This window comes from Oncorhynchus gorbuscha, linkage group LG10, assembly GCF_021184085.1.
Source record: "Oncorhynchus gorbuscha isolate QuinsamMale2020 ecotype Even-year linkage group LG10, OgorEven_v1.0, whole genome shotgun sequence".
NCBI lineage: Eukaryota > Metazoa > Chordata > Actinopteri > Salmoniformes > Salmonidae > Oncorhynchus > Oncorhynchus gorbuscha.
The window spans coordinates 56557701-56629789 of NC_060182.1; the positions used below are offsets into that span (position 1 = coordinate 56557701).

At 42.0% G+C, this 72089-nt stretch overlaps 1 pseudogene; it reads left to right on the top strand.

Annotated features, from left to right (window-relative positions):
* Nucleotides 1-22814: 22814 nt before the first annotated feature.
* LOC124046913 lies at nucleotides 22815-43551 on the top strand (annotated as a pseudogene).
* Nucleotides 43552-72089: the final 28538 nt, after the last annotated feature.

Consider the following 72089-nt stretch of genomic DNA (forward strand, 5'->3'; position numbering starts at 1 on the left):
TGGGAGCAATTATTAGGAAATGGAAGACATACAAGACCACTGATAATCTCCCTCAATCTGGGGCTCCACGCAAGATCTCACCCCATGTGGTCAAAATGATCACGGTGAGCAAAAATCATAGAACCACACGGGGGGACCTAGTGAATGACCTGCAGAGAGCTTGGACTAAAGTAACAAAACCTACCATCAGTAACACACTATGCCGCCAGGGACTCAAATCCTGCAGTGCCAGACGTGTCCCCCTGCTTAAGCCAGTACATGTCCAGGCCCGTCTGAAGTTTGCTAGAGAGCATTTGGATGATCCAGAAGAAGATTGGGAGAATGTCATATGGTCAGATGAAACCAAAATATAACTCTTTGGTAAAAACTCCACTCGTCGTGTTTGGAGGACAAAGAATGCTGAGTTGCATCCAAAGAACACCATACCTACTGTGAAGCATGGGGGTGGAAACATCATGCTTTGGGGCTGTTTTTCTGCAAAGGGACCAGGACGACTGATCTGTGTAAAGGAAAGAATGAATGGGGCCATGAGATTGAGTGAAAACCTCCTTCCATCAGCAAGGGCATTGAAGATGAAACGTGGCTGGGTCTTTCAGCATGCCAATGATCCCAAACACACCGCCTGGGCAATGAAGGAGTGGCTTCGTAAGAAGCATTTCAAGGTCCTGGAGTGGCCTAGCCAGTCTCCAGATCTCAACCCCATAGAAAATCTTTGGAGGGAGTTGAAAGTCCGTGTTTCCCAGCAACAGCCCCAAAACATCACTGCTCTAGAGGAGATCTGCATGGAGGAATGGGCCAAAATACCAGCAACAGTGTGTGAAAACCTTGTGAAGACTTACAGAAAACGTTTGACCTCTGTCATTGCCAACAAAGGGTATATAACAAAGTATTGAGATAAACTTCTGTTATTGACCAAATACTTATTTTCCACCATAATTTGCAAATAAATAAATTAAAAATCCTACAATGTCATTTTCTGGATTTGTTTTTATCATTTTGTCTTTCATAGTTGAAGTGTACCTATGATGAAAATTACAGGCCTCTCATCTTTTTAAGTGGGAGAACTTGCACAATTGGTGGCTGACTAAATACTTTTTTGCCCCACTGTACATACTACCTCAATAAGCCTGACTAACCAGTTCCTGTGTATAGCCTTGCTACACTTATTTTCAAATGTCTTTTTTTGTAACGGCGTTCGACTGTTGAAGGAGAAGCAGACCAAAATGCAGCGTGGTGGTTACTCATGTTCTTTAATGAAGAATCGACGATACATGAAATAACTAATAAATACAAAACAACAAACGGAACGTGAAAACTTATACAGCCTGTCTGGTGAACAACTACACAGAAACAGGAACAATCACCCACGAAAACACTAACAGAATATGGCTGCCTAAATATGTCTCCCAATCAGAGACAACGATAATCACCTGACTCTGATTGAGAACCGCCTCAGGCAGCCATAGACTAATTAGACACCCCACAAAACCCCAAGACAAAAAACACACCACAATAACCCATGTCACACCCTGGCCTGACCAAATAAATAAATAAAACACAAAATACAATGACCAAGGCGTCACAGAACACCCCCCCCCCCCCCTAAGGTGCGGACTCCCGGACGCACCTCAAAACCATAGGGAGGGTCTGGGTGGGCGTCTGTCCATGGTGGCGGCTCCGGCTCGGGACGTGGACCCCACTCCATTAATGTCATAGTTCTTCCCCTTCGCATCCTGGGATAGTCCACCCTCACCGCCGACCATGGCCTAGTAGTCCTCACACAGAACCCCACTGGACTGAGGGGCAGCTCGGGACTGAGGGGCAGCTCGGGACTGAGGGGCAGCTCGGCACTGAGGGGCAGCTCAGCACTGAGGGGCAGCCCAGCACTGAGGGGAAGCCCAGCACTGAGGGGAAGCCCAGCACTGAGGGAAAACACCCACTGAGGGAAAGCCCGGCACTGAGGGGAAGCTCGGCACTGAGAGGAAGCTCAGGCAGGTAGTTGGCTCCGGGAGATCCTGGCTGGCTGACGGATCTGGAAGAGTCTGGTTGACTGGCAGATCTGGAAGAGTCTGGTTGACTGGCAGATCTGGAAGAGTTTGGTTGACTGGCAGATCTGGAAGAGTCTGGTTGACTGGCAGATCTGGAAGAGTCTGGTTGACTGGCAGATCTGGAAGAGTCTGGTTGACTGGCAGATCTGGAAGAGTCTGGTTGACTGGCAGATCTGGAAGATCATGGCTGACTGGTGGATCTAGCTGCTCTGGCTGCTCCATGCAGACTGGCAGCTCTGGCTGCTCCATGTAGACTGGCAGCTCTGGCTGCTCCATGTAGACTGGCAGCTCTGGCTGCTCCATGCAGACTGGCAGCTCTGGCTGCTCCATGCAGATTGGCAGCTCTGGCTGCTCCATTCAGATTGGCAGCTCTGGCTGCTCCATGCAGACTGGCAGCTCTGGCTGCTCCATGCAGACTGGCAGCTCTGGCTGCTCCATGCAGACTGGCAGCTCTGGCTGCTCCATGCAAACTGGCAGCTCTGGCTGCTCCATGCAAACTGGCAGCTCAGGCTGTGCTGAACAGGCAGGAGGCTCCGGCAGCGCTGTAGAGGAGGAAGGCTCTGGAAGCGCTGAACAGGCGGGAGACTCCGGCAGCGCAGGAGAGGAGGAAAACACTGGCTGCGCTGAACAGGCGGGAGGATCTGACAGCGCTAGAGAGAAGGATGGCTCTGGTTGTGCTGAACAGGTGAGGCGCACTGAAGGCCTGGTGCGTGGTGCTGGAACTGGTGGTACTGGATCGAGGACACGCACAGGAAGCCTGGTGCGGGGAGCTGCCACCGGCGGACTGGTGTGTGGTGCTGGCTCTGGATAGACCGGACCGTGCAGGCGCACTGGAGCTCTTGAGCACCGAGCCTGCCCAACCTTACCTGGCTCGATGCCCACTCTAGCCCGGCCAATACGAAGAGCTGGTATGAACCACACTATGCACCCGCACTGGAAACACCGTGCGCTCCATAGCATAACACGGTGCCTGCCCGGTTTCTCTGGCCCCCCGGTAAGCACAGGGAGTTTGTGCAGGTCTCCTACCTGGCATAGCCATACTCCCTGTAAGCCCCCCCCCAATACATTTTTGGGGCTGACTCTCAGGCTTCCATCCGCGTCGCCGTGCTGCCTCCTCATACCAGCGCCTCTCCGCTTTCTCCACCTCCAGTTCTTCCTTGGGGCGGCGATATTCTCCAGGCTGTGCCCATGGTCCTTTTCCGTCCAATATCTCTTCCCAAGTCCAGAAGTCCTTTGATCGCTGCTCCTCACGATTAACAGGGGGAGTTGGCTCAGGTCTGAACCCTGACTCTGCCACACTCTCCCTGAGCCCCCTCCCCCCAATACATTTTTGGGGCTGCTTTTCGGGCTTCCTTGCCAACAGTGTTCCCTCGTATCGTCGGCTCCTATCTCCGGCTGCCTCTGCTCTCCTAAGTGCCTCCACCTGTTCGCTGGCTGCGCTGAGAGGAGGCGATCTCTTCTGGCCAGTATCTCCTCCCAAGTGTAACAACCTTTGCCATCCAACACGTCCTCCCATGTCCATTCCTCCTTTCGCTGCTCCTGTTGTCGCTGCCTGTTACCACGCCGCTCGGTCCGGGTGTGGTGGGTGATTCTGTAACGACGTTCGTCTGTTGAAGGAGAAGCGGACCAAAATGCAGCGTGGTGGTTACTCATGTTCTTTAATGAAGAATCGACGATATATGAAATAACTAATAAATACAAAACAACAAACGGAACGTGAAAACCTATACAGCCTGTCTGGTGAACAACTACACAGAGACAGGAACAATCACCCACGAAAACACTAACAGAATATGGCTGCCTAAATATGGCTCCCAAACAGAGACAACGATAATCACCTGACTCTGATTGAGAACCGCCTCAGGCAGCCATAGACTAATTAGACACCCCACAAAACCCCAAGACAAAAAACACACCACAATAACCCATGTCACACCCTGGCCTGACCAAATAAATAAATAAAACACAAAATACTAAGACCAAGGCGTGACATTTTTACTGTTGTTTTATTTCTTTACTTACCTACACACACACACACACCTTTTTTTGCACTATTGGTTAGAGCCTGTAAGTAAGCATTTCACTGTAATACAACACCTGTTGTATTTGGCGCACGTGACAAATAAACTTTGATTTTATTTTGATTTTTGACGCTAAACAGTTTCACATGTGTATCAAGAATGGTCCACCAACCATAAGACATCCAGTCAACTTGATACAATTGTGGGAAGTATTGGCGTGAACATGGGCCAGCATGCCTCGAAGAATTGAAGGTGTTCCTAATGTTTGGTATACTCAGTGTATGTTCTCATTTTAATTGGTCATTGCATGGGAATTATATTACATTAGCCTGGTAGTGAACTTCTCACTTCACTTCCCTTGTAGTTTTTCCAAAAACAATTGTTTTGCATGTGTTGAGGCATAGGTGTCAATGCAAACCACTACCTTGCAGAACAGTGCTGCCTTCTGGCGGAGAGTTCTCATTATCACTCCAGATTAACAAAATGCCATCTGCCAGTGCGAGTAAAGTATACTGAACAAAATATATATAAATGCAACATGCAACAATTTCAAAGATTTTACTGAGTTAAAGTTCACATAAGAAAATCAGTCAATTGAAATACATTCATTAGGCCTTAATCTATGGATTTCACATGACTGGGAATATAGATATGCATCTGTTGGTCACAGATACCTAAAAGAAAACAAGTAGGGGAGTGGATCAGAAAACCAGTCAGTATCTGGTGTGACCATGTATTTGCCTCGTGCAGCGCAACAATTTCCTTCGTATAAAGTTGATAAGGCTGTTAATTGTGGCATGTTGTCCCACTCCTCTTCAAAGGCTGTGTGAAGTTTCTGGATATTAGCTGGAACTGGAACATGCTGTCATAGACATCGATCCAGAGCAACTCAAACATGCTCAATGGGTGACATGAATGTTGAGCATTCAGGCCATGGAAGAACTGGGACATTTTCAGCTTCCAGGAATTGTGCACAGATCCTTGCAACATGGGGCCATGCATTATCATGCCGAAACATGTGATGGCAGAGGATGATTTTATATATTTTTACCTTTATTTACAGCCTAGGAACAGTGGGTTAACTGCCTTTTTCAGGGGCAGAACAACAGATTTTTTACTTGTCAGCTCGGGGATTCGATCTTGCAACCTTTCGCTTACAAGTCCAACGCTCTAACCACAAGGCTACCTGCCGCCAAATAGCATGACAATGGGCCTCAGGATCTTGTCATGGTATTTCTGTGCATTCAAATTGCCATAGATAAAATGCAATTGTGTTTTTTGTCCGTAGCTTACACCTGCCTATACCATAACCCCACCGCCAGCATGGGACACTCAGCAAACTAATCTCCCACATGACGCCATACATGTGGTATGGGGTTGTGAGGTCAGTTGGACATAAGTAATTTCAGAGAATTTGGCATTATGTGTGCTGGCCTTATGATAGACTGGCCTTATGATAGAGAAATTAGCATTCAATTTTCTGGCAACAGCTCTGGTGGACATTCCTGCAGTCAGCATGCCAATTGCATACTTGAGACATCTGTGGCATTGTGTTGTGTTGGCATTGTGTGACAAAACTCCACAATTTAGTGTGGCCTTTTATAGCCCCCAGCACAAGGTGCACCTGTGTTATTATCATGCTGTTTAATTAGCTTATTGATATACAATGCCTGTGAGGTGGATGGATGATCTTGGCAAAGGAGAAATGCTCACTAAGAGGGATACAGTATGTGCACAACATTTTAAAGAAACAAGCTTGGTGTGCGTATGTAACATTTACGGAATCTTTTATTTCAAAGGACCAACACTTCACATGTTGTGTTTGTTTTTTGTTCAGTGTGCTTGTGCATAACAATAGGTCATGTACTTTTATGTCAATACAGGAACTGGTTCTCTGCAGCTCGGTTGGTCGAGAATGGCCCGGTCCAGGCCTCTATGCTGCCCTAAGCGAGACAAGAAAAATTGTTGCTTGCAACACCAGGAAAGTTGGTTCAATCCCTGGACCACCAATTCGTAAAACATGTATGCACCCATGAGTGTAAGTCGCTTTGAATAAAAGCTTTTGCTAAATTGGCATATATTATATTAAATAAATGGAGAGGAATTTTAGTTTAGAATGGCCACCACGTATATTCCATTATCAACATACACTACCGTTCAAATGTTTGGGGCCACTTAGACATTTACTTGTTTTTGTCGATTAAATAACATCAAATTGATCAGAAATACAGTGTAGACATTGTTAATTTTGTAAATGACTATTGTAGCTGGAAACGGTTTTTCTGGAATATCTACGTAGGCATACAGAGGCTCATTATCAGCAACCATCACTCCTGTGTTCCAATGGCACGTTGTGTTAGCTAATCCAAGTTTATCATTTTAAAAGGCTAATTGATCATTAGAAAACCCTTTTGCAATTGTGTTAGCACAGCTGAAAACTGTTGTCCTGATTAAAGAAGCAATACAACTGGCCTTCTTTAGATTAGTTGAGTATCTGGAGCATCAGTATTTGTAGGTAATTTAATGGCCAGAAACAAAGAACTTTCTTCTGAAATTCGTCAGTCTATTCTTGTTCTGAGAAATGAAGGCTATTCCATGTGAGAAACTGCCAAGAAACTGAAGATCTCGTACGAGGCTGTGTACTACTCCCTTCACAGAACAGAGCAAACTGTCTCTAACCAGAATATAAATAGGAGTGGGAGGCCCCGGTGCACAACTGAGCAAGAGGACAAGTACATTAAAGTGTCTAGTTTGAGAAACAGACACCTTACAAGTCCTCAACTGGCAGCTTCATTAAATAGTACCTGCAAAACACCAGTCTCAACATCAACAGTTGAAGAGGCGACTACGGGATGCTGGCCTTGTAGCTCGACTTCCTTAACATTAGAGATCGCGCACCAGCGGATTTTAACAAAGAGACCGATTACATGCAATCAAACCCTAAGTCTAAAGTACTGTGATATAATGTGACTGACATACTTTGGGCCAGCAAATGCACAGCAATTTGTTGCTGTTCAAGAAATGTCACCTGGATGCAATTCAAGATAAAATAACCTGGTATACTATGACAAGGACAAGAAGGAAAGTTGGCCACTAACATTCTAGAAATGTTGAAATTAATTTAACCAATAAAGTAAAATCATCTGACTTCCTGTGAAGGAAAATGACTTTGCCATAAAATCACATTGAACAATATTATAACCAATATCACAACTTAATAATAATAAAATATTATCAAACCGGTCTCAATTTAAAAGCAGAATGGGATGTAAATGATAAATAATCGTGATGAAGGTGAAAGTAAGGGAGCTGTCAAAATGTACACAATTGTTACTTGGAGGAAAATGGGGGAGGGTAATGCTTTTTAAATTTCAGCCAGCGGGAGAGTTTAGTATATATATTTTTGTTGTCTAGGGGAGGGTCATGTAATTTGTAACTGATTAAATGTCATTTTTCTCAGGGTTTGAGAATTAGTTGGCTTTTATATATCAATATGTATCCAATGATGCATCCTCATCCCTGATTCTCTGTTGGGCGCTCAAAATCAAGTGTGCCTAGTGTGGTCTCAATCAAACAATCTATTCATAGGTTGCACCTCTGTCACGTCGTGAAATTGTTATGAACGTTCTCAAGTCGCCCTCTACCGGCGGCGCTATAGTGGTGCCCTAAAGTGGTGAAAAACCCAGTCATCCCAGACGAAGGCTAACTTCTGTTTCGTCTAAATTACACTATAGTGCCTGGAAATACAATGACATTGCGAAAGTAGTCAAATATTTAGTAGGAAACAACTCTGCCAGCATTATCATGTCGTCAAATTTACTTTAGATAAATGGCAATGTTGTCATTAGCTAGCCAAGTTAGTCAAAAATAGCTAGCAATGCTAACGTCAGCTTGCTAAAATCCATTATATTTCTTAGAAAATGTACTTACATTTACATTTACATTTAAGTCATTTAGCAGACGCTCTTATCCAGAGCGACTTCCCAAGCTTTTGCCATGCTGGGATGGTGCATGTAAAACTATGCTACACTGCATTACACACTGCAATAGATAGGCTACACCAATCATGAGCTGTGGCCTGCCCTACTCTTGCTGATGTAAACCCCTTTGTGCTGCCTAACAAATGGCCATGTTTGTACGGCGGCACAGGAGGCGAGTCAAAGGCTTCTTCCAAACTAGGCCTACTGATGCCCTGTTCAGTTTGAGAAGGAGAGCATGAAGATGAGGACTGGAGGTAAGCTACTGCTGTAATTGATTTGGATGAAAACAATATGTTTCTTTGTCCATAATGGAGCTATTTATCAGAGTTTTTGACCTCCCAATAAGCCATGTAAGAGTATTATTATTACTACATTACTATGAAGAGGCAGCCGCGGAGATGGACAGTGTATGGGTGCTAAAACAGTGTTCATTTGAATTAGTCTTTAGGCTACTAACAACAAGAGGGCTTTGTGTTGGAGACTATTTCTTCCTATTCAAGAAATAAAAGGTAGGTCTACCTGTTTGACAGACTAAATTAAAGTCTACTATCCATAGATTTTGTCAGCCAATCCCTTCAGTGACTATGCACACCTTAAATATCTCAGTGTCCATGAAGGGCTTGGTGTGTTAAGTTAAAACCAGGGCTCGAATTGAGGGGATATGTGAGGGTATTGTAGCTTTTGTTAAAAAATGGCTAAAAGCATAGGCCTACCCCTTGTTAGTTTAAGATTGAGAAAGAAATTGAATGGACCTGATTATAATAGTTTAAAATAAATTCTCCCTTGGTAAAGGGTGTCAATTTATCTCAAACACTGAGCGGAAGCATTCATTTATAATTTTACCTTTATTTAACTAGGCAGGTCAGTTAAGAAAGAAAATGCCTTGTTGTAAGCTCAGGGATTTGATCTTACAACCTTTCGGTTACAAGTCCAACGCTCTAACCACTAGGCTACCTGCCCCCCATAAATATAGCTGATACTAGCCTCCTTCTGGCTTAAAAAAAGCCTTATTCCTAAAATGTATTCCCAAATTCAGCTTTCTTTTTTTGTAAGTTGTTGAATATGCAATTTAAAATCCCAAGATGTTTATATGAGGTTACAGCTGTAGCCTGCCATTAACGTTGTATAAAAAAATGACATATTAGGCTATAGTCATTCTACAGTGCCTTTGAATTCACTGTGGTGAGCATTACATGCATAGTTTGTTAACTTAGTCTAGCAGATACTGTTAAATTCCCATGCCCAAATCACAGTCAACACAAATCTATTCTTGTAACAACAATATCATGGAATAAAATAGAATACATTTGAAGATGATAGTTTCCCAAATATATATATTTTTACAAGTGCATATAGGCCTACCTGATGATCAACGGCTGCTGTGTTCAAAAATGAATAACTGTTTTTTTTTCTCAAATTAATTTATGAATACTTCAGTTGTGGTCTACGGCACAGCATCTCAATGCAAGAGTTGTCACTGCAGTCCCTGGTTTGAATCCAGGCTACATCACATTTGGCCGTGATTGGGAGTCCCATAGGGCAGCACAAAATTGACCCAGCGTTGTCCAGGATTGGCTGGGGTAGGCTGTCGTTGTAAATTAGAATTTGTTCTTATTGACTTACCTAGTCAAATATTAAAATCCAAATGTCTCCTGTGCTGCAGCATGCACTCATTTGTGGTCATGCTCTGTTTTGAAAGGCTGATCATGTCTCATCAACACCATCATCTGCATTCGCATACCGCCTGAACAGATTCACAGATGACACAATTTCAATTGCACTCCACACTGCCCTACCTGGAAAAAAGGAACACTTATATGAGAATGCTGTTCATTGACTACAGCTCAGCGTTTAACACCATAGTGCCCTCTAAGCTCATCGCTAAGCTAACAACCCTGGGACTGAACACCTCCCTCCGCAAGTGGATCCTGGACTTCTTGACGTGTCGCCCCCAGGCGGTGACAGTAGGCAACAACACATCTGCCACGCTGACCATCAACACAGATGCCCCTCAGGGGTGTGTGCTTAGTTTCCTCCTATATTCCCTATTCACCCACGTCTGCGTGGGTTTGCACGACTCCAACACCATCATCAAGTTTGCTGATGACACTACGGTGGTAGGACTGATCAATGACAACAATGAAGTAGTCTATAGGTAGGAGATCAGTGACCTGGCAGGACGACAACCTCTCCCTCAACGTCAGCAAGACAAAAGGAGCTGATTGTAGACTACAGGAAATAGAGGGACGAGCACGCCCTATCCATATCGATAAGGCTGTAGTGGAGCAGATCTAGAGCTTCAAGTTCCTTTGTGTCCACATCAGGAACTAACATGGTTCACACACACCCACACAGTTGTAAAGAGGGCACAACAATACCTCTTCCCCCTCAGGAGGCTGAAAAGATTTGGCATGGGCCCTCAGATCCTCAAAAAGTTCTACAGTTGCACTATTGAGAGCTGCTTAACTGGCTTCATCACCTCTTGATACGGCAACTGCACGGTACCCGACTACATGGCGCTGGGGCCGTGCTCCCTGCCATCCACGACTTCTATACCAGGCGGTGTCAGAGGCACACTCATACACACATACACTCACAAGTTGCTGCTACTGCTCCACATACGCTGCTACAGCTCAGTCTATTATCTATCCTTTGTCTGGACACTTTACCCCTGCTTATATGTACATAGCTACCTCAATTACCTTGTACCCCTGCAGACTTGTCACCTGACTTCAGCTGTAAATGCAGCATAGGTTGAGATCTTTATGCACCCACACCCACACAACTCACATAGCACAGGTGTTCAGTGGTTTAGTAGCAGACTGCTGTGAACGTGTTTGTGTGCTTGCCTGCTTGCCTTGTGTGTGCATGCGTGAGTGTGTGCAGTGGTGTAAAATATTTAAGTACTACTTCTATATTTCAGATATCTTTTACTTCACTACATTCCTGTAGAAAATAATGTACTTTTTACTCCATACATTTATCCTGACACCCAAAAGTACTTGTTACATTTTTTATGTTTAGCAGGACAGGAAAAGGTCCAATTCACGCACTTATCAAGAGAACACGTGGTCACCCCTACTGCCTCTGATCTGGCGGACTCACTAAACACAAATGCATTGTTTGTAAACTGTTGGAGGGTGCCCCTGGCTATCTGTAGATGTTAAAAAACAAGAAAATGGTGCCGTCTGCTTTGCTTAATATAAGGAATTTGCAATTATTTAAACTTTTACTTTGGATACTTAAGTATAATTCAGCATTTACTTTTGCTACTTAAGTATATTTCAAAATAAATTCTTTAGACGTTAACTGAGGTGGTATTTTACTGGGTGACTCACTTTTACTTGAGTCATTTTCTATTAAGGTATCTTTACTTTTTCCTAAGTTTGACAACTGGGTACTTTTTTCACCACTTTGTGTGTGTGTGGCGGCTTTACTGTAAGACTGTGGTGGCCCGTCTGTCTCTCACTATCTCATTCAGAAAGTCACTTTATGTGGCTTAGGTGACAGTACACCTCCCCCACAAGCCCTGGGCTCATTTTGATAACTACAGTATACATTATTTGAAAATAAATATAAGCAAAACACAGTAAAACACACATACATATACAGTGTATTCGGAAAGTATTCAGACCCCTTGACTTTTTCCACATTTTGTTACGTTACAGCTTTATCTTAAAATGGATCCAATAGTTTTTTCCACTCAATCGACACACAATACCCCATAATGACAAAGCAAGAACATGTTTTACTTTTTTTTTTGCAAATTGATCAAAAATATTTTAAAAACCTGAAGAAAAAAAAAACACTTTTACATAAGTAGTCAGACCCTTTACTCAGTACTTTGTTGAAGCAACTTTGGCAGCAATTACAACATTGCGTCTTCTTGGGTATGGCGGTACAATCTTGGCACACCAGTATTTGGGGAGTTTCTCCCATTCTTCTCTACAGATCCTCTCAAGATCTGTTAGGTTCGCGATGGGGAACGTCACTGCACAGCAATTTTCAGGTCTCTCCAGAGATGTTAGATCGGGTTCAAGTCTGGTCCCTGGCTGGGCCACTCAAGGACATTCAGAGACTTGTTCCGAAGCCACTCCTGCGTGGTCTTTGCTGTGTGCTTAGGGTCATTGTCCTTTTGGAATGTCAACTGTCACTCCAGTCGGAGGTCCTGAGTGCTCTGGAGCAGGATTTCATCAAAGATCTCTCTGTACTTTGTTACGGTCATCTTTCCCTCGACCCTGACTTGTCTCCCAGTCCCTGCCACTGAAAATAAAAATATCCCCACGGAATGTTGTTGGCTTCACCGTAGGGATGTTTCCTCCAGACATGGTGTTTGGCATTCAGGCCAAAAAGTTCAATCTTGGTTTCATCAGACCAGATAATGGTCTGAGTGTCTTTAGGTGCCTTTTGGAAAACTCCCAAGAGGGCTGTCATGTGCCTTTTACTGAGGAGAGGCTTCCATCTGGCCACTACCATAAAAGCCTGATTGTTTGAGTGCTGCAGAGATGGTTGTCTTTCTGGAAGGTTCTCCCATCTCCACAGAGGAACTCTAGAGCTCTTTCAGAGTCAACATCGGATTCAACAAGGTCCATCTCACCCGATTGCTCAGTTTGGCTCAGCAGCAAGCTCAAGGAAGAGTCTTGGTGGTTCAAAACTTCTTCCGTTTAAGAATGATGGCGGCCAGTGTTTTTAGGGACCTTCAATGCTGCAGAAATGTTTTGGTACCCTTCCCCAGATCGGTGCCTCGACACAATCTTTCTCTGAGCTCTACAGACAATTAATTTGACCTAATGGCTTGGTTTTTGCTCTGACATGCACTGTCAGCTGTGGGACCTTATATACTGTATACAGGTGTGTTCCTTTCCAAATAATGTCCAATCAATTGAATTTACCATAGGTGGACTCCAATCAAGTTGTAGAAACATCTCACAGATGATCAATGCAAACAGGATGCACCTGAACTCAATTTCAAGTCCCATAGCAAAGGGTTTGAATGCTTATGTAAATACATTTTTTATTTGTTATAAATATGCACAAATTTCTCAAACTGTTTTCGCTTTGTCATTATGGGTTAATGTGGGTAGATTGACGTTCATTGTATACATTTTTGAATTAGGCTGTGACATACAGTAACAAAATGTGGAAAAAGTCAAGGGGTCTGAATACTTTCCAAATGCACTGTACCTTACCTTCCTACCAAAATAGATCAGACTGGAAATAAATAAATAACTGTTTTAATGAGTACGTACATTGCCATTCTGATCAGTGTTTGGCTTACGTTTCATTTAAATTTTTACTATATTTTGTCTGGAGCATTTGTTTTGACAGGTAAGTCTTGTGACTTGCAAGCACACCCACGTCCACTCCCCTCATGACGACCATTGACCTAAAATGGCCATGCAGAAATTCACCATTAGAAAAGTTATGTCAAAAATAGTGACATTTAATCCATGTAGATATGTCACTAATGCTGACATATTAGGTTTCACTGAAGCTGACATATTAGATATGTCACTTTTGGTAACATATTACTTATGTCACTAACATAATTAGTATTTCAACAGCAAATAAGATCAACTCAAAAAAATTACACTACGGTTAAGAGACAGGTAAAAGGAGGTAGAAGAAAAACATTGATAGGGAAACTCTCCAACCTGAACTTCTAACAGGACGTTTGTGGGTAGACAGGATGTGCTGCACTGTTGTTGAAAAGAGTAAGCTATCTTTTTTATTAGAGCAGGCAAAAATAGTTAATCTACAGAAGTCTGTTTGTCCCTCAATAGACCTACCTGTGGCTTGAACACAAGATTAAAATGATAGCAGGTTGATGGTGCAGGAGAGGGTTCTCTTGTCTTGGATAGTAACCCATCAACAACTATCTTAGCTCACGTGTTGCTATTTGATACTGATGGTAATAAATGTATGTTTTGGCTAAAAATACAAAATGTACAGAGCCATGAATAAAAAGACATAGAAGTTGCTCTGTTATTGGTAAAAGTTTCTGAGAAGTCTATTCTGTAATCAACAGGCTTTTTGTTCCAATGTGTTTGCAGTGAGATGACCTGAACCTCGAGATGTGCATGCAGTTGACACTCAAACAGCTGTGACGTCACATGTGTGTGTTCCTCTTGTGCCCTCCCAGCTTCCCCTAACACCTGTGGTTACTTGAAGAGAAGGTAAGATGAATTACCATTACTATTACCACAGGACATCTGGACTGGGCACCACAGAATCTATCCAGTAGACATTACAGGAAGATGTGGTAGTGGAGAGCACCACATATTTACATTTACATTTACATTTAAGTCATTTAGCAGACGCTCTTATCCAGAGCGACTTACAAATACCCATCACACCACCCACTGATAGATGAGAAACAGGGCAACGAAAACCTTTTTATATATAATGGGTTAGTCATTTCTTGCAAATAGCTGAAAAAGACGTTGACAGAAACTCTGAGCAGAAAATGAAAAGCACCCAATTTTGTGTGACTACTAGAGGATATAAACAAACAAACACAATCAAACAGACAAACCGCACGACGGTAGATGTAGGCTTACATCTGCACTCAAGTCATTGTTTCCATGTTATTCCACCTTTGTTATTACTGCAATGTAATCATGTTGCATCAATATAGCTTTTTTTTATTTAGCAGAAATTGACATACAATATGTATGCAGTTTTTATCTTAATTGACCGTAGGTTTAAACCAAACATAGACACAAACAAAAAATTTTCACGTCCACATGAAAAGTAAACTGCCTGTTACTCAGGCCCAGAAGCTAGGATGTGCATATGCATGGTAGCATTGGATAGTAAACACTCTAAAGTTTCTAAAACTGTTAAAATAATGTCTGAGTATAACAGAACTGATTTGACAGGCAAAACCCCGAGCACAATCCATCCAGGGAATTATTTTTTGAGGTCGTGTTTTCCAATGCTTTTCTTTGGGAAACCTGATTTATTAGGGCCCATATTGCAGTTCCTATGGCTTCCACTAATGTCAAAACTCTTTAGAAATTGTTCGATGTTATTCTTTTGAGAAATTAAGAAGTAGTCCTATTAATTTCATGTGTCACTCAGAAGGTCTCTAGTCTTTTGGTGCACGTGAACAAGAGTGCGCTCCGTGTTTTTCTTTGGTATTGGAAACTTTATCATCGTCTTAAATTTGATTGATTATTTGATTATTTATTTTAGGGTACCTGAGGTTGGATTAAAAACGTTGTTTGAAATGTTTGGACTAAGCTTACAGGTAATTTATTAGATACTTTGTAGTCATGTTGGGCGAGTTGGAACCGGTGTATTTCTGAATCAAACGAGCCAAATAAATTGACATTTTGGGGATATAAAGAAGGAATTTATCGAACAAAACGACCATTCATTGTGTCACTGAAACATTTGGGATTGGAAAAAGATGAAGATCTTCAAAGGTAAGGCATTTATTATATCGTTATTTCTGACTTTTGTGTCACATCTGCCTGGTTGAAAAACATGAAAAATTATTTATGTTTTTGTAAGCGGGGCACTGTCCTCAAATAATCGCATGGTGTGCTTTCGCCATAAAGCCTTTTGAAATCTGATACAGCGGCTGGAATAACAAGAAGTTGAGCTTTATTTTGATGTATTACACTTATATTTCTGTGAATGTTGAATATTTATATTTCTGTAGGTTGAATTTGGCGCTCTGCAATTTCAACGGATGTGGTCAAATCTATCAAGCTAACGGGATTGGCGCATTAAGGGATCCCTAAGAGGTAGCCCCTTTTCAATTTTCGCCCAAAACGACATACCTAAATCTAACTGCCTGTAGCTCAGGCCCTGAAGCAAGGATATGCATATTCTTCGTACCATTTGAAAGGAAACATTTGGAGGTTTATGGAAATGTGAAAGGAATGTAGTATAATATAAAACAATAGATCTGGTAAAAGATGATAAAGAAAAATCCAACCGTTCTTTTGTATTTTTTTTGTACCATCATCTTTGAAATGCAAGAGAAAGGCCATGATGTATTATTTCAGCCCAGGTGCAATTTAGATTTTGTCCAATAGATGGCATCAGTGTATGTCCAAGTTTTAGACTGATCCAATGAACCATTGTATTTCTGTTAAATGTTATCAAGACTGCACAAATGTGCCTAATTTGTTTATTAATAACTTTCCATGTTCAAAAATGTGCACTCCTCAAACAATAGCATGGTATTCTTTCACTTTAATAGCTACTGAAAATTGGTCAGTGCATTTAGATTAACAGGAATTTAAGCTTTCTACCAATGTCAGATATGTGTATGTCCTGGGAAATGTTCTTGTTACTTACAACCTCATGCTAATCGCATTAGCCTACGTTAGCTCAACAGTCCCTTGGAAGTGACACCGATCCCGAAGTTAAGCAGAGGACAGTGTGACAGGCGTCCATCACCAGCCAGTGGCTTCAAGACATCCTACACACACACACATACACACAGACACACACACACACTTCCTGTGGCTGAGATGGGATGAAAAAATTGATTGCAAGATAAACATTGAGAGAGAAAGACAGAGAGAGAGAAACAGAAAAGAAAGACTGTATACAGTGGTGAGATAAAGAGAAACATCTGGTGCCTAGCCTCCTGTATGATATGTCTCCTAATTCTCAGTAAATCTCTGCTGTCTTTCTCCTCAGAATTAAGTTTTTGGTAGTTGTGGCTGCTGCTCTGGCAGTGGCGAGCGCCGCTAGCCTTTCATTGGAGGACCGGGAGTTCCATACCTGGGAACTGAAGTTTGGTAAGGGATGCATCTCTAGCCTATTTCATGTCAGCCTAGTTCATTTCAGCCTCTTATCATTGACAATGTTGGAGTGTGTTACTCTCTCCTCTTTTCTTCATGTTTATTATCTGTCAATCTGAACCTCTTCTTTCTCATTGTCCTGTTAAAGATGATATAGAGCAGGGGTCACCGACCTTTACATTCCTAAGAGCTACTTCATACAAATAAAACATTTATGAAGCTACTCACAGCCAGCATATTTTGTTATGGTAGGCATATATTTAGAGGCACCCAGCGCTTAATTTGTATTATTATTATAGAAAGAGCAGAAATCAGAGCTCTGATCAGTTTAATGAAAATAGTTTTGTTGTTCATTAAACATGCCAATATTGATGTTCCCGGAAAGATTTCAGTTGGTTTTCCATTTTGTGGTTTAAGTGGGCTACTGTCTGTCTATTCTTCAAAGTGCAGATGCATCCTCGCCTGCTCGCTATAGGTAAGTGTCCCAAAGCCTATCTAGCGTATCTAGACCTAAGCATAACAGTAACCTACAATTCTATATGGGGAAAAATAAAAATAGAACAAATGGGCATATTAGATCATTTAAAGTAAATGATGCAGTGCAACACTGGAGTGATAGACATAAGCCTGCAACTCTCTCTCTATCAGAGCAGAGGTAGGGAAATGCCTAGAAGCACAGGTCTCTCTCTGTCACCACAGCAAAGGCCACTTGTTGGTTTCAAAACATAGCCTACAAAGTTGTACAAACATAAGAACAGTCACGGCCCACACAAATCAATTCAGAGAATTAACAAGGAGTCAATCAGTATACTTGTAACAACTTAAGCATGACGGAACTTCTATTCTATCAAATACACCGTATAAGGGCACATAAACCATTCCATTTGAGGGGCTAAATTTGAAACTCCTCGATTGGTGAGCAAAAGAAACTAACACCACCACCTGCTGGAGAAGGCAGATTTTTGGCCGAGTTGGGTCTCTCGTTCGCCTCTTCCTCTATGGCTATATGGACACTGTCATGGAAATTCAGTACACATGGTCATTTCTTCAAATAATCATCTTTATTAAATATTGATTAATTATTGCAATAAGGAGGCTGGTCGACCCCCACCCTTGAGTGGTGGACTGAGTAACCTAACCTTTACACAAATGCAAATTACTACAGTGCTTTGCAAAAGTATTCATCCCCTTGGCATTTTTCCTATTTTGTTGCATTACAAGCTGTAACTTAAATTGATTTTTATTACCTCATACACAAAATAGTCCAAAAAATAATTTTCAAAAACAGAAAAGTGGTGCGTGCATATGTATTCACCCTCTTTGCTATGAACAGATACTCCATATGTATTCACCCCCTTTGCCCATGGACAGATACTCCAATCTCCGCTGTGGAGCTTTGCAGCTCCTTCAGGGTTATTTTTGGTCTCTTTGTTGCCTCTCTGATTAATGCCCTTCTTGCCTTGTCTATGAGTTTTGGTGGGCGGCCCTGTCTTGGCAGGTTTGTTTTGGTGCCATATTCTTTACATTTTTTAATAATGGATTTAAATGGTGCTCCGTGAGATGTTCAAAGTTTCAGATATTTTTTTTTATAACCCAACCCTGATCTGTACTTATCCACAACTTTGTCCCTGACCTGTTTGGAGAGCTCCTTGGTCTTCATGGTGCCGCTTGCTTGGTGGTGCCCCATGCTTAGTGGTGTTGCAGACTCTGGGGCCTTTCAGAACAGGTGTATATGTACTGAGATCATGTGACAGATCATGTGACACGTAGATTGAACACAGGTGGACTTTATTTAACTAATTATGTGACTTCTGAAGGTAATTGGTTGCACCAGATCTTATTTAGGAGCTTCATAGCAAAGGGGTTGAATACATATGCACGCACCACTTTTCTGTTATAACTTTGTTTTTTGTTATTTTTTCATTTCACTTCACCAATTTGGACAATTTGTATGTCCATTATATGAAATCGAAATAAAAGTCCATTTAAATTACAGGTTGTAATGCAACAAGATAGGAAAAATGCCAAGGGGGATGAATACTTTTGCAAGGCACTGTATGTCTTGTCCATTTGCCAACCAGTATATCAGCAATATGAGATACGTTTTAGAACAGATCTCTCTCCATGCTCACTCCACATGTACTTCTTTGGCACTCCAGAGAGAAAAGGCAGTTGATGACTTCAACTGGAAGCTGTACACCGGTTGCTGGCTCGGACTCAGGTCTCTCGATAGAAGTGTTGCAGGGCCGTAGTGAATGCCATTTCTTCAGCCGGTTAGAGGGGGTTTTGAGATCGACACCCTGTTTGGTCGAATTCCCTTCTATGCATCTAGATACCATCTTCACCATAACTTTGAAAAAGGACAGATCAGAACAGTAATTCAGTTCCGTGCATCTCTGATTCAGGAAATCCAGAAAAGCATTCAAGAAATCCAAACAAATTATCTACTGTATGACAAATGATTACTACTACCAATATGCTTAATGCGAATCTCTGAAGCACATGTCAAAGAAAAAAAATGACATCACACTGATGAAACACATTTTCAAATCCGCTTATCACACTGTCAACCTCATTGCAGAGTCATAGAATCAGGAAATTTTCCAGATCCTCCAGCAGACCCAATCTGGTGAGATTTATCAAAACAAAACAGAACAAACAATGCAACAACACTCTTTAATACATCACTCAATACATCAATCCAAAAACCTTTAAAAAAACAGATGATTCACCCATTTTGACATTCACTAATGTGTAAAAACACCACTGGTTAAAATTGGTATACATTTTTAAATAACTAATCAAATAAAATTGTACCCATAACTTGATTCAAGAAATAGAAAAATAGACCTGTCTATATAGATGGCATCATGAAAAAAAATAGATGGCATCATGAAGAAGGAACATTATGTGGATATATTGAAGCAACATCTCAAGACATCAGTTAAAGCTTGGTCGCAAATGGGTCTTCCAAATGGACAATGACCCCAAGCGTACTTACAAAGTTGTGGCATAATGGCTTAAGGACAACAAAGTGAAGGTATTGGAGTGGCCATCACAAAGCTCTGACCTCAATCCTATAGAAAATGTGTGGGCAGAACTGATAAAGCGTGTGCGAGCAAGGAGGCCTACAAACCTGACTCAGTTACACCAGCTCTGTCAGGAGGAATGGGCCAAAATTCACCCAAGTTAAACGCAATGCTACCAAATACTAATTGAGTGTATGTAAACTTCTGACCCACTGGGAATGTGATGAAAGAAATAAAAGCTGAAATAAATCATTCTCTCTACTATTATTCTGACATTTCACATTCTTAAAATTAATTGGTGATCCTAACTGAACTAAGACAGGGAATTTTTACTCTGATTAAATGTCAGGAATTGTGAAAACTTCCGACTTCAACTGTACATACTCTATTGAACTTCCATCAGTCCTGGAAGCAAGAATCCTACTCAAGACGAATCAGATAATAGCGTGTTTCATTAAGTGGAAATCGACACAGTCTAAAATAAACAATCCCAGAGCCCCTTTCCATTTACATTTACATTACATTTAAGTCATTTAGCAGACGCTCTTATCCAGAGCGACTTACAATTCCGGTAATCTTATCAATTTAACCCGTTGTATTAATTTAGTAAAAAATTGGTAGAATGCTCACGTGCTTCTATTAGTGTCTTTATGACTTTGGACCAACAGAATGATAGATTCCCCCAAAAACAAAGGAAATAGATCGTCTTTCTGAAATAATTGTTTCCATTGATTATAAATAACAATTAGGTCTATCGAACAATTCAAACCTTTAATTAAGTTAATTGCAGAATTTGCTTTGATTAATTATGATTCATCACATTATCCAAATCCTAAAGGGAAAATCCACTCCAAAACAACATTCTGGTATTTCTTCCATTAGTCCACTGTTGATACAGTCCTAAAAGGATTTGCATGTCAGCAATCAAGTTTTTGAAATATTGGACTTTCAAGAATCAAAGTGTCACCAGCCGCATCACCAATGTTTGTCTATGGAGATTGCATGGCTGTGTGCTCAATTTTACATACCTGTCAGGAATGGGTGTGGCTGAAATAGCCAAATCCACTAATAAACAAACATTGGCAGTAGAATGGCCTTACTGTAGAGCTCAGTGACTTTCAACGTGGCACCGTCATAGGATATCACCTTTTCAACAAGTCAGTTCATCAAATTTCTGTCCGGCTAGAGCTGCCCTGGTCAACTGTAATGCTGTTAATGTGTAAATAGAAAGATCTAGGAGCAACAACGGCTCAGCTGCAAAGTGATAGGCCACACAAGCTCACAGAACGGGACCACCGAGTGATGAAGCGCGAAAACATCTTATTTTCTCAGTTGCAACACACTCTACCAAGTTCCAAACTGCCTCTGGAAGCAACGTCAGCAACGTCAGCACAAAAACAGTTCTTCGGGAGCTTCATGAAATTGTTTTCCATGGACGTGCAGCCACACACAAGCCTAAGTTCACCATGCGAAATGACAATTGTCTGCTGGAGTGGTGTAAAGCTCACTTCCATTGGACTGGAGCAGTGGAAACGTATTCTCAGAAGTAATGATTCACACTTCACCATCACCCATCTGGCAGTCCGATGGACGAAAATGGGTTTGGCGGATGTCAGGAGAACCCTACCTGTCCAAATGCATAGTGCTAACTGTAAAGTTTGGTGGTGGAGGAGGAATAATGGTTCGGGTTAGGCCCCTTACTTCCAGAAGGGAAATCTTAATGCTACAGCACACAATTACACTAGCGTTCAAAAGTTTGGGGTCACTTAGAAATATCCTTGTTTTTGAAAGAAAAGCCCATTTTTGGTCCATTAAAATAACATAAATACATTGTAGACATTGTTAATGTGGTAAATGACTATTGTAGCTGTAAACGGTTGATTTTTAATTGAATATCTACATAAGCATACAGAGGCTCATTATCAGCAAACATCACTCCTGTGTTCCAATGGCACGTTGTGTTAGCTAATCCAAGTTTATAATTTTAAAAAGGCTAATTGACCATTAGAAAACCCTTTTGCAATTATGTTAGCACAGCTGAAAACCATTGTTCTGATTAGAGAAGCAATAAAACTGAATTTTAGAATAGTTGAGTATCTGGAGCATCAGCATTGTGGGTTTGATTACAGGCTCAAAATACCAGAAATAAAGAACTTTCTTCTGAAATTCATCACTCTATTCTGGTTCTGAGAAATGAAGAAACGGGAGATCTCATACAATGCTGTGTACTACTCCCTTCACAGAACAGCGCACACTGGCCCTAACCAGAATCGAAAGAGGAGTGGGAGGCCCTGGTGCACAACTGAGCAAGAGGACAAGTGTCTAGTTTGAGAAACAGACGCCTCACGAGTCCTCAACTGGCAGCCTCATTAAATAGTACCTGCAAAACACCAGATGCTAGCCTTCTTGGCAGAGTTCCTCTGTACAGTGTCTGTGTTCTTTTGCCCATCTTAATCTTTTATTTTTATTGGCCAGCCTGAGATATGGCTTTTTCTTTGCAACTCTGCCTAGAAGGCCAGCATCCCGGAGTTGCCTCTTCACTGTGAGAGTCGCCTCTTCACTCCCTGCTGGCCCATATTGACTCACAAGTTGTCCACAGTTGTGTCAAGGAGGCTGGATGTTTTTTGGGTGGTGGACCATTCTTGATACAAAGGAGAAACTGTTGACTGTGGGAAAACCCACTAGTGTTGTAGTTCAAGACACAAAACCGGTGTGCCTGGCACCTACTACCATACCCCGTTCAAAGGCACTTACATTTTTTGTCTTGCCCATTCACCCCCTGAATGGCACACATACACAATCCATGTCTCAATTGTCTTAAGGCTAAAAAATCCTTCTTCAATCTGTCTCCTCCCCTTCATTTACACTGAAGTGGATTAAACAAGTGACATCAATAAGGGATCACAGCATTCACCTGGACAGTATTTCATGGAAAGAGTAGGTATTACCTACTGTTTTCTAAACTCAGTGCATGTCTATTGTTGTGCTATCACAGGAAAATGAGGAGTACAGACGCATCATCTCCCAGCGCTGCCTGGGCTCCTTCAATGCCTCCAAGCCCCGTGGCGGCTCTACCTTCTTACCCATGCTTGGGGATAATGATCTGCCCACCACCATGGACTGGAGGGACAAGGGCTATGTCACCTCCATCAAGGATCAGAAGGATTGTGGCTCCTGCTGGGCTTTCAGCACGGTAAGGGAGGGAGAGTGTTGGAAGGGGTTAAGAGAGTGAGTTAACTACAATATAGACTCTGCTCTACTTAGATGTAGTTGTAATTGTTCAGCCTGTTGTACTCTTTTACCTTTATCATGTGGTGAGAGCGAAACAATGAGTGTGTTTGGGTGGTGTATCTTATATCTCCAGTCTGTAAATGTAAAAAATGTTGTATTCGGCTGTTTTCCAAAAATTGTGGGCTGCCCTAAAACTATGCTAAGCTACATATATTTGAAGTCGAAATACTTTAACGTACTACCTCTTTGGGCTTTCATCCTGTGAAATTGCAGAGCGCGAAATTCAAAATACAAAATTCGTAATATTAAACATTCATGAAAATACAAGTGTCTTACATCGTTTAAAAGCTTAACTTGTTAATCCAGCCGCTTTGTCAGATTTCAAAAAGGCTTTACGGCGAAAGCACACCATGTGATTATCTGAGGACAGCATCCCGCGTACATAAGCATTACAAACATTTTCCAACCAAGCAGAGGTGTCAGAAATAGCGATAAAATAAATCACTTACCTTTGAAGATCTTCCTCTGTTTGCAATCCAAAGGGTCCCAGCTACAATGAAAGCCCTAAAAAGCCTCCTCATGCTTTTGCCCAGTCTTCCCCTTTTGGCCCCAGGTTCCGAGAAGTGTTCCCAAGTCATGTCATTTTCACTTCGTTCCCCATCTCCTCCATTTCCACAACCCTACATCCTCTTGAGGTAACTCAGCACTGTGCTCATCACTGTATATGCTTTCAAATCAATGCCTTCAACATGTTGTTTAGAGTACAATTACCCCAACATCCTCTTTCATATGATTCATTAACCAATAAACCAGCTAACCCTGATCCAACTATGATGTATAAAATAGCTCCCAGACCCAACCCATCGGCATGTCTTACAGTGGAATCTAGTCTCTTTCGCTCCACTTTCTCTGTCATGGTGTCTTCAAGCTCACCCATTATGCAGCTGGACCTCACTTCACGTGAGAACTTTGCACCCACCGAGGAGAGACATGACGATCTTTACCGCTGCAGGTGCTGTAAGGAGTACTGTGTGTGAACCAAACCAACGCTGTCCCAACACCCCTGCATCTTGATGTACACTCAATCCCCAGAATTCAGCCCGTGCCCTTGGTTCTCTGCTTTCGCTTGAGGATATACACATGGGTCATTTTCTGACAACCTAGACTCCCCTGTTATGGCAAGATCATTCATTTGTGACATTTGAATAAAAGCCTCCTCTGTACTCCCATCAGTCTCCCAGTTACCAATCATGTGGCACAAGTCAACATTAACTGATATCCCAACAATGCTACTAAAGTAACCCCTGCTACTACTAACATGGCCCATGACTATAGCATCTTTCAATTACGGTCCCTACAGCGACTGCCGTGAGAATAACTACTGTATGTAATCTGTCAAGTGTTCGCTGGCTGTTAGAAATTGAGAGAGATTAATGAGTTGGAAGAATATCCAACCTAACAATAATCTGAGTCACCGGGTTCTTGAAGGTTTACCATAGTGTCTGAAATTCCACCACTATTTCGTCTACTCTCACCATGATCTGGGTATGTGTAATGTTCAATTAAACTCATACTAATCCCTGTATTGTGCACAGTCAGCTATCCTCCCTCTCCTATGAGCTATCTCCTGTAACAATATACCTAGTTTCTGGGAATGATACTCTATCACCACAACTTAATTTATGAGCCCCCACAGATCTCCACTACAGTCACGTTCCACCCCACTTAACAGCCCTCGCCTCGCCTCCTGCTACATATACATTTGCACATACTAAAACATTCTCAAATCAATTAGTCAATATACATCAGTCCCTCCTCTGGAAAAAATGATCACTCTTATGTTCCACGAAACCTAAAAACATATTGATTTGAAAAGAAAAGAGAAAAAAGTAAACGTTTAACTTCACATCACCCGTTGATGCAATGAACGTTATAATTCTGATGACATGATAAAACAAAAGAGAACAATTTAAAAAAAATGGTTGACCAAAGCTATCATCCAGCCCCCACCCCTCACCGTTCTGTAGTAACTCTCTTGCTGTATCCAAATCATATCTACAACATTTATCAATTATCCAACCCAAATTTAGAATGACAGTCCTCAATTCCAGCTTCTAAATTCAGCACACATCATCCCTGTTAGCACATACATTTATAAACAAAACCTTTTTATTGTCGGTAATTCTCATTACAGCCCCACTTTGTCCCTGTTTTCCTGTCACGAGTGGCCTGGTAATGAAAGACCAGTATCTCAATGCATCCTTAGTCTAAATTTTTCACAATGTGTAGACCCCCCTGTCCTTTTCCCGGCACTTATCATTCTAGCGTGTCTTTTTCAGATATTGTTTACCAATGGCCCTAGCTAATGTCCCGATTCCAATATCCAAATAGATACATCCATTTCTCCCACATACAATAGTCTCACACCTGAGCAGTTCTCAGCACTCCTGCTGCCCGCACCCCGGTTTATGGCTCAGACTCAGAAGTGTTAAGTCACTGTCGCATTGCACGCCTTTGTCTCTCTTTCTTCTGCCGGTTAGGGAGGGTTTTGAGGTTCACACATCCTGTTTGTGGTCAAATTATTCCTACCATGCATTAAGACACGCTCTGACGTCACTTTCCATGACAACTTCAAAAGAAGCACAGATCAGAACAACAGTTTAGTTCAATTAATTTATGTTTCAGGAAATCCAGACAAGCATTGACAATATGACAAATTATTACATAACGTTATCAAGAAAAGGTTCATCTCTACGACAAATGTCAAAAAGCATAGCAATATACTGTTACTGCTAAAACCATTTTCAAAATTAGCCCATACTCCCTTATTCTATTGCCGATTATTCTACCAGATCATGAAGTTAGCACCCTAACCCCTCGCAGAAATCCCACACTCCAGTATCCCAATTTGGTTAAATATGTATCGAAACAAAAACAAAAAATTAATATCAGCAATACATACAGTTGAAGTCGGAAGTTTACATACAGTCAATTAGTATTTTGTAGCATTGCCTTTCAATTGTTTAACTTGGGTCAAACGTTTCAGGTAGCCTTCCACAGGCTTCCCACAATAAGTTGGGTGAATTTTGGCCCATTCCTCCTGACAGAGCTGGTGTAACTGAGTCAGGTTAGTAGGCCTCCTTGCTCACACACGCTTTCTCAGTTCTGCACACACATTTTCTATAGGATTGAGGTCGACGACATCCGATCCTCATTTGCTAAGTCAAACGGCACCGCTGGTTCTGCTCACACTGCCCTACCCTGTGCTCTGACCTCTTTCTCCCCTCTCTCTCCAGATGAAATCTCGCGTCTTGTGACGGCCGGCCGCCCAACAACCTGCCAGCTTGACCCTATCCCCTCCTCTCTTCTCCAGACCATTTCCGGAGACCTTCTCCCTTACCTCACCTCGCTCATCAACTCATCCCTGACCGCTGGCTACGTCCCTTCCGTCTTCAAGAGAGCGAGAGTTGCACCCCTTCTGAAAAAACCTACACTCGATCCCTCCGATGTCAACAACTACAGACCAGTATCCCTTCTTTCTTTTCTCTCAAACTCTTGAACGTGCCGTCCTTGGCCAGCTCTCCCGCTATCTCTCTCTGAATGACCTTCTTGATCCAAATCAGTCAGGTTTCAAGACTAGTCATTCAACTGAGACTGCTCTTCTCTGTATCACGGAGGCGCTCCGCACTGCTAAAGCTAACTCTCTCTCCTCTGCTCTCATCCTTCTAGACCTATCGGCTGCCTTCGATACTGTGAACCATCAGATCCTCCTCTCCACCCTCTCCGAGTTGGGCATCTCCGGCGCGGCCCACGCTTGGATTGCGTCCTACCTGACAGGTCGCTCCTACCAGGTGGCGTGGCGAGAATCTGTCTCCTCACCACACGCTCTCACCACTGGTGTCCCCCAGGGCTCTGTTCTAGGCCCTCTCCTATTCTCGCTATACACCAAGTCACTTGGCTCTGTCATAACCTCACATGGTCTCTCCTATCATTGCTATGCAGACGACACACAATTAATCTTCTCCTTTCCCCCTTCTGATGACCAGGTGGCGAATCGCATCTCTGCATGTCTGGCAGACATATCAGTGTGGATGACGGATCACCACCTCAAGCTGAACCTCGGCAAGACGGAGCTGCTCTTCCTCCCGGGGAAGGACTGCCCGTTCCATGATCTCGCCATCACGGTTGACAACTCCATTGTGTCCTCCTCCCAGAGCGCTAAGAACCATGGCGTGATCCTGGACAACACCCTGTCGTTCTCAACTAACATCAAGGCGGTGGCCCGTTCCTGTAGGTTCATGCTCTATAACATCCGCAGAGTACGACCCTGCCTCACACAGGAAGCGGCGCAGGTCCTAATCCAGGCACTTGTCATCTCCCGTCTGGATTACTGCAACTCGCTGTTGGCTGGGCTCCCTGCCTGTGCCATTAAACCCCTACAACTCATCCAGAACGCCGCAGCCCGTCTGGTGTTCAACCTTCCCAAGTTCTCTCACGTCACCCCGCTCCTCCGCTCTCTCCACTGGCTTCCAGTTGAAGCTCGCATCCGCTACAAGACCATGGTGCTTGCCTACGGAGCTGTGAGGGGAACGGCACCTCAGTACCTCCAGGCTCTGATCAGGCCCTACACCCAAACAAGGGCACTGCGTTCATCCACCTCTGGCCTGCTCGCCTCCCTACCACTGAGGAAGTACATTTCCCGCTCAGCCCAGTCAAAACTGTTCGCTGCTCTGGCCCCCCAATGGTGGAACAAACTCCCTCACGACACCAGGACAGCGGAGTCAATCACCACCTTCCGGAGACACCTGAAACCCCACCTCTTTAAGGAATACCTAGGATAGGATAAGTAATCCTTCTCACCCCCCCCTTTAAGATTTAGATGCACTATTGTAAAGTGACTGTTCTACTGGATGTCATAAGGTGAATGCACCAATTTGTAAGTCACTCTGGATAAGAGCGTCTGCTAAATGACTTAAATGTAATGTAAATGTAAATGTAGAGCTTTGTGATGGCCACTCCAATACCTTGACTTTGTCCTTTTTTCCACAACTTTGGAAGTATGCTGGGGGTCATTGTCCATTTGGAAGACCCATTTGCATTTGCGACCAAGCTTTAACTTCCTGACTGAGGTCTTGAGATGTTGCTTCAATATATCCACATAAATTTCCTGCCTCATGATGCACTCTATTTTGTGAAGTGCACCAGTCCCTCATGCAGCAAAGCACCCCCAGAACATGATGCTGCCACCTCCGTGCTTTACGGTTGGGATGGTGTTCTTCGGCTTGCAAGCCTCCCCTTTTTCCTCCATTATGGCCAAACAGTTCTATTTTTGTTTCATCAGACCAGAGGACATTTCTCCAAAAAGTACGATCTCTTTCCCCATATGCAGTTGCAAACCGTAGCCTGTTTTTTTATGGCAGTTTTGGAGCAGTGGCTTCTTCCTTGCTGAGCGGCCTTTCAGGTTATATCGATATAGGACTTGTTTTACTGTGGATATAGATACTTTGGTACCTGTTTCCTCCAGCATCTTCACAAGATCCTTTGCTGTTGTTCTGGGAATGAGTTGCACTTTTCGCACCAAAGTACATTCATCTCTAGGAGACAGAACGTGTCCCCTTCCTGAGCGGTATGACGGCTGCGTGGACACATGGTGTTTATACTTGCATACTATTGTTTGTACAGATGAACGTGGTACCTTCAGGCATTTGGTAATTGCTCCCAAGGATGAACAAGACTTGTGGAGGTCTCCAATTTTTTTCCAGCCACGTTAGTGTATGTAAACTTCTGACCCACTGGAATTGTGATACAGTGAAATAATCTGTAAACAATTGTTGGAAAAATGACTTGTGTCATGCACAAAGTGGATGTCCTAACCGCCTTGCCAAAACTATAGTTTGTTAACAAGAAATTTGTGGAGTGGTTGAATAACGAGTTTAATGACTCAAATCCATAGTGTATGTAAACTTCCGTTTTCAACTGTATATCACAATACATTTGTAGTAACTGTCATCCCTTTTTAACCTCACTAGCCTCCCACCTGGCCAACATCCAGTGAAATTGCAGAGCGCCAAATTCAAAAACAGAAATAGTCTTTATAAAAATTAATGAAACATACAAGTGTTATACATGGGTTTAAAGAAACTTCTTGATAATCCAACCGCTGTGTCAGATTTCAAAAAGGCTTTACGGCAAAAGCAAACCATGCGATTATCTGAGAACAGCGCCCAACAGACAAATCATTACAAACAGTTGGCAGCCTAGAAGAGGAGTAACAAAAGTCAGAAATAGCGATAAAATGCATCACATACCTTTGATCTTCATTTGGTTGCACTCTGAAGACTCCATGTTACACAATAAATAGTAGAGAGGTAGGAGGTAGAACAGTCTATGACTGGGGTGACTGGGGTATTTGACCATTTTTAGGGCCTTCCTCTGACACCGCCCAGTATAGAGGTCTTGGATGGCAGGCAGCTTAGCACCAGTGATTTACTGGGCCGTACGCACTACCCTTTGTAGTGCCTTGCGGTCAGAGGCTGAGCGTTTGCCATACAGGACCCATACCAAATCTTTTTAGTTTCCTGAGGGGGTAATAGGTTTTGTCGTGCCCTCTTCACGACTGTCTTATTGTGTTTGGACCATTCTAGTTTATTGTTGATGTGGACACCAAGGAACTTGAAGCTCTCAACCTGCTCCACCACGGCCCCGTCAATGAGAATCGGGGCATGCTCGGTCCTCCTTTTCCTGTTGTCCACAATCATCTCCTTAGTCTTGGTTACGTTGAGGGATAGGTTGTTATTCTGGCACCACCCGGCCAGGTCTCTGACCTCCTCCCTATAGGCTGTCTCGTCGTTGTCGGTGATCAGGCCTACCACTGTTGTGTCGTCTGCAAACTTAATGATGGTGTTGGAGTCGTGCCCGGCCATGCAGTCGTGGGTGAACATAGAGTACAGGAGGGGACTGAGCATGCACCCCGGGGGAGACCCAGTGTTGAGGATCAGCGTCGCAGATGTGTTGCTACCTACCCTCACCACCTGGGGGCGGCCCGTCAGGAAGTCCAGGATCCAGTTGCAGAGGGAGGTGTTTAGTCCCAGGATCCTTAGCTTAGTGATGAGCTTTTAGGGTACTATGGTGTTGAACGCTGAGCTGTAGAGCTGTAGTCAATGAATAGCATTCTAACATAAGTGTTCATTTTGTCCAGGTGGGAAAAGGCATTGTGGAGTGGAATAGAGATCGCATCATCTGTGGATCTGTTTGATTTAGCTCGTCTGGTAGGCTCGTGTCACTGGGCAGCTCGCGGTTGTGCTTCCCTTTGTAGTTTGAAAATAGCTGTGCATCCAACCTGACAGAGCTTGAGAGGAACTGCAGAGAAGAATGGGAGAAACTCCCCAAATACAGGTGTGCCAAGCGTGTAGCATCGTAACAACGAAGACTTGAGGCTGTAATCGCTGCCAAAGGTGCTTTTAAAATCGGGATAGGCGGCAGTATTTTCATGTCCGGATGAAAAGCGTGGATAAAGTAAACTGCCTGCTACTCAGGCCCAGAAGCTAAGATATGCATATAATTGGTAGATTTAGACAGTGTCTAAACACTCTAGTTTCGAAAACTGTTTGAATAATATCTGTGAGTAAAACAAAACTGATATGGCAGGCAAAAACCCATTCAGGAAACGAATTGAGGTCACTCTTTTCAATGGGGTTTCTATGTGGTTCTAGATTTCTGAGGCACTTGCTTGCAGTTCCTATCGCTTCCACTGGATGTCAACAGTCTTTAGAAATTGGTTGATGTTTTTCCTTTGAGAAATGAAGAAGTAGGGCTGTTCAGAACAAGAGTCGAGTCTAGTGTAGTGTTTGTTAGGGGAGCGCGACCTGAAACCTCGCTCCACTTAGTTTTTATCCGCTATAGTCACATTTATTTATTGAACACAGTTTATCCAGTCTTAAATTTGATTGATTATTTACGTAAAAAAATATCTAAAGTTGTATTATAACAGTTGTTTGAAACATTTGGAAAAAGTTTACAGGTAACTTATTAGATATTTTGTAGTCATGTTGGGCAAGTTGGAACCGGTGTTTTTCTGGATCAAACGCGCCAAATAAATGTACATTTTGGAGATATAACAACAGAATTTATCAAACAAAAGGACCGTTTCTGATGTTTAAGGGACATATTGGAGTGCCAACAAAAGAAGCTCTTCAAAGGTAAGGCCTGAATTATATAGTTATTTCTGTGTTTTGTCGCACCTGGCGGGTTGAAATATGAATGTCAAGTGTTTGTTTGGTGGGGTGCGATCCTCAGATAATGGCATTTGCTTTTGCCGTAAAGCCTTTTTGAAATCTGAGACGTTGGCTGGATTAACAACAAGTGTAGCTTTAATTTCGTGTATTGCATGTGTGATTTCATGAAAGTTTAATATTTATAGTACTTTAATTTGAATTTGTCGCTCTGCCATTTCGGCGGATGTTGTCGAGGGGTTCCGCTAGCGGAATGTCTAGCCGTAACAACTTTTTAACAATGTAAAGCAAAAGAAAATCTACAAAAACTGTTTTTTTTTGCTTTGTAAATGTAATATATTACAGTTTAAACATGTTTTATTTTACACATTTTCAAACATTTCTAAAAACCTGTTTTTGCTTTGTCATTGTGGCGTATTGTGTGTAGATGGATGAGGGGGAAAAAACGATTTTATACACACACACATGTATATATACACAGACTACATCAAAAATAAGTGAGAATTTACAAAATTATCCAATGGATAATGATACTTTTTCCCCCAGAAAACTATAGGTCCGAAAACATGTTTGCACTTCCTTTTTTAATTTAGGCCACGGCTCAGGCAGCCAAGTGGACACAAGGCTCTTTGGCTCATTTCAGTCACAAATAGGAATAACTTTGCATCCATTTCTGATTAATAAGCAATGCCATGCTGGTGAGTGGTAACATTCAAATAAACCCATTCCTGAAACGAAACACAGTCTGTCAGATCAAAGGAAAATATACCACATTCACACAGATTTGCACAAAGTGGGCAGTTTGTCACTTCAAGTCCCAAAACATCATACTTTGACTAAAACGATGACTTATTGACTTAGATCTTTATGTAGTATCATGGGTAAGCTCTGGCCATCGTCTCTCAGCTCGAAAAAGTAGATATCTACTGGTGTGGACGTTTAAGTGCAGTTTTTCTCCCCCCTACCTCCCTCCTTCCATCCCTCCCTCAGACTGGCTCTCTGGAAGGCCAGCACTACAGGAAGACCAATAAGCTGGTGTCCCTCAGTGAGCAGCAGCTGGTTGACAGCTCCGGCAAGATCGGCAATATGGGCGGTCTCATGGACCAGGCCTTCAAGTACATCAAGTCCTTGGCCCCTGGAGGCCTGGACACTGAGGACTCCTATGCCTACCATGCTGAGGTGAGCATTGAACAGTGGGCAGGGTTGTGTTCTTTAGGACCACACGTTTAAAAACATTTCAGTTAATTTTCTTCCATTTGGTCCCTAATGAATACACCCCAGATCTTGATAGAAGTTGTCTTTAGGTACAGATTTGCATCAGATGGGCTTTAGGGAGAGCCAATGGCTAACCATTAGAAATGACAAACTGACCTTAGATCAGTGTATAGATGGGATCAAATTCATCCTTTCACGCCAGCCCACATCAGCCCCACAAAGAGCAGTAGTAGGTTGCAGGTTTAGGCTCAATTCATAATTTAAATGAGAATGCCTCAAATTCCAATTCAATTCTTGAATTTGAATTGAAGTAGTAAACAGGATACAAAATTGCAATTCGAATTTGAAAGAAAGGAAATAGAATTGAAAAGTGAAATTCAATTAAATTCTAATTATTCTATTCCGTAATAGGTGTAGTCTATACAATCATACATCTTGTACATACATAAAAACATGTTATATACATCAATATAAAATATTGTTGAAACAATTGATTATCAGGACAAACTTATAAAATGTGAATGATCAAAGAAAACAAACCGTATGTGAATATTCTAAGTTGTTATATTTCATTAATCACTTAATGTTCTTAAAATATGGGGTAAAAACTGAATTTCCCAGAATGCATTAGTTGAACCCTCAAGTTGACCGCGAGGCCTTCAAAAAGAAGCCAAACAAATGAAAATGGTTGATGGAAATATACACTGCTCAAAAAAATAAAGGGAACACTTAAACAACACAATGTAACGCCAAGACAATCACACTTCTGTGAAATCAAACTGTCCACTTCGGAAGCAACACTGATTGACAATAAATTTCACATGCTGTTGTGCAAATGGAATAGACAACAGGTGGAAATTATAGGCATTTAGCAAGACACCCCCAATAAAGGACTGGTTCTGCAGGTGGGACCACAGACCACTTCTCAGTTCCTATGCTTCCTGGCTAATGTTTTGGTCACTTTTGAATGCTGGCGGTGCTTTCACTCTAGTGGTAGCATGAGACTGAGTCAACAACCCACACAAGTGAATCAGGTAGTTCAGCTCATCCAGGATGGCACATCAATGCGAGCTGTGGCAAGAAGGTTTGCTGTGTCTGTCAGCGTAGTGTCCAGAGTATGGAGGCGCTATCAGGAGACAGGCCAGTACATCAGGAGACGTGGAGGAGGCCGTAGGAGGGCAACAACCCAGCAGCAGGACCGCTACCTCCGCCGTTGTGCAAGGAGGAGCAGGAGGAGCACTGACAGAGCCCTGCAAAATGACCTCCAGCAGGCCACAAATGTGCATATGTCTGCTCAAACGGTCAGAAACAGACTCCATGAGGGTGGTATGAGGGCCCGACATCCACAAATGTGGGGGTTGTGCTTACAGCCAAACACCATGCACGATGTTTGGCATTTGCCAGAGAATACCAAGATTGGCAAATTCGCCACTGGTGCCCTCTGCTCTTCACAGATGAAAGCAGGTTCACACTGAGCACATGTGACAGACATGACAGAGTCTGGAGACACCGTGGAGAACGTTCTGCTGCCTGCAACATCCTCCAGCATGACCGGTTTGGTAGTGGGTCAGTCATGGTGTGGGGTGGCATTTCTTTGGGGGGCCGCACATCCCTCCATGTGCTCGCCAGAGGTAGCCTGACTGCCATTAGGTAACGAGATGAGATCCTCAGACCCCTTGTGAGACCATATGCTGGTGCGGTTGGCCCTGGGTTCCTACTAATGCAAGACAATGCTCGACCTCATGTGGCAGGAGTGTGTCAGTAGTCCCTGCAAGAGGAAGGCATTGATGCTATGGACTGGCCCACCCGTTCCCCAGACCTGAATCCAATTGAGCACATCATGTCTCGCTCCATCCACCAACGCCACGTTGCACCACAGACTGTCCAGGAGTTGGCGGATGCTTTAGTCCAGGTCTGGGAGGAGATCCCTCAGGAGACCATCCACCACCTCATCAGGAGCATGCCCAGGCATTGTAGGGAGGTCATACAGGAATCCAGACCTCCATGGGTTGATACATTTGATTTTCATTGATAAGTTTTGTGTGATTTTTGTTGTTAGCACATTCAACTTTGTAAAGAAAAAAGTATTTAATAAGAATGTTTCATTCATTCAGATCTAGGATGTGTTATGTTAGTGTTCCCTTTATTTTTTTGAGCAGTGTATTTCGCTATTCTAAGCACTAAGGTTAAAATAGTATGAACATTGTTTCCAGAGAAAGGTGATATATTCTTTGGTATCTGCAAGACTGAGTGGAATTTATTTTAATTGCACTGAATTAATTTCTACTTCCTGTCACTCAAATTCTAAGTCTACATCTTGTGGGGTGTGGCCATTTCAACTCTAATTCAATTCATGAATTGGAGTCAATTCCAACATTCTGAATTGACCACCTCCTGACTCAAGGAAGAAGCACAACAGTGACATCGAGTGCAAATGCTTAGTGGTGCAATATAATAAGACGATAAGGAGCAGGCAGTTGAGAGCATTATTTTACAATTACACATTTAGGTGTGAATATAATATATGTGCTTACTTATAATAGTTCATGCTATTTTTGGCCAATTTTAAGTATACTTTATATTTTAACATGCAGTCTAAATAATGCTTTTCTACTGCACTTTTGCCGTAAACAATTAGCAACTACATTTCTAAAGTGTATATTTAACAATGTCTTTCTATGGCAGGACAAGAAGTACCACTACAAGCCAGACAGTCTGGGTGCCACCTGCACCGGGTACGTTGACATGACCAGCGGTGACGAGAGCGCTCTGCAGCAGGCCGTGGCCATCAGACCTGTGTCTGTAGCCATTGATGCTGCTATTGATGCTGTCTTTTTAAATTTTTTTAGACATGCCTCTTTCCAGATGAATAAGGTAAGACCTTTTATGAACCGGCTCTCTCTAGATTCATCAAATTAGTCTTAAGACATGACTTTCTCCAACCTGGACCTACACTTGTCTCCTTGGTCAAACTTTAAACAAACTATAACTTATAAAGCGTAATAAACCCTTTAGAACCTTAACCCTTTAGTTGTGACATATGGTTCTTTAACAAATGTGGCATTGGTTTTATACTACCCTTTAATTAGTATGACATTTTCTCATGAATGATTTCTGAAGCATTTATGTAGGTAGGCCTTATAAAGTGCTTATGAAAGCTTCATTGAGACTCCATAAAGTTATGGTTCATAACTGTGTACTGAATGATCTGTGACTTGTTATCTTCTTACTTAGATGTACAGTAATACTCCCTGTGTGTTTTGTACATTGAAAGCATTGAATTGACTTGGGCGTCAGTCATGATACATATCCTTTGCAAAATATTAAAATAAATTATGTGACACATATAAACTGATACCAGGCTGATTGTGTGTACAGTATATTGAGAATAACTGAATGGTTGTTCGTTCCCAGGTGTCTATGATGAGCCAGACTGCAGCAGCGATCAGCTGGATCACAGTGTGCTGGCTGTGGGCAATGGTGATGATGGCCAAGACTACTGGCTGGTGAAGAACAGGTAAACAACATGCTGTATGAAATCAAGCTAGGCCTATCTGATTGGTCAAGAGCAACCATAAGCCAATGGTGTTGCAGTTGCATTTCCTAATTTCAGCACTGTCAGAGATGGGCTCTTGTATTAGTTAGAATGGGATCTAATGTGCCAAGAACAAACTATGATGCTTAAAACAGGTGGTTTAAGCGGTCCAACACACTGATATCAATGTTGCTATGTCATTGCTAAATGCTAAGTGTTTGCTTGGTGTGTGTTCTAGCTGGGGCCTTGACTGGGGAGAGAAGGCATAATGATGTCCAGGAATAAGCACAACCAGTGTGGCATCGCCACGGCTTCCAGCTACCCCCTGGTCTAAGGGTGAGTCTTGCGGGCATCAGTGTTTATTACAACTACTGTATATCTATACTCGCTTACTATCTCATTAGATCACAACTATATCTATAGTTTAATAACCAAGGTGTCAGGACCCGGTTACGAACCCGGGTCTCCGGAGTGAGAAACAGTCACTTAACCAACTGAGCCACGAATAGTCGGCAGAACCCAGAAGATGAGGCAGACACAGCAGTACTTGAGACAGTGTATTTAATGAAGTAAAAAAGTGAAGTCCTTCAGGAAAACATGTAACTCCACAACCTCAAAAGGAATTCCACAATAACAAAGGTAATCCTCCAAGACAAAAAGGTAAATCCACAAGGTGGTAGGTATAACATAAAAAGCCTCAAAAGATACTCAAAAAGAAATAAACAAGAACAAAAAACAGAATTCCACAAGAGACTCCACCGGGATCAACAAGAGTACACAGAATACTAGGGCTGGGTGCTAACATACAAACACAGAGCAAATAACTGAGGAAAACTAAGGGTTTAAATACAATCAGGGGAAACGAGGCACAGGTGCACATAATAATGGGGATCAAGGGAAAACAAAAAGGTCAAAAAGCACAATGGGGGCATCTAGTGACCAAAAACCGGAACAACCCTGGCCAAATCCTGACACAAGGGCTCTATTCAATCCGTATCGCGGAAGTTCAGCTTGACTGAAATTTGAAGGCAATTTTCCTTAGTGGAGACTTCATCCACTGCTTTAATGACCTTTAAATTTATATCGCACAATCAGTAACGCTTCAGCGATACAGATTAAATAGACCCTACTAGCAGTGTCTATCCCAACTACATATTACTCAAATGATAAACATGATCAGCTGATATTTAACTACAGCTTTACTGTGTATACTCCCAGACAGATGGGCCTTTGTGTACTGAGTAAACATTCCTATTGGATTGAAGCAGATCCAGAAGTAAACAAAACGTATATTCTTTGCAAGGCCAAAAGTTAATTCCGTTTGGCAATTCAGCAGACATTTTCCCACAAACATATCAAAGCAACTTAATTTACATTTACATTTAAGTCATTTAGCAGACGCTCTTATCCAGAGCGACTTACAAATTGGTGCATTCACCTTATGACATCCAGTGAAACAGCCACTTTACAATAGTGCATCTAAATCTTTTAAGGGGGGGGGGTGAGAAGGATTACTTTATCCTATCCTAGGTATTCCTTAAAGAGGTGGGGTTTCAGGTGTCTCCGGAAGGTGGTGATTGACTCCGCTGTCCTGCACAGTGATTCATCTTTATTTAAGACAGTTTTCCACAGCATGAAAATAATCCTGCAGCAACAGGATATGTTAATTGTTATTTTGATGGTAATCCTTGTAGGGGTTGATAAACTTCTGAAGTTTAATTTCCACTTTGAAATTTCAGGTTTTACAAAACGAAAATCTAAAGACACTACAAGTTCCCCTGCAACAGGGTGATCAAATGAAAGGGGAATTTCACCATTGGGAATTTGGGCATGTTTTCATCATTGCCCAGAAGGAAGGTGGGTCTGAGCTTCGCACGTTGAATGATCCACCCTATGACGGCTTCTGGTATATTAATGGGGGGGGGTTCTCTGTGATACTGATCACACTCCAGACGTAGGATTTTAATTTGAGCTAGTTTGCTACAGCAGGAAAATGATCTTGCAGCAACAGGAAATGTGAATTATTATGTGGATTCTAATTAATGGATTTTTTTGTAGAGTCTGATACATTTTACATCAGGGCAAATCAAGTCTGACATTTAAGTGGAAATTACAAACTTTAGAAGACTTTTTTAAAACCTTGAATACACTACAAGTTTGCATTTCCTGCTATGCAGGAAAATTCTCAGCGACAAAACAGTGTTCAAATTAAGATCCTACATCCGTTTACATTTTTGTGCATGTAGATATCGTTGATCTTGTTCGATAAAGCCATTGGACGTCTTTCTGTGATGTTCCTATTGGCGGATGAATTGCTAAATTAACAAGCCGCCACACATTTTGTTTCTGGTCTCTGAAAGACTACAACTCATGTGGGGTGGTGCCTTGTGCTCTGGGCCCCATCTCTCACCCAAGGTAGGCTTTTTTGAAAGGCAGGCAGACACTAACAGCACTATCCTTTGGGCAAAATTGAAAGAACTGACCAGACTGCAATGACTTCAAGTGATTCCTCTCATCAACACGAATTTGACAATGGAGCATTTTTTAAATGTTAATTTGGCTCCATGGTGACATTCAACCATAGATATTTCAACCGGAAGAGGATTCAAAACAAATAGTTGGATTTAGCTAGAAGCTGAGCTACAGCTGATGCTGGCAGCAAGAGGGCAGATGACAAATACGGTGGCTAGCTAAGTAAGTTATTCTTACTGCAAGCCACCTCGCTAGCTAACTTTAGATTAACTACTAAAACCCATTTTGTGTATTGCTGACTAACGGTTAAAACCTCTTAGGGATGATGCGGAATTGAGTTCCTGTGCAGGAACATAAATCAGCGTAAATTTCAGAGCGCCACCTATAGTTTTTGATAAAATTCAAACTTTCATTAAAAACACACATGCAAGGTACTCAATTAAAGCTACACTCGTGAATCTAGCCAACATGTAAGATTTGTAAAATGCTTTTCGGCGAAAGCATGAGAAGCTATTATCTGATAGCATGCACCCCCCCCAAAATACCTGAACGAGACCTAAACAAAAGATTTTGCGGTAGCCAGCGCTACACAAAACGCAGAAATAAAATATAAAACACTCATTACCTTTGACGAGCTTCTTTTTGGCACTCCTATATGTCCCATAAACATCACAATTGGGTCTTTTTCCCGATTAAATCCGTCATTTTATAGCCAAAATTTAATTTTATGAAGGCCGGTCTGATCCAGGAAAATTCACCTTTGCAAGACGCAACGTCACTTTTTAAAATTACAAAAGTTGCCTATAAACTTTTACAAATCACTTCAAACTACTTTTGTAAACCAACTTTAGGTATTAATAAACGTTAATCTATCAAATTGATCACGGGGCGATCTGTATTCGATAGCAGCAAGTCTTGAAATCATCGTCCATGTTTTCACTTTCATAACATCCTCCGGTGCGCCCCAAGACAGGAAGTGCCTATGTGTCATCTCACCAAGGATAAACCAGCCATGAAATGCCAGTACTGGCGACATCGTGTGGAAGCTGTAGGGATTCTAAATCGGATCCTCATCTTTTTTTCTATCGCCTTAAACAATACATTGACTGGCAGATGAATATTTTTTGTGTGTTTTTGGTGAACAGTTTCCCCAGGGATTTTTTACTCCTAAACACGTTCTGTTATAGCCACAGACACGATTTAACCAGTTTTAGACACTTCGGAGTGTTCTATACACACATACACACATCCTGGCATGAGTAGCAGGACTTTGAAATGTTGCACGATTTTTTACAAAAAGCTGCGAAAATTCGCATCATCCCTAACAGGTTTTAACATACTACTATATTACAGTAGGGGGAAATTATTATTATTAGTAAAATATCTTCTCTTTTTAGTCGTAGATACAGGGCATTCGGAAAGCATTTAGACCCTTTGACTTTTTCCACATTTTGTTGTGTTACAGCCTTATTCTAAAATTGATTCAATTCCTTTTTTTCTTCATCAATCTACACACAATACCTCAATGACAGTGAAAACAGGTTTAAGAAATTTTAGCAAATGTATAAAAAAATACATTAAATAGCTTATTTACATAGATATTCAGACCCTTTGCTATGAGACTCGAAATTGAGCTCAGGTGCATCCTGTTTCCATTGATCATCCTTGGGATGTTTCTACAACTTGATTGGAGTCCACCTGTGGTAAATTAAATTGATTGGACATGATTTGGAAAGGCACACAGCCGTCTACATAAAGGTCCCACAGTTGACAGTGCATGCCAGAGCAAAAACCAAGCCATGAGGTGGAAAGAATTGTCTGTAGAGCTCCGAGACAGGATTGTGTCGAGGCACAGATCTGGGGAAGGGTACCAAAAAAATGTCTGCAGCATTGATAGTCCCCAAGAACACAGTGACCTCTATCATTCTTAAATGGAAGAATTTTGGAACCACCAAGACTCTTCCTAGAGCTGACCGCTCGGCTAAGGTGAGCAATCGGGGGAGAAGGGCCTTGTTCAGTGAGGTGACCAAGAACCTGATGGTCCCTCTGACAGAGCTCTAGAGTTTCTCTGTGGAGATGGGAGAACCTTCCAGAAGGACAACCATCTCTGCAGCACTCCACTAATCAGGCCTTTATAGTACAGTAGAGTGGTCAGGCGGAAGCCACTCCTCAGTAAAAGGCACATGACTTTGCCAAAGGCACCTAAAGGACTCTTAGACCCTGAGATTTGCTGGTCTGATGAATCCAAGGTCGAACTCTTTGGCCAAGTCTGGACGTGACAGTGAAACATGGTGGCAGCATCATGCTGTGGGGATGTTTCAGTGGCAGGGATTGGGAGACTAGTCAGGATCGATGGAAAGGTGAATGGAGCAAAGTACAGAGAGATACTTGATGAAAACCTGCTCCAAAGTGCTCAGGACTGGGGCAAACGTTCGCCTTCCAACAGAACAACAACCCTAAACACACAGCCAAGACAGCACAGGTGTCTCTGAATGTCCTTGAGTGGCCCAGCCAGAGCCCGGACTCTCTATCTGGAGAGACCTGAAAATAGCTGTGCAGCGATGCTTCCATTCAACCTGACAGAGCTCGAGAGGATCTGCAGAGAAGAATTGGAGAAACTCTCCAAATACAGGTCGTAGAGCTTGTACCGTCATACCCAAGAAAACGCGAGGCTGTAATCACTGTCAAAGGTGCTTCAACAAAGTACTGAGTAAAGTGTGAATAGTTAAGTAACTGTTTTAAATACATTTGCAAAAAATGATTTAAAAAATGTGTTTTTGCTTTGTCATTATGGGGTATTGTGTGTAGATTGATAAGGGGAGAAAAAAAATGTAATCCATTTTAGCATACGGCTGTAACGTAACAGAATGTGGAAAAAGCCAAGAGGACTAAATCATTTCTGAATGCACTGTATGTTTACTGAACAGCAAGCTACAATGTTACAACCAAGGGCTGGAACACAAATTATTTTTAATCGTTTTGTTCCACTGTTCCGACCAGCAAATTAATGTTCAGAATCGGTTCAAACACCCAAAAAATAATGGTTTATATCTTTCCTTTCTGCTCCTTTTTAAACCTGTGTAATCAACATTACATTACTTCACCAATGGATAGAGCAGCTTGCAATTGAGTGGGAAAGCTATGTGCATGCATTGGACAGACTAGTGTAGTGTAGGTTGCGACATAGAACTGACATTTTACTTGTGAGGAGAGTGCTGGGCAACTTGTTATGACATGCATTATCTGAATTAGGCCCATGGAATTATACGTACGGAGGAGCGTTTCTCTGAATGTCTTTGAACTTTAGAGAGTTGCCTTAACTAATGTTGGACAAGAGCTAACCCTTGATCATGACTCACATTTCCATTACATTACACATAATGCCACCTAGAGTTCTTGAGAACTAGACCAGAGCTACCTTAGCTAGCTAACAAGCTTGTGTGTGGAGAGCGGCACCAGAATTAAAATGAAAACACATCTTACCTTTTGTAGTTAATACATCCAATGTGAAGCGTGATAACTAATAGTATCCTTAACTAGCATTGAAAAAGTTTGTCCATTCTCTGATTAAAAATCTCTCTCCCTAATTTCTGAATCACGCCTGTAATGTCATTAGCTACAGTAGACTATGCATGCTTCGGAGGGAGGGGAAGGGGCAGATAGACACACAAACTATGGAAGTCTGTTCGGGTCGTTGCGAATCAAAAACACACAGGTTAAATAACCCTATTTGACCCGTCAAATAACACTAGACTGGCTGACACTGGAAAACGTTTGAGTGACTGAGGGCTTTGCCTTGGCTCTTTGTTGCATTTTTTTGTGGGACTGGAATAAAAATGCCCGGAATGTGAAATAAAGTTATCTGGTTCCCATGCTTTTAAAAAAATGATTCTGTTCTGAAACCGTATAGATCACTTTCGTTCTTGGTTCTAGTTTTGTTGCTCTAAACATTTCATTATTTTCCAGTTTTACTGAACCAGTTACAACCAGTCACCTAAAGCTAGGTTTACCAGCAAATGTTAGCACATGACTGGAGTTGTCTAGCTAATTAGCCTGGTGCCTGCTAACTTGTTATTGTTCCCTTTCTATTAGGCTAGATATTGTTCTAAATGTAATCTCTGTGCCTGTGCACATGTATGCATGTTCAATTAGTCTACGCTAATGTTGATGTTATGCTGGTACAGTTTGGTACAATACCGTTTAGTGCCTGGGATTCTTCCTGAAGATGGCACGTAACAGAATGAATTTGTCTGCGTGTGTTATTGTATCAGAACCGTATCCCGTGAACTGTATCTCTTGATGGATTGGACATTATGCTGGATTTGAAGCAGAAGATGACTCAAGGGGATGGCAGTTTGATCATGACAACACTCCTCCCACAGGCTGTGCAAGTATTCCCTGAACTTTACATCCTGTATGTTTCTTTGTGAATGGCAATTTCATCATGAGCACCTCTCCCATCATTTGGTGATCACCAGTTCTCTTGGCTACAAATTGTTACACCAGATAGTGATTTAACTTGTTGAATCTAGGGGTATTTAAAAAATAAATAAATAATGTTCCCAAAGTAAACAGGCTATTCTTCAGGACCAGAAAATAGAATATGCATATAATTGACAGCTTAGGACAGAAAACTCTCTTAAGCTTCCAAAACTGTAAAGATATTGTCTGTGAGTATAACAGAACTGATATTGCAGGCAAAAGAATGAGAACTCCAATCAGGAACGCAGCGGTTTCTAAATAAGAGTCCCTTCCAGTGAATGGGATATCAACGAGAACTTTTTCTATGGCTTCCTTAATGTGTCTAGTATCACAAGACAACCTCAGATTTTCCACTTCCTGTTTGGATTTCTTCTCAGGTTTTTTCTGAAGTTTTAGAAACTTCAGATTGTTTTCTATCCAATACTCTGGGCACCTTTCATCCAAGTTAATACTGCCCCTGCAGTCATAAGAAGCTAAATTAATAATGCCACTTTAAGAATGTTTACACACCGTATCTCGCATTACTCATCACATACAGTTGAAGTCAGAAGTTTACATATACTGAGGTTGGAGTCATTTAAACTAGTTTTTCAACTATTCCACAAGTTTCTTGTTAAACTATAGTTTTGGCAAGTTGGTTAGGACATCTACTTTGTGCAAGACACGTCATTTTTCCAACAATTGTTTACAGACAGATTATTTCACTGTATCACAATTCAAGTGGGTCAGAAGTTTACATACACTAAGTTGACTGTGCCTTTAAACAGCTTGGGAAATTCCAGAAAATGACGTCATGGCTTTAGAAGCTTCTGATAGGCTAATTGACATAATTTGAGACAATTGAAGGTGTACCTGTGGATGTATTTCAAGGCCTACCTTCAAACTCAATGCCTCTTTGCTTGACATCATGGTAAAATCAAAAGAAATCAGCCAAGACCTCAAACAAATGTAGACCTCCACAAGTCTGGTTCATCATTGGGAGCAATTTCCAAACACCTGAAGTGTACAAACAAGCAATAGTATTCAAGTATAAACACCATGGGACCACGCAGACGTCATACCGCTCAGGAAGTAGACGCATTCTGTCTCCTAGAGATGAGCGTACTTTGGTGTGAAAAGTGAAAATCAATCCCAGAACAACAGCAAAGGACCTTGAAGATGCTGGAGGAAACGGGTACAAAAGTATCTATATCCACAGTAAAACGAGTTCTGTATTGACATAACCTGAAAGGCCGCTCAGCAAGGAAGAAGACACTGCTCCAAAACCGCCATAAAAAAAATATGTTGGCAGAACTGAATAAGCGTGTGTGAGCAAGGAGGCCTTACAAACCTGACTTAGTTACACCAGCTCTGTCAGGAGGGATGGGCCAAAATTCACCCAACTTATTGTGGGACGCTTGTGGAAGGCTACACAAAACATTTGACCCAAGTTAAACAATTTAAAGGCAATACTTCCAAATACTAATTGAATTGTATGTAAACTTCTGAGCCACTGAAGAAACAAAAGCTGAAAATCGTTCTCTCTACTATTATTCTGACATTTCACATTCTTAAAATAAAGTTTAAAAGATTAAATGTCAGGAATTGTGAAAAACTGAGTTTAAGTGTATTTGGCTAAGGTGTTTGTAAACTTCCGACTTCAACTGTATGTATATAATGTATACTGTATCCTTCAATATCTATTCTTTACTATCTATTGCATCTTAGCCGCTCTGTCACTGCTCATCCATATATTTTATACTTAAATATTCTTATCACATCCCTTTACTAGATTGTGTGTATTAGGTTCTGTTGTGGAATTTGTTAGATTTTAGGTTTTGTTGTGGAATTGTTAGATATTACCTGTTAGATACTGCTCCAATGTGGGATCTAGAAGCATTAGCATTTCGCTACAATTACAATAACATCTGCTAACCATGTGCATTTGACCAATAACATTTGATTTGATTAAAGATTAAGTAAAACATTACCAAAACATGAGCAAAGTAGAGTTGTGTGAACTTTCTGCATATAGTTAGACTGAAACGTGTTTTGTCAAATTGGAGAGCCAAGGTGAAACAGTAACAGGTGCACCTTATCCTGTTATTCTGTAAGTAATGGTATGTGTAATGAAACTAGCTAGACCCATTCAGGCTGTAACCGTCCAGGTGGAAACTAATATTGCATAGCATTAACATTACAATCAGGGCAACACAGATAAACCGACATGAAAAAGTGTTGGGACCAGCACCGCTGTGGAAAATAGGAATGTAGGCTACTGCGTTACTAACGTTAGCTAGAGAGCTAACTATGGCCACATGACTTACTCAAAACCTTTTTTTGTAGCATTTCTCCTGCCGTGTTCGCTAACTCAATTAAATGCCTGGTATTGTCATCAGCCTGTAACAATTTGAACACAAGCCATGGTATTTACAACAAGTAGCAAGCCAAAGTTAAATATGAAGTTGTCACTCAAAAGCAAGCAAGTAACCCTGTAGCTAACGTAACTGTTCGAACAGTTATTACTTCTAGTCCTACTATAGCACGTACTGTAGCTAGCTAAAGGCATGGCAGGCAAGCAGGCTGCAGATCTCTTTTCAATGATGGAACAAAAAAGTTGTGATCATTTTAAGGAAAACAAAAACGACTTACATTTGAACACCACCGCAGAAGATTCGCTTTTTGCCATCTTTCAAGTTGTTTTGTTATTTACTTGAAGAGATCTAGGCATTTAAAATATGCTTGATTTTTCGAAATGTCACATACTATTTTAAACCATTTTTTTCTCAAATACTCAAACAGCACATTATTTAGGATGCAAGTATGGGTATTTGGACACGGACAGTGTGTGAGAGGAGGAGAGAAGCAAATGATTTGATTTGGTTAAATCCTCCGTTAACAGTCGAAGGCTATGTGGTCTCACAAAATACTATTACCGGCAATCAATTTAAATACGTTAGAACCCTTCCCACGGAAACTAATTAGGGGATATAATTTGCCTTTTTGATTCCAAGCACAGCCAACCAAAGAGGGGGTCCAATCTACATTGTGCAGAATGGAACGGGTGAAAACATCAGGAGGTGTTGTTGGAAGCAAAGTAACCACGCTTATTGATCCATCAATTTAGACAGCACAGAAGAAGAGAGACTGAGCATGAAAGCAGGAAATGATGCTGTATTAAATGAATGTGGTATTTCATACATTGGAAAACAACAAGAAACGGAAGGATCCCACAGTAGCCATTTTGAATCAGCCAGTCAAAAAGGGTACTTTGCAGATATTCATATGAATCATTTTTATGTTGAATAAATTAATGTAATTTTTTTATTCAGAATCTAGACATACTCAATATTTTAAAGCACACTATAAGGAGTATAATGACACCATTATGTTCTGATCTGTATCATTCTTCACCATTTTCAAAAAATGTAAATGTAAAAAGACTCAAACATCCTTCCTCTCAATGAAGTTTCTCTGTGAGAATTGCCGGAATAATCAGAGATATCAAAAGTATTTTTTTAGGGCACGCTGTGATGGAATCGCGCTACGTATACAGAGGCCTTGCTCATTAGGAAGGCTTTATGATCTGATTGTATCAGTTTATCAAGTGCAGTTGTTCACAGCCAAATTCTGATATTTTGCCCAATTATTGCCAAATGCTCTAATTTGTCATAAGACCAATAACGGCAAACGATCAGAATTGGGCTGCCTGTGTAAATGCAGCCATATAGGCCTACACTCAAAAGATTGGCTTTAGGGCCTTATGTTGTATTGACATGATAGAGCTCAATTTTAAATCCCTAAGAAAGGATACCTTCTAACCACCCACTGTCTGTGTTCAGTAGATTAGAAACAGTTTGGCGTTTAAGTACATCTATGTTCAAGAAACTAAATCAAATATCCTTTAAAAGGTAAACTGCGTCATCTTTTGCCATTCAATGCTACAAGTTACTCACCAGTACCAATAAGTGAGATGGTCACAGGATGTGACTGACACATTACTGACTCAGAAGAGCAGCAACTAGAGCAGAAATATGCAGGTTGCCATTTCAACCAGTAGATGGCAGCTACTGAATGCTTCTGAGACATTCCCACCACTACCATCAACAGCTAACTACCGTCCACAGCTACAGCAGCCCACCTCACCTTCACGAGCAACAAAGAGCCATCACTGACATCAGTAATAGTAGAGCAGTGACACGCACGCACGCACGAGCGTGCACACACACACACACACACACTCAGAGCAACATACAGTACAGTACTAGGTGGAGCTCAGAACTTTCTGACACCACATATCCACCACATTCCCAAGACATTGTCTCATGTCAACAAGCAGCACATGTCACGCACCGAAACGTCTGGTCGGCCTAATAAAGAGTGTCACAACGCATTCCTGCCCCCTTTGACGCTGCCCTTCACTCGGGATGGAATCAGGTGCCAGTCAAGCATTTCAGCCATCTTGGTTTGTGGCGGTGGCAGCCGCTGCCGCTCCTCTGGGACCCCAGATGGGACTGTATCATGTATGCGCTGCTCGGCGACGGCGGGATATCAACTTCCCATAATCCATTTGGTGTTGCGTGTGGGGAAATGGGATGTCAAGTGTGTTTGTCACATTAATGGGAAACATGTGCAATTGTGACAGACAGGAGGTCTCTATAGTGCGCTCCACTGGCTCGCTCGCACACACACACACACACACACACACACACACACACACACACACACACACACACACACACACACACACACACACACACACACACACACAAATACACAGATAGAGGGAGAGGGAGGAAAGAGAGGAAGAAAAGAGGTGAGGAAAGGCATTCCAGCTAAGAAAGCATCCAATATTGGCCAATACAAATCAAAACCACAAAAGGAAGCCAAGAAAACCCTCCCTTAATCTTCTTCTCATCCCAGCTGTATTTCTTGGATGGAATCTGTCGGCTTTCTTTGAGTACTGAAATAATTATATAAATGCTTCACAAATAATCCTGGCAATCCCAGTTTGACACTCTCATAGATCGCTATGTTATTGTTGCAAATGTATGTTTGATTTTTTTTAAATGCATTTTATTGTCTGCATGACATCATCTTACAAATAAACTGTAGTCTCTCGCACTCTCTCTCAAACACGCACACACACACACAATTCAATAAAAACAACCTGTTCGGTAGTCTTACAGCACTCTCGTTTTCAGTTGTATCTGTGGTACCACCCACGTTGTGGGGTGGGTGATGTTGAAAGTATCTATCTAGTCTGAGAGGGGAAATAAAAACAACGCCGATAGAGAAGAGACGAGAGAGTGCAGAGGTAGAAGGAGGGAAAGAACCAAATAAGACCAGCAGAGCAGAAAACGCAGGCTAGAGCACAGGGGCTGGGTGGTAGAGAGGTTTGTGTGTGTGTGTATGTGTGTGTGAGAGAGAGAGAGGAGAGGTAAAAGGGAGGTACATTACTGTATCATCTCTGCTAGCAAAGAGGGAGTTCCCACATGAATACTTCACTCCCATCCTCCCACTGCGCATGCAGCATGTACACTAGGATAGCACCCCATAGATACAATGGAAAGAAAATGATGAGATTTGTTTGTTATTTGTTATTTTATTCAGATCCACATTAAACATAAAACATGACCTAATATACAATATTAGCAGACGAAAACATCTCAAGGACAGAACTTAATACATTTTACCTGTACTGACAAAACACTAAGAAAACAGAGACCTATGCTCTAGGCCTGCACTTAGTAGCATCTATCAATTAGGCCTTCAAAAGAAGACATCTTTCATTGAAAACGTGGGGATTACTTGGTCTCTCATGGCTGGATGGCACAGCTGGATCTGTTGGCTCACATTCACATTCACACAGGGAACTGCATGAATAGGGTGGAACTTAGCCTAGCGGTTAGAACATTGGGCCAGTAACAACAAAGGTTGCTAGTTTGAATCCCAGAGCTGACAAGGCTGACAAATCAGTTGATGTACCCTTGAGCAAGGCACTTAATCCTAATTGCTCCAGGGTCGCCGTTGATAATGGCTGACCCTGGGTGTAACCCCACTCTCTGAGGGTGTGTCAGGGGGAGTTGGAATTCGCTAAATAACTAACAGGACAAATATAAGCACCCACCAACCAATTGTATTAGTATTACTACTACACACACTATTGGTGTACATTGAGCCCAACTGACAGTTAAGCAACAGGGTCAAACATCTTGTGTAAGTGTGGGGTGAGTGGAGGGGTGTGTGTGTGTGGAGGGTTTTAGTGTGTGTGTGTGTGTTTGCGTGTGTGTGTGTGGAATACTACAATTAAGGCCAGAGCAAAAGCAACTGAGTAATGATGTGTTTCATCATGTACTGTACAACCAAAATGGCATCCTGAGGCTAGGGGTCAGAGGTTAACATGGATGGAATTCCAGGGTATCCATCATGGAAACAGCGGTCACATCTTTAACCACGTTATGCTTCATTATGACCCGAGACTTCTCACTCCTTTTGGAACTGACCCCCTCTTTGAAGTTGAATAGTCTCTCTACGTATGTCTCTATACATCCTCCATCGCTCCTCCTCGCTCTCTCGATACCTCAGCTGTTTTTGCTCTCCCTCTCTGTCTCCCCTCTCTCATCGATGGACAGAGTTAATCAGGCAATTAAGATCTAATTAAAAGAGACTGCAGAGAGACGTAAGGGCTCTGACAGCTTGTTGTGACTGGAATAGTGGTGTGTATGTGTGTGTGTTTGTGTAATGTTTTCTGTGCATGTCTTGGCCGCACGCACACACACACACACACAAAACCCACCACACACTCACACCCCTTCACTCACCCCACACATACACAAGATGCTTGACCGTGTTGCATGGCTATCAGTTGGGCTCAGCATGCAGCAATAGCGTGTAGCAGTAGTAATAATAGTAATAATAATAACACAAACACACGAACATACAATTGTTATTCTCAACAAACAGAGGTGTGGGCGATAGAGAGCATAGATGACAAACAAAACAATGAAAGTAACAAAATAAACTTTTTACTGTTTGAAACAAACTCGTATAATACACCGCTGTTTCTTCTTGACCAAAGGCTATTTGTCAAACCTGGCACATCAACAGAGATCTCTGCTTGAGTCAATGCAATCCCTCCGCCGGGCGAATTCTACAATCTAAAGCAGCTTGACAGGAAAAATAGAACAACACCTGATTTAATCTCGGAGACCCTTGTCTCCAGAGAGCAATTTCACAACAGGCAAGAGAGAGAGGGGGCTTCGAATCCAAATGAATAAGAAGACATGACAGCGCGCAAAGAGAGAAGGCCACGAAGACAGCATCATGCTCCCGTCGCTCGTCACTCTTAGCGCTCTCATCGCTCTTTTCGCTTTCGTGGCTCTTGCATTGCCTAGCCATGCTTCGTCCAGAGTGGCTCACCATGTTGTTGCTATCAAGCCGACAGGTATGTATCAATAGCCAAGTAGGGGTTGGAAGCTATAGTGAACTTAGAATGGTCAATCATGCTGAGGTATTGGAGTATTTGCATAAAGTTCAGCTCACACCCTTTTCACGATCCCTTGCCCATGCTCGCATTGTCCAATGGTCTCCTGCCCACTTCGCTTCTCATCACTTTTCTTCAATTGAAAATTAGTGGATTCCGTTGTTTCATCGCCCAACATTGTACGCAGTTAACACAGGCTGTTATCGCTCTCGTCGCTCTTGATACTCTAATCGCTCTCGTCACTCCCAGACCCTGGGCATCGGATACGGGCAGTTGCGTTTCACATAGTAGGAGAGGATAGGGGGAGGAGGAGTGAGGAGAAGAGGACCTGCTAAAATGGGCTCAGCTGTTCTAGTCCAACTCACTTCCTGTTACATGGGGTAATCCTACTCTGACTTCTTTCAATAAGTAGGGGATTAGCAAGAGATAAAAACGACAAAAAAAATATTGTTTAGCTGGCCAAGGGGAGGAAGACTGTTTGGCATCTGTGGATCTAGGTAAAGCTCTCTGTTAGCTTATTGCAACTGGCTATGGGTTGTGGCTATGGTACACCTGCAATGTGGTATATGTAGTTGTTCATGTGCACGTACACATACAGAGTTTGTATCTTTCATGTGGGAGAGCATACAGGGAGTCGCCCCTGGAGATATACTGGGAACTGGAGATATACTCGGAACTTTGTCACAAATGGCACCCTATTCCCTATGTAATACACTACTTTTGACCAAGTCCTATTGGCCCTGGTCAAATGTAGTGCACTACATAGGGAATAGGGTGCCATTTGCAACACAAACTTGCTGTCTCCTCACTGTTTCTTCTCGGGGCAAATCAGCCTCCAATTCATTCATGTGTTGGGAGAGAAGGAGAGGAGTGTCAACCTGTATGCCAGGTGAAAAGCCTATGTTTCCCAGCACGCTCATGGCTTCTGAGTAGTCAGAGTAGGCCAGTAGGCCCGGTTGTATTATGGAGAATAAAAGCAGACCAGCAGGCCTGGTTGTTCCCCTGGGCACCCCATCGGCATACTCCCGAATTGGAGCGGTAGTCCTGGACAGACTTGGGATGGGAGTGAAGGAGAGATTCAGTACAATAGAGAAGGAGCTAGGGAGAGTGAGAAAGGGAAAGCGGGAGGGAGGGAGGGATTCAATGTACAGTAGAAAGCGAAGGAGGGAGAGACAAATTGGGAGGGAGGGAGGGAGAGAGAGAGAGGGAGAGCAATCTCACGGGATATGTCATTTCTCCTCCTTCTTTGTCTCTTGTTTTATTCATCCTTTATTCTCTTGCAAGTAGCTGTCTGGTTTTCTCTGTCGGTTTCGCTCTTGCCAACAACACACATCAACAGTAGACATGTGCACTGAAACAAAAACACTAATAAACACATACACGGTAAAACAAACACACACAGATACCAATCTCTTATACATAGTAATAAGGGAGCTCCTGCAAGCCCAAAGCACACAATCAGTATAGGTGGAAGGTGTCCAAAATAATATTTACCCTTGATTTAGAGGCCATTTAAGATGCATTAGCTCCTCAGTAATTATGAGAAACTCAATTATAACAATCCTCTGAAGACTAGAACAAAACTGGAGGGCTTAGGTTTTTAAGCAATGGTGTTACAAAACCAATAACTAGCCTACTGATTTGTTATGCACTCATGGGGTGGATTGCAATAAACAGGCAGAACCTGAAGCTAGCTCAAAAAATAAAAAAATCTGTCAAGTTTTTAGGCCATATCGTCACGGCAGAGGGCATTGCAACCGACCCAGGAAAAGTGTCTGCAATCAACGACATCACAGCAGCTGACCTGATGGAAAATGGCCTAAAACCTTGACAGATTTTCTGAGGAGGTAACATTTTTTTGAGCTAGCTTCAGGTTGTGTTCCTTAAGGCGGGAAAACACCATTTCAAGACGGTCCAGGGCTTCCTGCTCACTCTTCCCGAAAACCAGGGTATCATCCAAGTAGCACAGGAGGGACAAGTAGTTCTGGTCGCCGAAGATCGAGGTCATCATTCTGGCGAATGTTGCTGGGCTGTTACATAACCCCTGAGCCATTCTGTTGTACTCAAATGAACCTGTGGGTGTTGTGCACGCTGTGTAATTGCGGTCAGCTTCATGTATGGGGATGTTGTAGAATCCCGAAGTCAAATCCATAGTACTGAAGAAGCAGTTCCCTTGAGCATTACAGTTCCCACTTTGTCTGGTATTTTGTCACCGTGCCAGCGGTTCATGTTGGCTAGCATGCTGAGTAAAAGTCCATGTGAATCTCCTTTGGCAGGTTTGGAGAGGCTGTCCCAATACCACTTTGTTTTCTTAACCTGTTGCATTATGTGTTTTATGGCATTCGATCCAACTATCATATCGTCTGTCTGTCCAGGTACAACTAAAACAGACACTGCCATCTTGCAATCTAAAAGATCAATGTTCAAGTCATATTCATACTTAGGCTGTGCCTGGTTGCCCCCGCAGCCTACAATAACTACTTGAGTTGGCTTTCTAGACTCATTACATTACATCTCAGAAGTGTGTCTTCAGCTGACTCACTCAACGTGCAGGTCATAGACCCACTATCTATCAGAGCTTGAAGTTCTACAATTTCTTGCACCATTACTGGATCATAGAAAAGACTGTCAATACTCTCTATTTTCGGATAAATCGCCTCGGTTTTCATTGTGTTTCCAGTCCTTATATCCGTGATGTTCTGCAGGGGTGTAACGTGTTCGCCCACACTACCCCCCTCTTGGTGTGAGCATGTTAGTTTAGCGGGCCCAGGGGGAGCCTCGGCAGTTGCCTCTCCAACTTGTTTTCTTGCTGGACATTCAAAGCCTCTGTGGCCTGTCCTGTGACACTTGAAGCATAAGCCCTCCTTAAAGCAGTGCGACTGAGTTGAATGGTCTGAGGCCTTACAAATTCTACAGGGACCAGCAGCTGTATTAGTTTGTGGCGTTCTGGCCGAAGTTCTCCTTTGATTCTGTTCCTGGGTTGACAGGAGCTTTTCCAGGAGAGAAATCACTTTGTTCAATGGAGCCTGATCAATGTTAGTGGGCGTAGCTGAATTATCATGACCGACTGCTTCTGGTTGAGTCATACACCAAGCATCGGGGGTCATCACAACTTCTACCTTGGCAGTAATTTGCTCCCTGTGTCTGGCTGACTTTTTGTCTCTGTGATGGCTGTCAATCATTGCCTGCAAATCTCCCAACGTTCCAATTTTCAATAGGCATGCACCTAAGAGCGGCATGCAGTGCTGGATCAAGGCAGTGCTTAACAAACATCATGGTCACCTCATGACCTGGATCATCCACTCTTTTTCCCTGTCTTTGCAAGCATTCATTGGCAAGGTCAATTGCTTAGTTCAGTCTAACCCAATAATCCAAGCAGCTCTCCGACTGTCTTGGAAAGGTTTCATAGAAGTATCCTAATGCAATTGTGCTTCTCCAAAGTGCTGCCTCAAGATATTGTATATGGCTTCAGGGTCTCTGCTTATGTTAACGAGAGGGTTTCCACGGAGTCCAATTCTGACTATGTCTTTAGCCCACCCCAAAGGGTCCTGTATCTCTGTCCCCTGTTCTGATATACTGCATCCCTTCTTTTTCAAGTAAGCTTGCATAAGTTCTTGCCATTCAGTCACTGTGCGCCGGTCTGTGCGATCACCCCGGAAGTGGGGTGGTTCTCTGACGTCTGACTTCAGAATTAGGTTGACCTTTGACCAATCAGGTATTTCTACTATTGGTTGAGGAGGGGGAGTGCTTGCACCAGCCCCTTCTAGACTAGCGGCAATTGATTTCCTATTTCACTGCCCAGTTGTTTGACTAACTCTGCTAGGGCTTGCAATTGGGTTTGGTTTTCATTTACACCCCCTACTAGGCTTTCTGGGACTCTTCACTGTTATCGTTGCCTGATTGGCTACTGCTAACATGCTCTGTTTGGCTACTGCTAACACTTGGCACTCTAGTATCGACTGCTGGGTATCTAAGAGGACTGGCTCTAGCACTATGTTCCACTATACTGGCCAACTGAGCCCCCCGCCCCACCCCAGTGGCAATACCTTGTGGACCTCTCACAGTAACACCAACCGGAGTAACATGTACATTGTTATCACCAACACCTGATATGTCTTCTCTCTCCTGTTCTGTAATCTCATACAACTGAGGTGTACGCAACATATTGTCCAAAGTTCACCTTGCCCTCAAATGTTCTAAACGTGTGATGTTGATCCAGTTCTGTGTAGGGGTCCCCCGGCGATCTGCTGCAGCTGACCTGTTAATCCAGTTCTGTGTAGGGGTCCCCCGGCGATCGGCTGCAGCTGATCTGTTGATCCAGTTCTGTGTAGGGGTCCCCCGGCGATCGGCTGCAGCTGATCTGTTGATCCAGTTCTGTGTAGGGGTCCCCCGGCGATCTGCTGCAGCTGACCTGTTAATCCAGTTCTGTGTAGGGGTCCCCCGGCGATCTGCTGCAGCTGACCTGTTGATCCAGTTCTTTTTTCACCCCCCTTTTGACCTCCTCCTTTTTCCGCAGCAACCAGTGATCCGGGTCAACAGCATCAACGTAACAGTCTCTGATGTACCACAGGAGAACCAAGAAATGAAGAGCGACACCACGGCTGTCTTTTAGGCTTTTATGTTGATCTGCAATAGTATTGTGAAAAGGCAGGACTGGAACACATCAGTCTCCATTGCACCATCTGACAAGTTGTTCTTTCTCTCTCAGTGTTTTCTCGGACTCACACAAGCACACTCATACATAAAGCCATAATGTATACTATAAAATAATAACTAGTCCCTAATAGAAAGAATGTATAATCTTAATTATTAGACAATAGAACCATACCTGCAATAGTAGTGTGAAAAGACAGGGCAGGAACACATCAGTCCCCAACGCACCATCTGACAAGTTGTTCTACACAGGAGCATGAAGAAAGGTAAAACACATATCCTGTCTCACATCTCCAATTCATTGCTAGAGGTGCGTTCAGTGTTGACAGTACCAAAATACGACAACTCATGTACAAAAACACTGCAACATAAACAACATAAAGTTACAACGTGAAATTGCCTCTATTCCATTCAGACCGTGGAGGACCAAACTACATCTCCCATAATGCAACGCCAGCACCAGCCGGCAACTCAGCTAACCGTCTGCATCACAAAACGGCATGCTAGCTAGCAACATCAGCACTTTTAGCACTCTGGAAACTATATTAATAACAACAATAAAACTCTGAAGGTTACATGATTCAATAGTCTCACACTCCCTTAAAACAATATATACAGCATTAACTGGGGATGTTTTATTTATTTCACGTTATGGACTTTAAAAAGGAGTAATCTGCAACACATACATTTCTCTGTGTTTTCTGGGACTGTGGGGAACGGGAGCTACGGGTAGTACCAGGGTGTTAGTTGGTGACGCAAACACCCAGATGAAATAAAATACATTTAATGAAACAAAACCCGAAGATGTTAACATCATTCAGCTACTGTAGCTGCCTACCTAACATCAACAGGCAGCACCAGTAGCGCAACAATTAAAAATAGACTCCAAAAGTAAAGTTCCTGGCGACCATAGCGATCTGACTCCCCCCTTCTGTCTGAACATGGAATATTCCTGTTCGCGGGCTTTGGCCACTGACGCTCAACCTGGTTGTTCTGTTCTGCATTGTGTACTATTCTAATAATTTGAAGTTTGATGACATTTAACCACATTCACTATTCAGACTTGTTATATAAATACTTGAGATAAGTTGACTTAATATGGATTTACAGGCATAGTTCATGATTTTGGCAATTAACCCCTTCTATCTACTTTCCACAAGTCCTATGAACTTGTGGATTCCATTTTTGTCTCTGTGTGTAGTTTAAAGGAAGTTGCTAACTAGCGTCAGCGCAATGGCTAACCATGGGAATAGATGGCATATTAGCTGTCCCTACAGACTTCAAGTCATTGCTCTAATGCCAGTTATCATTGGCCAGCAAAACTACCTCTAACTTCCTTCATACTGGATGCAGAGACATAACAATGGTATCCACGAGTTCATCTGACTCTGGGGAAGTAGATACATCCCATACTATCCTTTAAGTCAATAAAGCATAAAAAAATGAATCTCAAGTCTGACTATGCAGAGTGTAAAGCCACAGAGATTGGGATATATAGGCCAGAAGGGGTGGCTGTGTTTTCTAACCTGGCAGCAGAAGGCATGTGTGGCATTTGCCTGCTTTCGCGTGGGCGCCCGTGGGTCATGAGGCGTATTGCTGTGCCCTCCCCACACTCTGGGCCAGATGGTGACCAGGAATGGTGCTGACTGTCCCCCTACCGCTGGTGACGTCATCCCCCGGGACCATACTAGCAGATCAACAGGGGAGAGAGAGAGAGTGAGAGAATGAGAGTGCCTGCAAAGGAAGGCAGAGGGAGCCATTGGGCTTTGGTATAGCCTTAACTTGGCAGTCATAAGCCATTGGAGTAGACCATGTAATCTTTATTTAACTAGGCATGTCAGTTAAGAACAAATTGTTATTTACAATGATGGCCTACCCCGGCCAAACCCGGACAACGCTGGGCCAATTATGCGCCGCCCTATGGGACTCCCGAACACAGCCAGATGTGATGCAGCCTGGATTCGAACCAGGGACTGTAGTGACACCTCTTGTACTGAGATGCAATCTTAGACCGCTGCGCTACTCAGGAGCCCATAATTGAAACCTAAAATGCTTTACAGTCAAGGAGGGATGACCTTAACTCAAAACTCTTGTGTCAGGAGAGTACCAGGATCCCAAAACCAAAATTGGGCGGATACCTAGAAAATTGTTTATGTATGGCCCCAGAGAATCAACAATCAAAACTGTTTGCTTGCCTCATTGGTTACATCTTAGCATTAACACCATGGAGTGTAAACCAATGAAGTAGGGGTTAGCATGCTGTATATTTATACCATCCCCTTAATTTGCCCTATGTGACTTGCTCCTCAGTGAATTGAGGCATGTCACTGAACTGTAGCATCATGTAGACAGACAAACGTTTACATGTATCTCCATTCAGGTCTGTGATCCTCAGCACCTTGGGAATAGCTAATTGAGTTGATGAAGGTTGGAAGATTGGCTGAGGAAGATGGCTGACAAAGTGTCTCTTTGTCATGCGGGCCCATGTGTGTGTGTGTCTGTCTGTGTGTGTGTCTGTGTGCGTGCGTGCATGTCTGTGTGTGTGCGAGTGCCAGTATGTACCGCTATGGAACTTAAAACTTCTTCAAGCTAGGGTTTATTTTTCTTCACTTCCTGTCTGACTGACGTACCCAAAGTAAACTGCCTGTTACGCAGAAGCCAGGATGTGCATATAATTGGTACCATTGGATAGAAAACACTTTGAAGTTTGTAGAAATGTTAAAGTAACATATGAGCCTATAACACAATAGATATGGTAGGAAAAAATCCAAAGAAAAACCAACCAGATAGTTATTTCTTTGAGAGAGTCCATGCTCTTAAATTGGAAAGTATATCCAAATGCAGCTCCCAGATTGCAATTCCTATGACTTCCACTAGATGTCAACACTCTTTATTCAAGGTTTCAGGCTTGTTTCTTCCAAAACCAGGGAGAATTCTGAGTTTTAGTATTGGGACTCAGAGTTGGAAATCAGTCTGTGCGTGCGATAAAGAGGATGCGCACCTGCTAATATCGTTTTCCGATTGAACATACTTCTTTCCGTATGAAATATTATAGTTTAAATACATTTTAGGGTACCTGAGAATTGAATAGAAATGTATTTTGACTTGATTTGACAAAGTTTAGCGGTAGCTTTTTGGATTCCTTTCTCTGCATGGATTACTCAAATCGATGGTTCCAACTAAACTGACTTTTTGGGATATAAAGAAGGATTTTATCTAACAAAACGACACTACATGTTGTAGCTGGAACCCTTTGGATTGCAAATCAGAGGAAGATTTTCAAAAAGTAAATGAACATTTAATCGCTATTTGTGATTTTATGAAGCATGTGCCGGTGGAAAAATATTTTGGTGGGCCACCGTCCTCAAACAATCACATGGCATGCTTTCACTGTAAAGCCTATTGTAAATCGGACAGTGCAGTTAGATTAACAAGAATGTAAGCTTTTAACCGACATAAGACACTTGTATGTACCTAAATGTTTAATATCCATATTTATTATGATTATTTATTTGAATTGCGTTCTCACCGGAATTTCACCAGACGTTGTCGACAGCGGGACGGCTCGCCCTAATTAATGAGGCCCTGTGATGAATGTTGTGCCAGACACACGTCAACTCCAAACCCTCTTTTTTCCCCAGAGACCCTGGCTTCCTCATAGGTAGCAGTCCCACTATTTGGACAGTCGCATATAGATGATCTACAGATGGTCATGCTATCAACAAACTATCTGTTGATAAGCAACTACTTGCTAAGGTTTCAGTTAGAGTTAGGTTTAGAATAGGGTTTAGGGTAAGGGTTAGGGTTAGTGGATAGTTAGTTGAAATGTTGTTCACAGTTATTGAACATCTACTGAACATCTACAAACAATCTACTTGGGACAATCTGAATAAAGCATTACCAGCATCGCTCCCTTAATTGCAACCCTCTCTTACATTCCTCTACCCAGCTTTGTTGTTCTGAACTCCACCGTCTACCTCTGTATACTGTACTTCCTCTCTTTCTTCCTCATTTGACATGCGTCAACTAATGGTGATTGTTTGCAAGTGCTACCTGTTGGAGTGGGGTGGGGTTTTGGCTTTAAATGCCCAGTGTTTAGTTAATTTATTTGATCCGTGTACAGGTTGGAGTGCTCTAAAGGCAAAACCCCGCCCCACTCCAACAGGTAGCACCTGCAAACAATCACCATTCGTTGACACATGTCAAACCAGGAAGAGCAGCTGCTGCATGTGCAACAGCTAATGGAGACCATAATAAACTAAACTAAAGAAGGTATTCTGCTCCCTGTAAAGTGGGGCTCTCTAAGTAAAGGCAGAGAAGAGGAGCGTTGACCTGACTGTGAGGCTGAGACAGGGACACACACGGCAGGTAGCAACCGAGCAACACTCTGACACTGAAACTCAGCGCACAGTCATCCATCACCACGGCAACGCTTCCTGTCAGGGGGCCGCAGCCTGGAGACTTCAGGGCAGGTGCAGATGGGAGGGGGGATGCGGCCCCTAATGTTCCAGCGGCATGGCCGGAACCACAGTAAGACAGGGGCAGGAGGTACAGTATGTGCACTGACACACATTGAATATATTGTTTTAAACAACTCAGGTATTTCAGCAGTACATTTTACTACTATAATTCCAAATGGTAGCACATAATGAATCTTTCCAAGTTGTCCTATTTAAGCAGATGGAGAATGATGATGTGGTATTTATAGCCACATCGATATATATATATATATATATATATATATATATATATATATATATATATATATATATATATATATATATATATATATCATTTGGGTGTACCAATAAATGTATGTCAAATTGATACATTTCTGAGGTAAAAATATTGAAATGTAGTGTTCAGCAGTTTTCAAACAATACGCGTTACAGTAACTAGGCACTACATAATTTTGTTTCAGTATTTAGCAGTTTTGAGCTGGTTGTTTATTTTATAGTTATTTTTATTCTAACAAATTACAAGAAAATCATGCGAAAAGTAAAGTGAATATTGCATGTTAAAAGCAAATACTTAGATTGTATATGTATCCAAATTGAAAGAGTGAACAAGGTACATTTTTTATTTGTTTGAACTTAGAAATATGAGTCATTTTGATGATGTGTTTAGATTTTTGTCCTTAAGAGTTGTGAAAATGTACCACATACAGTTGAAGTTGGAAGTTTACATACACTTAGGTTGGAGTCATTAAAACTTTCAACCACCCCACAAATGTCTTGTTAACAAACTATAGTTTTGGCAAGTCGGTTAGGACATCTACTTTGTGCATGACACACATCATTTTTCCAACAATTGTTTTCAGACAGATTATTTCACTTATAATTCACTGTATCACAAATCCAGTGGGTCAGAAGTTTACATATACTAAGTTGACTGTGCCTTTAAACTGCTTGGAAAATTCCAGAAAATTAGGTAATGGCTTTAGAAGCTTCTGATAGGCTAATTGGCATAATTTGAGTCAATTGGAGGTGTACCTGTAGCTTTTGCGAGCAAGGAGGCCTACAAACCTTACTCAGTTATACCAGCTCTGTCAGGAGGAATGGGCCAAAATTCGCACAAGTTATTGGGGGACGCTTGTGGAAGGCTACCTGAAACGTTTGACCCAAGTTAAACCATTTAAAGGCAATGCTACAAAATACTAATTGAGTGTATGTAAACTTCTGACCCACTGGGAATGTGATGAAAGAAATAAAAGCTGAAATAAACCATTCTCTCTACTATTATTCTGACATTTCACATTCTTAAAATAAAGTGGCTATCCTAACTGACCTAAAACAGTGAATTTTTACTACGATTAAGTATCAGGAATTGTGAAAAAAAATAGAGTTTAAATGTAGTTGGCTAATGTGTATGTAAACTTCCGACTTCAACTGTAAGTCCGGGTCGCGGGGGAATTGCAGTCGAGTCGCAAAGAAAAATAAGAATGGTTACCAAAAAGTAGGAGTACAGATAATTTTATGGGATAATACAAATGTTTTTGAGTAAATGTATGTATTTGTTGTCTTCATTTTGATAAGAGAGATGACAATGCAATGATTTTAAGGTTATTTGTTGTGATTTTGTAGTTTTGTCATTAGATTTGGTGTGGGGTGGGGTTACCAGCATTTATAGCCCAATAAATATTTGTGTGTGTGTCTCTTTTTTTTGTATGTCTCACAAATATTCATCAGCGTTTTCAAGTCGTATGTTAGTGTGAGCATATTTATGTGTTTCCTTTTGAAGATGCTGTTTGGTTGAGGACAACTGATAAACATCAAATCAGACAAAACACAGTCTGAGACTTTGTGCGGTAGTTTGATAGAGTTGCTCATATTTTGATAGTATGAAAATACTTCAAACTGTCATCAAGCTTATTAAAATCAACAGTAATTGTTTGTCTAACACCCTTGGATATGTTGCGAGCCTCGTTCCAGACTCATTTGAATCCAAATGACAATTAAACCTGATGATCTCATCGACGGTGTCGTCAGCAGATTAGGGAACACAAACCAATCATAGTCGGAATAAGAAAACGATGATAATGATATTATAATATTATTAATCTTAATCTTGATTGTTTACGATCTTTTGGCCAAAACCACTGAAGGATTTTGGCTAGTCATAAAACCCCAAACGCCATTGAAACCAAACCATCCAGCTTGATAAATGTTTTTGCAGTCTGGTAGGCCTACAAACTGTACAGTTTGTGATTAGCTTTTTCCCAAGAGTTGAAGAAGTACCACGAGTGAAAAAGTACCATGAGTTTCAACTAACTGGAGTCTGTTCTTGGGCTCTGGTACACATGAGTGTTGGCCTCGATGGAATTTGATGAAGCAAATGGTTTATTAGATCTTGAGCTCTGGGGTTTACCAAAAAAATGACATTTTTTCCCCAAAGGCTTACATGACAATGATCAGAATAGGAAACTGTACACAGTACAGTCAAATGAGTGAATTTTTTTCATGAACACATTTACCAATCAAACCAAAATGTATTTCCAAGGGCAATCACAACACCAATCAGAATGTGGAACTGTAAAGTAGATGTATTTCCAAAGGCATATGCACAACCAATAAGAATTGGAAACTGTACACAAAATATTGCACAAATCTTTTCAGGAATACATAAACAGCCTGAACAGTCAGTCTCTTTGTGTCTTCAATTCCTGAAACGATACAATTACAGTATGGTTGGTGCACTGAACACTAGGGATGGGCATTTGAAATGATTTGATCAGTGACAGTTCTTGTGGAACCTCAGTTCTGTGCACGCCTGTAATTGCTATTTGATGTTGAGGAAGTAGCATACCATTGTCAGTGCTGACTGGAGGGCTAAATGAGCGAGCTCAATGCACTGTCATAAACTACATTACATAGGGGTACTGTGATACACATTCAAGATCATTTGTATATATTAAACATAATTCCTTGGCATATACTTCTCCCTTTATTTCTAAATGTATTTGGCTGGTATTTTAGGAGTCTCTGTCTGTGTGGAAAATGGACGATAAAGTGGCCTTCTTTTAAACAGGTTTGGTGGTGAGATTGTATTTCTGACTGTAATTGTAACTATGTTCGTCTGAGGAAGAAGGAGTATACCAAAGCGCAGCACGTGTTCATATTTCCTTTAATTAACTGAACATTAAATACAAAAGAACAAGAGAATAAATGAAAACCGAAACAGTCCCATATGGTGCAAACACTGAAACGGGAAAACAACTACCCACAACCCATAGTGGGAAAACAGGCTGCCTAAGTATGGTTCTCAATCAGAGACAACAATTGACAGCTGCCTCTGATTGGGAACCATACCAGACCAAACACCTAGAAATATAACACACAGAACCAAAACATAGAATGCCCACCCCAACTCACGCCCTGACCAAACTAAAATAGAGACATAAAAAAGGAACTAAGGTCAGGACGTTACAGTAATAACGCCCTTTTGTGCTGTAAAACTAATTCTGATTGGGTGGACCTGGCACCCCTACCCAGTCACGTGTGCACCCCTACCCAGTCATGTGAAATCCACAGATTAGGGCCTAATTCATTTATTTAAATTGACTGATTTCCTTATATGAACTGTAACTCAGTAAAATCTTTGAAATTGTTGCATGTTGCGTTTATATTTTTGTTCAGTATATACATTTGTATTTTTTTAACCTTTTATTTAACTAGGCAAGTCAGTTAAAAACAAATTCTTATTTACAATTCCTTAGACCGCTGCGCCACTCGGGAGCCCGAGTGCACTGGGTATACTAAAACATCAAACTTTGCAATGAAATGTTCTGTACGTACACTGAGTCTACAAAACATTAAGGACACCTGCTCTTTCCATGACATAGACTGACAAGGTGAATCCAGCTGAAAGCTATGCTCCCTTATGGCACTTCAGACATGGCTTGTGAATGGGCAAGACAAAATATTTAAGTGCCTTTGAACAGGGAATGGTAGTAGGTGCCAGGCGCACCGGTTTGAGTATGTCAAGAACTGCAACGCTGCTAGGTTTTTCACGCTCAACAGTTTCCGTGTATATAAAGAATGGTCCACCACCCAAAGGACATCCAGCCAACTTGACACAACTGTGTGAAGTATTGGAGTCAACATGGGTCAGCATCCATGTGGAATGCTTTCAACATCTTGTAGAGTCTATGCCCAATGAATTGAGGCTGTTCTGAGGGCAAAGGGGGAGGGTGCAACTCAAAGGAAGGTGTTGCTAATGTTTGGTATATCCAGTGCCTTCGGAAATGATTCAGAACCCTTGATTTTTTTCCCACATCTTGTTAATTTACAGTGTTGGAATCGGCTAAACTTTGAACATTGAGATATTAAATAAATGATTAGAGAAGAAGAATCCTTGAATAGGAAGAGTGGAAGAGAATGGGTTTTGTGTCAGAAGTTAAGGGTTCTCTGTAAAAAGCCAGAAGGCTTTGGAATGTGTTTGATGGAGGAGAGGAGAGCGATGTGTTGATATAGGGATTATCTGTGGATTAGGTGAAGGAGGGGTTGAGGTCAGGAGGTGAGGGGTGAGGTCAATTCCCCTTGAGGGAGTAATCATGGTTAGTATCTGGTTACCTTCTTTCTCTTGTGCAGAAACAAAGGATTGGAGAGAGGAAGTGTCTTAAGTAGGATGTATATAACCAATAGAGAGAAATGTTTTGCTGTCTGATTACAGCTGTACAGAACCTTTGGGAAGAATTCAACTTGGTTAAAGCTTCTCTAGTGTCCGTGAGTTATTTACTCTAAAAAATAAGAACCTAACAGCAGCCTTATTCTAAAATTGATTAAATAGTTTTCCCCCTCATCAATCTACACACAATACCCCATAATACTCCAATAATGAAAAAGCAAAAACCTTTATATATATATATAAATATATATATGCTAATTTAACATTTTTATGAAATATCACATTTGAAATAAGTATTCACAGCCTTTACTCAGTACTTTGAAGCACCTTTGGCAGCGATTACAGCCTCGAGTCTTCCAGGGTATGACGCTACAATCTTGGGACACTTGTATTTGGGGTGTTTTTCCCATTCTTCTCTGCAGATCCTCTCAAGCTCTGTCAGGTTGATGGGGAGCATTGCTGCACAGCTATTTTCAGGCCTCTTCAGAGATGTTAGATCGGGTTCAAGTCCGTGTTCTGGCTAGGCCACTCGAGACTTGTCCCGAAGCCACTCCTATGTTGTCTTGGCTGTGTGCTTAGGGTCATTGTCCTGTTGGAAAGTGAACCTTCGTCCCAGTCTGAGGTCCTGAGCGTTCTGGAGCAGGTTTTCATCAAGGATCTCGCTGTACTTTGCTCCATTCATCTTTGCCTCGATCCTGACTAGTCTTCTAGTCCATGCTGCTGAAAAACATCCCCACAGCATGATGCTGACACCAACATGCTTCACCGGAGGGATGGCGCCAGGTTTCCTCCAGACGTGACGCATGGTATTCAGGCCAAAGACTTCATTCTTGGTTTCATCAGACCAGAGAATCCAATTGGCTCTTATGTGCCTTTTACTGGGGAGTGGCTTCCGTCTAGCCACTCTACCATAAAGGCCTGATTGGTGGAGTGCTGCAGAGATTGTTGTCCGTCTGAAAGGTTTTCCCATCTCCACATAGGAACTCTAGAGCTCTCTCAGAGTCACCATCGGGCTCTTGGTCACCTCCCTGACCAAGGCCCTTCTCCCCCGATTGCTCAGTTTGGCTCGGCGAGAAGCTCTAGGCATATTGGTGGTTCCAAACTTCTTCCTTTTAAGAATGATGGGAAGCTAATGTGTTCATAGAACCTTCCATGCTGCAGAAATGGTTTGGTACCCTTCCCCAGATCTGTGCCTTGATACAATTCTGTCTCTGAACTCTACGGACAATTCCTTTGACCACATGGCTTGGTTATTGCTCTGACATACACTGTCAACTTTGGGACCTTATATACGTATACAGTTGTTTGCCTTTCCAAATCATGTCCAATCAATTTAATTTACTACAGGTGGACTCTAATCAAGTTGTAGAAACATCTCAAGGATGATCAATGGAAACAGGATGCACCTGAGCTAAAATTCGAGTCTCATAGCAAAGGGTCTGAATACTTATGTAAATAAGGTATCCGTTGTTGATTTTTAAATTAATTTGTCAAATATTCTATAAACCTGTTTTCACATTGTCATAATAGGGCATTGTGTGTAGATTGCTGAGGAATTTTCTTTATTTAATCCATTTTAGAATAAGGCTATAAAAATTCAAGGGGTCTGAATACTTTCCGAAGGCACTGTAAAGTCATTCATAAGAATTACAGGAAATTAGCTTTAAAACTGCAACATTTTCTCTTAACCTCGTAACAAAATGTGTAGAATCGCAGGAAATTGATTCCCCCCCCCCCAAAAAAAAGCAGGAAATCTGGGAATCCTGGGAGGGGGCACTTACTGTTCGTAAGATATACTTTTGGTCTTGCTCTTTGTAAGGTGAGTACGTGTAGGGTTGGTTAAGGGGGATGACATAAAAGCAGCACAGTTAAGAGGCATCTCTCGTGATCATACAAAAGCATTATGTACCTGGTAAGGAGCATGGTTGTAAGCAAAAATTAGCTGGCTCCAATTGTTGTACTTTTCGAGTTCTGTGCTAAAACAGGGAAAATAACACTCCTACTGTAGGTTACATTGACGCTCCTTTTGGGCTGTGTGTGTGTGTGTACGGTGCATGTTCATGTGCCAATGTTGACATATGTGTGTGGTAGCCTAAGAGTGGGCTTTACAGTCCTGAGTTGCCAGGATTGTAAGACCAGAAAAGAGAGAGGGAGGGTGACTGACGACTGGGTCGTTCCACCAATTTGGTGCCTTTTGAGAAGTGTATCTTGGAGAGAAAAATAAATGTTTGATTTCACATAATTTTAACATTCTGTCATAAAGCGCACATAAAAAAATGTTTTTGAGCAAGTCTCTAAGAGCTTTGCACACCTGGATTATACAATATTTGCACGTTATTATTTAAAAATTCTTCAAGCTCTATCAAGTTGTTTGTTGATCATTGCTAGGCAGCCATTTTAAGTCTTGCCATATATTTCAAGATGATTTAAGTCAAAACTAACTAGGCCACTCAAGAAAATGATTGGTAAGCAACTCCAATGTATATTTGGCCTTGTGTTTTAGGTTATTGTCCTGCTGAAAGGTGGATTTGTCTCCAAGTGTCTGTTGGAAAGCAGACTGAATCAGGTTTTCCTCTAGGATTTTATCCCCCCCAAAAAACGTCCTAATCCTTGCCGATGACAAGCATACCCATAACATGATGCAGCTATCACCATACTTCGTATTCAGTGATGTGTTGTTTTGGATTTTCCACAAACATAATGCTTTGTATTCAGGACATGAAGTTAATTTATTGCAACTTTATGGGGCCATTTTACTTTAGCACCTTATTTCAAACATGATGCATGTTTTGGGATATTTGTATTCTGTACAGGCTTCCTTCTTTTCAGTCTGTCATTTACGTTAGTATAGTGGAGTAACGACAATGTTGTTGATTCATCCTCAGTTTTCTCCTATCACAGCCATTCAACTCTGTAGCTGTTTTAAAGTCACCCTTGGCCTCATGGTGAAATCCTTGAGTGGTTTCTTTTCTCTCCGGGAACTGAGTTAGGAAGGACACCTGTATCTTTGTAGTGACTGGGTGTATTGATATTATGTGACTTGTTAAGCAAATGTTCACGCATTAATTTATTTACCCTTGTCAAAACAAAGGGATTTAATACTTATTGACTCAAGACATTTAAGCTTTTAATTCTTTATTAATTTGCAAACATTTTGAAAAACATAATTCCACTTTGACATTATGGGGTATTGTGTGTAGGCCAGCGACCGAAAATCTCAATTTAATCCATTTTAAATTCAGGCTGTAACACAACAAAATGTGGAAAAAGTGAAGAGGTGTGAATACTTTCTGAAGGCCCTGTATATCAGACTTGTACAATTCCTTATTGGTGCACTAATTCTACTTAACATATCAAAGGGACTCAAAAGCCACTCTTTTCGTGGAACGACCTGACTATAGCAGAGAAGCTTCTAACAGCTCTGTGTGCCTGCGTGTCTCTAATAAAACACCATACAGTATATAACACATTTTCCACAATGCTACAGGAGTGTTTACTCCTGACCTACCATTTAATTCAGCCTTTAAATCGGGCAATTCTCGCTGGAAAAAGAATGCTTGCAATGTCAACACTCCCGACAGCACAACTCTGCATTTGGGCATGACAAAGCCAGAGGAGAGGGGTGGCAAAAACAAAATACAACAGAAAAACATGGCTGCTGTGTTTATTTTCAAACCAACATTATTACAGTTTTTTTCGATTGCTAAACGACAGTGGACACAACTGGAGTCACATGTGCAAAACTCAGCAGCAGTTCATGTGGACCAAACTCTAGTCCGTTTTTCATTGCTTGAACACAGTTTTCAAAACTCTACACACTTATCCCATGACTTTAACCACAACCTGCACAACACTGTGGATTTACAGCACTTTGTTCAAATGCTAACACACTGCTGTCAAAACTGTGAACCACCCATTCAAAACGGAATAGATTTCAGCCTTGTGCCTTTCAAACACTGCTGATTGCAATTTCAGCTGAAAGGCTAAGCAGGTGTCTTGTTTTAGACTTGTTAGTGAACACACACACATATTACAGTATATATAGGTTGAGCTCAGAAAGACTCATTTTGGAAATGGAACAAGGAAGATGGGTTCGTGGAGGGAGAAGGGTGGCAAGGAGAGGGCGGATGCGTGGAGGAAGACAAAGAAGACAAAGAGCTGTTATTTCAGATGAAATAAGGGCTACACTTATAGACCATGTCGTGAACCATGGTCTCTCATTGAGAGAGGCAGGGTTGAGGGTGCAACCCAATCTGCAAAGATCCACAGTGGCATCTGTAATGCGAATTTTCCATCATGCAAACAGGTGAGAGTTACATCCTTACTGTAAATGAAAACATTACAGGAATCTATTTTGTATTGCAATTATAGAATATTTACACAGATATATATTACAGTAAGTTTGACTGTGAAATATATTTTTACAACAGGACCCAAAGGCTGGAAGAGGAAAAATATTTTCAGATGCGCAGGAAAATGCTATTGTTGACATGGTTGTTGTCAACAATGCAATAAAACTGCGGGAGATTCAAGATAGAGTGCTGGCTGATAATGATATATTTGAAAATGTTAATTCTGTCAGCACAACAACTATTGCTCGAGTCCTAAAGAAACACCAAGTTACAATGAAACAGTTATACACTGTACCGTTCGAGAGAAACAGTGAATGGGTAAAAGAGCAAAGATACCAATATGTCCAGGTAAGACGTCTGAGGTTACGTACACAGCTATACAAAATATTTACAGTAAAAAAAACACTAGCATATCTACAGTAAAACTGTGCACTTACTGTTTTTCACAGAGTAATGGAGGTGGAAGCACTGGAAAGACCACATTCATTTGTATTTATCGATGAAGCTGGATTTAACCTTGCCAAAGCACGGCGCAGAGGAAGGAATGTTATAGGTCACTGTGGAGGTTCCAGGCCAAAGGGGGGGAAATATCACCATGTGTGCTGCAATGGCAAATGATGGTTTGCTTCTCAACACACCACTCATTGGACCATACAACACAGAAAAGCTGATAGCTTTCCTAGAACAGCTCTATGCTCAGCTAATGACAGCAGAACAGGGGGAGCCAGTAAGAAACCCCCAAGTTTTTGTCATAGTTTGCGATAACGTTACTTTTCACCACTCTGCAGCTGTCACAGATTGGTTTGCAGCACATCACAGATTTATGGTTTTGTACCTGCCTGCATATTCACCCTTCCTCAACCCAATAGAGGAGTTTTTCTCTGCCTGGAGGTGGAAAGTGTTTGGTCACCACCCACATGACCAAATTTCTCTTTTGGAAGCCATGCGTGCCGGATGTGAGGACACAGTCCAGAGGACTGCCAGGGATGGATAAGGCACTCCAGAAGGTTCTTCCCCAGGTGCATGGCAAGAGAAAACATTAGATGTGATGTTGAAGAAAACCTGTGGCCTGATGCTAGAGAGAGGCAGGATTAGCCCCTCAATTATTTGTTCGAATTACAGTATGTACTTTTAGTTTCTACCTTTTTTTTCTCATTACTGTAATTCCGTAAATTACTACAGACTATTGAAGCAAACTGCTAATTTTCATTTACCTTAAAGAATTGTTATGTTCTAAAATTTTTAATAAATCATGTGAAAGAATGTCACTCTTTTCTTTGAAGAAAATATTACTTTTTATGAAGTCACTGAAATTGTTCAAACTGTAATGATGAAAAGTTTGTATTTTCTGTATTGGTGTTTGATGCTAGTGTTTTTACTCTCAGTGTGTTCTGAGTGACAGTGTGTGTTATTTCAGTGAGGGTTGTACATAGTGTTTGGCTGCACTGAGCGTGTTTTGAGCCATGTGTTAAGAGTTGTGTTGCTTGGAATGAGTTTTGCAGGTGATGTGAACTGTTTAGCTCAGGTGACTGTTGGTAGTGCAGACTGTAGTTAGAGTTTTGCACATGTGACTCCAGTTGTGCCCACTGTCGTTTAGCAATCTAAAAAAAACTGTAAAGCCCACACAAATAAATCCAATTAACTCTGCTGGCCAGCAACGATTACAGCCTCACTGCTGCCTGAGACACCTGCCCGCAAGAAACGTAACACATATTTAATATTTTTAGGCTCTGATAAATATTGCGCTGTACCCAATCACCACTGAGGTGCTATGATGATTGAGCTGCTATGGGAGGGAGGGAAGGAGAGGAATACAATTTTTCATCTGCCCTTGTGTTTTTCTTCCATCGTTTATCTGCAGAGGTCAACAGCTGTGGTCAGTGTGTGTATCCATTTACTTGACCCCACGTGTACACAACCATCCGTTCTGTGTGTGTGTGTGTGTGTGTGTGCGTGCGTGCGTGCGTGTGTGTGTGTGTTTGCTCTGTGGTATGCCAATTACAGATATCAGCTCGCAAAGTGGCATGAGTCTTCTAAAACAGCACAGCGTTCTTCAATGCACCCTTAACCTCACTACGCCACACAGTTTCTGCAGACAAGATACAAGATAAAAAGATAACACCTCACTCATAGAAGAAAGCACAATATCCAGCTTGCCCTAATTTATCCACGTAGTAAACACAAGCAACACCCAAACATCCACCACATCAATCAAACCCAAGCCAAGGCATCCTGAGGCCCAATCAAAACTCTCCACAGGACAGTTGTAGTGGAGTAATACACAAGTCTGCAGAGTCATATCTCTCCACAGGGCCCTGTTTGGTGAAGCGGAGGGATATGAGCGTTACCTTGGCTGACTGGTAGTGACAGGGCCAGCCAGGGGAGCTACAGTAGCTAGGAGCCCAGGGTGTTATGATGGATGGAGCAAAGCCTGTGTGTTGAACAGGAGCTCTTCAAACCCTGTTGTCTGTTCTCTGGGCCTGGCATACTGCCTGACTGGCTGTATACACTTCATACTGTGGATGTCAACACTGAGAAGAGAGGCTTTGTCTCAAATGTTACCTTGGATGAAATTCGCTATCATTCACAAGGATGGAGAGATTTGAGGTGTCAAATATGTGTGTTTGAGGTGTGTATGTGCAGTAGGGTTGTAAAGTTCTGGTGACTTTCCCTATTCACAGGTTTTCCAGAAATACCGGTTGAAGGATTCACAGATTTCCTGCTTATTCACATCTGATTCCAGGAATCTTCCAACTGGAATGTCTAGAAAATCTTGACATTTGTAGGAATATTTACTGGAATTTTGCAACCATAGTGTGTAGCATGTATATGTTATTGTCACTGCAGTGTTTTTAATGTTGACATATATTTATGAAATGTGTTTTCACTTTATTGGACTTGTAGGATATGTTTCTGTTTATTTGTATCTGCAGCCTAAGAGTGTGGAAGTATTCTCATATGTGTGTGTGTGTGTGTTTTTTTAAACCTTAACAAGGGCCCCGGGACCAGTGGAATCAAAATAGCCCCATAACAAAGATCCACCACCATATTTTACACTAGGTATGTGGTTTGTTTCTGCTAATGCATCTATATTTCGATGTGAAGCCCACCACTGGTGTGCATGGCCAAAGAGCTCTATTTTCATGTCATCTGACCATAGCGCCGGTTCCAATCGATGTGCCAATACCGTTTAGCAAACACCAGGCGTTTACATTCGTTGGATGATACTAGAGCTCTTTTGTCGCTAATGATGCCCCCCTTCCTCACTCCCGCTCTTCCTTATCTGTGTCCTTCTACCTCCTGCTCTTGCTTCCTCCACCTTTTTCTATTTCTCCCATGTCTGTGACCCTCTCTCCTTTTCCTTTCAACACTTTTTTCTTTATCTACAATACATCCCTCTCTCCCTCTTCCTCTCTGTCTCCATCTTTTCATCATATCAAAGTAATGTAAGCATCCACGAGACAATAAGGAAAAGACTCTCAAA